Here is a 72,089-nt window from a genome sequence, read left to right on the forward strand (position 1 = left end):
TTTCACTGCTTTGGATGGAATTACATAAGCACAGGTGTTGCAAATTGTTTAGTTTAGCAGTCTCTGCAGCAGCTTTTTGCCTTGCTTTGTTACAGTTTGTTCTGTACAGGAGAGGGCACGGAGGGTGAGAATCTAGCCCTAGCGTAGCTCAGTACTGTTCTGTAAACATGGGGAATTCTGTGATTAAATGACATATTTTTCTTGTGATACTTAGAATTCTGTCTCACTAAAATGCATGATTTGTATTGGAATGGCATAGAATTTTAGAAGTTAAAGATGGGAAGTGGCTGTTAGGCTAGATTTTCACTTTAACTAGGCATGCATTTACATTTCCGGTTTGTCCATGAAATTCTGATAATTGCACATGAAAATTGTATAAAGGGCTAGTTTTTGATCCTTGGTGCATGTTGTTGCAGTAATTGCATGCACGAAGGTGGTGCTCATTTGAATACTTAATGTATTTGAAAATCTAGCCCATTACATCACCTAATCCAGCCCACTGCCAACGTGGGAGTATTCCTTGTAGTGTATTTTCCAGTGTTTTGTCCATGCCAGTTTTTGGAGTTTCAAGGAATGCAGCTTTTGACGCTTGAGAGACAAGTCATTATCTCACCTGTTTTTCACTGATTGTAGAAATGCATTCAAAGTACAAAGTTCACCTCTGAATTGGAGCTTTTGCAAAGAATGCTCACACTCAAAGTTCCAGTCAGGGCCTATTACAGGGAGACACCACTAGGGTTGGCTCCAGTTTTGACTCCTACCATACTCAAAGTTAAGGTCGGGGGGGTGAGAGAATGATCTGGGTATGAGGTTCCTGATCAGACATATCTCTAATTTACTGAACCTTTTAGCACATCTAATACCCACCATTCTTTCCTCAGTCCTCTCTAATGTGAGAAATGTTATTAAATGACTAAGGGACACCACCTGTATATGTGTTAGACATTCTACTTCCCACTTAGTCATGGAGAAGGAAAGAATGCTAGTGTGACTCAGAGACAGGGAGGGGAAATTAAGAGTCAGACCTCTGGATCGGGCACTCAGCCTACTAGGGAGGAGGATTATTAGTGCCGGTGAACAGGGATTACTTTATCCTTTGCCTGATGCAATAACTGTGGGTGGGTGGGTGACTTCCTTCCCCCTGGTACCTGCCTTCCCCCACAAAAACAAAAAATTCTGGCTCTGGCTATTATTGGCTCACAAACAGCACTTCAAACAGCTACTTTGAGATATGGCTTTGCTAATCTAGTTACTATCCCACTTGAAAAGGAGCATCAGGCAGAGAGAGAATAGAAATGAGTCAGCCCCATGCACAGTCAGGAATCCTCGTGTGTGTGCTTTTCTTTGCTTTTATCTCATCCCTTTCATGCTGTATTGATGAATGGCATGCTCTGGTTGTTCCTGCCCCATACAGACTTTTTCTGTATGGTTTGGGAACTCACCATAGAAATCTAGACTTTGTCAGGAACTAGACAGATCAGGTTGACAATTACTGCTTTGTGATACCCAGCCCGCTTTGATTTGATGTGGCTGTACCTAATACATTGACCATCACATTAATGTGAAATGCATTTGACCAATAAGCATCATGAGGCAACTAGGTTTGATGACCTTTCCTTACTACTTTCATCCTTCTAAAAAAGTGAACATGCCAACATCAATATTATTTGTATTAATTTACACTTCATCTCAGGACAAAGTGCCAGATCCTCTGATGGTGTAAATCAGTTTAGCTCCATTTGGCTTCAATTTGCTTATTCCAGTTTTACAGCTAATGACAATGTGGCCCTAAGTATAGAAGTGCCAAGAATTTATTATTTTGAAATGCTGTATAAACTGTAAAATTCCACATCAGAACCCCACAAATGGTATAACAGTAGTTAGAGCTAAAATCCATGGATTTTTAAACCAGAAGGGACCGTTATGATCTAGTCTGACCTACTACCTGAAAATGGACACAGATTTAATTAAAGAGTGTTACTTTTGAATAAAGATTCTCAAATCAACTATTTCAGCATGGCAACCTTATAGAATGCCAGTCAAAAGGCAAAAGGAAAATATGTTAATGTCAGTTGTAACTAGTGTATTTCATACATTTCCTGCTGGAAAACCACATTTCTTTTGCACAATTTGAATCAACACAGTGATATAACTTGCTATAGAAGATAAAATCCTTCAGAATAGTGGGTCAAACCATTCCAAAGTCTGGTTTAAGGTAAATTCCTTCAAAGCCTTCATGAAAATTAAGCAGATTTTGTTTTTCTTTCCATATGTATTTTACATCAGTAGTTCTCAAACAGGGGTCCTGGGGCCCCTTGGGGGGGGAGGGGTGTGAGCAGGTTTCAGGGACTCCGCCAAGCACTGCTGGCGTTAGACTTGCTAGGGCCAAGGGCAGAAAGCCAAACCCCCGCCATGCAGGACTGCAACCTGGGGCTCCGAGCCCCACCACCCGGGACTGAAATCAAAGCCTGAGCAATTTAGCTTTGCAATGCCCCCTGTGTCATGGGGCCCCGGACAATTGCCCTGCTTGATCCCCCTTAACGCTGGCCCTGGCTTTTATATGCAGAAAAAAGTTGTTGTGGCACAGCTGGGCTCTGGAGTTTTTATAGCATGCTAGGGGGCCTCAGAAAGAAAAAGGTTAAGAACCCTGTTTTACATAATTTTCTAGCTTTGGATGTTCTCCAAATTAAAAAAAATATATTAAGAATAATGAAACATTCATGAAGCATAATATTGAATCAACAAGAACTACTGCAAGCATTCTTTAGATTCTTCCAGAGACCTTTTTTTTTTTTTTACTTGGGTGTGAAAAAGTGGGAAAATACTCTACCTAGAAGCCACAAAGTATGCAAATAATTCTTAAATAGGTTACTGGGCTGCACCTGCACATTCAGATTATTTAAAGCTCTAGTTACAGCAAAGCAGGTTTCTTTTAATTGAAGATGTCTCTGCATTTTTAATATGTGGGCTCTTGTAGTGGATTTCAGGTGTAATTCCTCCCTTTGTTAGTGAAAGCAATAATAACAACATCAATAACCCCTCAAAGTTCAGCTGGATTCAACACAATTTGACTTGTCCCTTGGTACCAAATAGCTCTGTTTGCAGATGGTCTTCATTAGAAAAACTGATGGTGAGATTATTTCACAGCACTAATAATGTCTGGCCAATATCCTGTAGGTCTTAATACTTACCGTAAATATTAGAGATGAATGTTCTCTTTATGATCATCTGCCTGCACGCAAAAAAAAAAAAAAATAAATAAAGATATCAGTACTAAAGGAGAAATAGTCCAAGAAAGCTGCTGGGCAAAATAATAATTATTTTTCCTTCTTAGATGTATTATTGGAAAATTGCAAGGTTTTATTTCTGCATGCTAATAACCAGTACCTCAACAGGACAATTGGTTTATTTTATATAGCTAAGATTAATTGTATATTGTAGAGCTGAATTTTCTGTTGTAGACAAAATTGCTCTATCTGAAAGAACGTATTTGCCCCAAATACCACCACAGTACCATGGACAGACTGATAATTAGGCATACAGTTATTGAATTTGCACGTATAATTTGACAGCCTGTTCACCTGAGCTCTTCAGTAAATTAGTGGATTTGCAGGTTCAAAGGGTGCATGCATATTTTGGTGAATGCACAATTGTGGCTATATCTGAAAATCTGGCTGATCTTCATGATCAGAAGATTAGCAGAAAAGCTAGGCAGAAAAATGGCAAGAATGTTCATGACAAATTCAAAAAGCTTGGTTTTTCTCTACATTTTTTTATTTTTTCAATGAGAAATCAAAACGCGTGATGTTTTTAAAACCAAATGTTTTCCAGTTTTTGGCTTTTCAGTTATTTTTCCCTTTCTTCCTCTCCCTTTATCTTTCCTCCTTTCTTTTTCTCTTTGTCCAGCTTGCCCCATTTTTCCTTTTCCCATTTTGCCACTGAAATAGGATTAAAAATAGAAAAGGGAGACGGGAAAGGAGGGGTGAAAAAACTGACTCAAGAACAGAAGTAACTTCATTGATATGACAGTGGTCTATTAAAGAGAGGACTGTATGTATGTAAATGTGCCAGTAGATGGAGCTCAAGAATATGCACCATAGTTCATAACACATTAGGCCCTACCTTATTTAATTGATCGCAAATATTGTGACTGCCTCAGGAAAGTGTCAGTTCTAATTGTGCAGGGTCGGACCTGGTCCTGATTGTCCTCCTTTAAGGACAACAGTGCTTCATTACACTACATGTAAAAGTTAATGTTTCCTTTTGGCTTACAGTTCTGGCTGTTTGCAATTTGTGACCTGATTCTGCAAGTACATATTTTTAAAATATCTGTAACACATTACCAAGAAAAGAAACTCTATTTGGGGTTGCAAAGGCAAAGAACCAAAGAGTGTAATGGCTCCAAGTCTGGGTTTATACTATTTCCACGCTTCAAGTTTCACTTATTTTGTTTCCCCTTCAACAGCTGCCGGAACTCCCCTTCAATGAATTGGGAACAGAATAGATTTTTTTTTTGCCACCTGTCCCAATTTGGACTGGGTGCTTAAACTGTGAACTGTCCTGAGGTTTAAGAACAGAAAAGTATTCTCAACTTCAGATTCTGTGCTTTGAGAAATGGAAACAGAAAAGCTCTGAGTACTTTCAAAACAGATTGACTTGTAATTACAATCTAAGCACCATAGTCTCTGAGAGATTTTTGTCTTTTGTTTGCAGTCCAGAGTCCAGGGTTCTCCTTCAAACCTTGATCAGTACCAGTATATTTCAGCTGGAATTTTGCTTTGCAGCTCACGTCATGGGCACATATCTATTCCATTATAGGTTAAATATTGAAGTCTGGATGACTCCCTCACAGAAATGCCCGTGGAACAGGGCTCTTCAGGAGGTATGGAGTTACAGGGGAAGGGAGGGAAAAGACTGTCCCTGTAGACTGGGCGGTGATTTTTGCCTTAAATTCTGTAGATCTCCTATACTATACTGATAAACACTTAATACACCAGAAATGTAGGTTTTAAAGCCCAGCCTCTAGATCTAAATCCCAAGATAAAGGCTTTACTTTAATATATTGGAACCAGGCTTTAGGTTTGTATTTTTATCTTAGCACATCAAAAGAGCATAATTCTATGCCTTTGAAGCACAATTTGTTTTGCTATACTGTCATGCAAACCTTTGCCCAAATTCTGAGTGCATGATCTATCAGTAGATGACTGTATAATCGAAAGCAGAAGGTTGCTTACTGAGATTCAGGGCAAATTTGTCCCCTGAGTACTACTAAAGCAATGTCCCCCCCAGAGCCAGCTGACCAAAAATCTATTCCTTAAAGCCCCAAAGGATTATAAATCATTAGCAATTATCTTTGAGAATTCTTGAAGGACAGGTGAGGTCCCAGAGGACTGGAGAAGAGCAAACATAATACATATATTGAAAAAGGGGGGAGGGGCAATTCTGACTCGCCTATAATTCCTCAGTCAAGATACTGAGACAAGGTATTAAACAATCAATTTATAAGTACTCTGATACAGGAGGGCCAGGGAGTAGTGGAACAGTGGTAGAGGGGAAATATATAAACCTTAGGCTAATTAAGGCGTGGTTCCCTGTAGACTAGGGATGGTGGCTACAGGTTAATTGGAGCACCTGCAGTCAATTAAGGCCCTATCAGGAACCTAATAAAAAAAACTCTGCTTCAGCCAGTCAGGAAGAAGAAGATGACAACTACAACAGCAGCAGCAGCAGCTTAGAGGTGTGTTGTGATATTTGAAAGAACAGAGACCTAAAGTAAGGGATGGACTCCCTCCCTCCCTCACTGACTAAGGCCTGAAGGTGCTCCACCCAAGGGGGAAGAGGGTAAGAACCTGCAGGGGTTGAGAGGGGCTGGAGCTCAGAGTGAGGAGCAAACCTTGACTGCCTCCCCCACTTCCCTCCTCTGCCACCTTTCTGGGCCACTAATAGGGCCCTTGGTGCCCAAGAGCAGGGGCAAGGGGTGGCATTGTAGCACCCTGCCAGGAAAAGTGCTTGACCCGCCATACTAACACTGGCCATCTTGTCACAGAACCTAGAGGATAATAAGGGTGCAAGGATTAGCCAACATGGATTTGTGAAGAATAAATCATGCCAAGCCAACCTCACTTCCTTCTTTGACAGAGTTACTGGCCTAGTGGATTGGGAGTAAGTTGATACACCTTGATTTTAGTAAGGCTTTTGTCACAGTCCCAAGTGATGTTCTCATAAGCAAACTAGAGAAATATGGTGTAGATAACCTTATTCTAAGGTAATGCTGGACAACTGGAAAGATCATAGAATAGTTATCAACAATTTGCTGTCAAATTGAGGAGATGTTTCTCATAGGGTCCCATTGGGTTCTGTCCTGGGTCAGTTACTAGTTAATATCTCTATTAATGACTTGCGGAGTGGAGAGTGTGCTTATAAGACTTGCAGATAAGACAATGCTGGGAGGGGTTGAAAGCACTTCAGAGGACAGGATTAGAATTCAAAGTGACCTTGACAAATTGGATCTGAAATCAAGAAGACGACACTCAGTTAAGACAAGTGCAAAGTACTATGCATAGGAAGGGACAAATCAAATGAACAACTACAAAATGGAGAACATCAGACTAGGCTGTAGTAGGAGCTGGTGGTTATAGTGGATTAAAAAACTGAATCGGTGAATAATGTGAGCACTTGCTCAAAAGGCTAATATCATTCTGGGGTGTATTAACAGGAGTGTTACATGTAAGTGGGTTATGCCTTACTAGGAGGGGGAAGGCGAATTAAAATTTCTTATGAAAAAATAATAGACTGAGAAAAAGCAGAGAAATACTTTCTAATGAAAAAATAAAAACATTACTTGTCACATCCTTGACAGATATAGTGTGTATATAGATTACAGGGGTTCTCAACCTTTTGGGGCTCAGGACCGATTTGTAAATGTTTATGGTCTGTCACGACCCAGTAAATAGTGGGGGGGGAGGAGGGGGAGGCCAAGGGGCAGAGCCGTAAGTAGGCATTTTAGCACTGGGGTCAGCAAGGATATTTATACCCCCTGCCAGAATCAATGAGGGGGGCACACAGGGTCATGAGCCACCCCAGATTTTTGTTGCATGTGCCCAACCCAGACAGGCCAGGTGGTCTTCTGAGGTAATTCAGGGGGTGAAGGTGGTGTTCCCTCCCCGAAATCTGCGACTCCTGCAGTTCCTGTGCTATGGGGCTGGCTGGGCTTGGCTCTCCATTCTAAAGATTGCAACCAATGGGGTTGCGGTGCCATTCATGTTTGGCCCCTAGCCCATGACCAGACCAAACTTGTGTGAGTGGAGTTGTGCCCTGGCTCATGGGGTTGCAGTGGCACTTACTCAAATTAGGCCTACCCAAAGTCCTGTTGTCATGACTGCTCAGCCAAATCTGAGTGGTGCTGGGACCCCAGAGGTTGCAGTGCCAGAAACAGGGAAGTGAACTCAGCCAGAGTGGGACAGAAGCTGCCACAGGAGCCTTTGAAACATTCTGGCGATCTAGTTATGATCCTAACCCATTAGTTGAGAAACTCTGGACTAGTAGTCAGCTTAATTTGCAACATAGGAGATTTAGATTAGATATCAGAAAGCTTTCTAACTATAAGGAACAGGTTACCTAGGGAGTTTGTGGAATCCCAATCATTGGAGGTTTTAAAGAACAGATTAGACAAATAGGGATGGTCCTACGTATACTTAATCCTGCCTCAGCACTCATAGACTTGAGGACCCTTCCAGCCCTTCATTTCTATGATGGCATGAAGGTGCTCTTTTATCCCTCATATGCAGTCCAGACTTCACTATAACTAGAAAAAACATGTTTTGTGTGCCTAAAACTGAATAAACCATGGGGAAAAATATAAATTTAAGGTACAGGAAATCTTTCACAAATGTAACCCACAATAGTTTGGGAGTTTAATCAAATCTTGAACTGTATAGTTCACCCATCCCTTGTAGCATGTTTTCAGATCTCTCAAGGTCCTGAAATGAATAAGAATTGCATCTTTTTTCCATCTGGCAGTATCAAGAAATAAATGGCGTTCCTCAAGTTATACTTTGTGTATGTCTACACAGTTCCAAGTCCAGGCTGAAAGTTGGGCACTGAAGCCTAGGAAGAGGGGTAGGCCCAACCTCCAGCCCAAGCCATAACTTCAAAGCAGTCTATACAGCATTTTTAGAGCACTAGCGTGAGCCCTGCAAGATCAAGTCTGTCAATCCAGGCTGGGTGGTGTGCTCATGTGGGCTGCATAGATATTCTTGGAGGTTCCAGCACTTAAGAACACCAGTGAACCAAACTCCAGAGCATTAGATAATAATGCAGACTATGGGAACTCACTATTTACTTTCTAATGTAAATGTTGGGCACCACTTACCAATAATGATTCCATGCCATTGCTCTGGCAGTTCATTCAATTCTGTTTTAATCTCCCTGCATCTAACTATTTCTATGAAACACTATGGTCCTAAAAGGTGAGGCTGGCTTTTGTTGTTTTTTGTAGCCGCAAATGAAATTGACAAACATATCAAATACAAAAGATCAAACTGATAAATGGGATAAGCACTGTTAAAATGGATGCTGAAATCCATGGAGGTATTCTAGACTTACACTGGTGAAACTATGATCAGCCTTTGTCCCACTGTGTTCATTCTGAGGTGAGAATGTGGTGCCTTATCTCTTGAACATTCTTTATCAAACCACATGAAAGAATGAATGAAATAAAAATCACAAATTGAATACTGCCTTTCTGTAAGTAGTTTCATTTTGCACTTTTCATCCTTGAATCATATTGAAAACCTAGGAACATTCCTGGATTCCCATCTTACTTTAGACCAGTCTTATAGAGGTGTGATGCCACTGTCTTCAAAGGACTTGCTTCTGATTCATGCTGGATAGGGGAGAGGCGAATCAGGCCTATTAAATGCTACAGGGATAACTAGATACAGCATTTTCTTTTCACTAACAAGAACTGTTGGATAATGGCTCCCCTCAGAGGTAGCCTAGAAAGCATGCACCAATTCAAAACATGCCTTGTGCTAGATGTCAACCAGAAGGGAAATTTGTGTCATATCTGGTACTGGAAAAAATACTTACACCATTACAGGATGGAATTTTAAGAGACACTCCAATATAGTCCCTTCTCTTTATGTAAGAGTGACTGACTATAAAATCTGTCACAATTAGCCATGGAAAAGCATGTAGGATGCTGGAAAGGGAAAAACCAGTATTAAAGTTTAATCTTTGTTTAGCAAAATATAATTGCTGGCTTTAAAAGTGTAATGTCTGGTGCTTATCTGATGCCTGATATTTCAAGTGGCTTCATAAAACTAAACCTGAAACAAATCAAAATAGCCAATAAAAACTTAAATTGAATTAAAGACCATTACTTGCAAGCTAGAAATTTTAACATTTGACTAAGCCAATGTTTGTATTGGCTGAAATCCAGTCTTGGCTATATTTTTGTCTCTATAGAGCCCTGTCCAATCCCTTTAAGCTTATTAACTAATTTTCTTGCCTCAGATTCGGTGGTTAGGAAAATACACCACATAGAATCACATCTTTTACTCTACATCTGTTTGAGGGCCTCAAGTGGAGATCAGAGATCTTGCTTCCATTGTTCTCTTTGCACACTTATGAGCTGTACAAAAATGTTTTCAAACAATTTTCTGAAAATTACAGCTCACGTTTTTTAATTGCTCATGGCTTCAGCATAATGAATACTGTGGAATTTAGTCTTTAGATTCTAATTATCCTATCTTATAGTATCCCAAGCAATATTCATTAAACTAGGGTACACAATATATACAAAATTTGAATCTGCTAAACAGGTAACTGAGTGTACATGGGTTTGTCAGAACATGGAATTATCCATTTTGTGTGTAAACATGGGCAAAAGGAGCATATGCCAATTTTACATGCTCATTTTGTCTGAAAATAAGACTACATGTTTAAGTATTTTACTAACGTTTACAGTTGTGTACATGCAACAAAATTATCAGCCCATTTAGATCACAAGCCAATTCATGTAGGTGTTCAAAGCTTTGTGCTGATTGCATAAGCTCTGGATAAACCAGTCACAGGTAATTTGGCATAATAGCCTGCCCCCACTTAGAAAAGTCTGAATAGCAAATGAAATGCATTTACCCTTGAAGACAATCCAGGATTAAGAATAATATTTCCTTTCACTGTGCTGGCACCTTTCATCAGAGGATCAAAAAACACTGTTACATTAAACAGAACGAGTGTTTTGAGATTGAAGGCAGGAGTATTTTGAATCCATTTCATGGCGATGAAGGTGAAGCACAGAAGTTGATATGGTGGAGGTGCTGCGCACCCACAGCTCCCACTCACAAAGGTACACTTTATCCCCTCCACCCCACATAGAGCAGGTTTGTAGGGGTTATTGCCGTTCCCATGTGCTGCCATGGGGGATGGGAAACCTATGTGCAGTGTAGTCAGTGGAGGACAACAGGAATTTTGCTTAAGTAGAGTGTAAGCATTTTAACCTTAACTAGTTGGATGAAGGGACTTGCATAATCTTCCAGTATATAAAGCTTTTTAAAATCAATGGGGTAAACTGTTCGCTGGTATAACTCTATTCTCCTGGGATGGTTTTGCTTCAAGGTGTCCAGGAGTCTTCACTAATCAAAATATAGCCTATAAATTCCTTTGCTTAAGCTTCATATTTTCATTCCTCTTACACAGTTCTTTAATCGCATCTAAAAATTCTAGCAATGGTGGTTCAGACAAGAATTTGGGAAGCTATAGAGGGTGGAGCTATATTTTAATTCAAATTTTCGTCAAAGCCACAGCCAAACATCTCCCCTAAGCAAATGTTTTTATGAACTAGCAAATATAAGTCCTAGTAGCTCTCTAGAGACCTTAATATTGCTCACTTGATTTGGTTCACTTGGACAATTACTGTAATTAGTTTCTTTGCAATGGGAGCTGATAAGTCTTACTGTAGTAATTCATGTTACAATCCTTGCAACACTTACTTCCAGGTATATAACATATCCAAAGCCTCCATTCTTCCTGCAGAGCAGAACTTGGCTTGGAACTGCACAGACTCCTCAACTATAATTTAAGATGTTTTCCTCTAGATAACCCTGGGTGAACTGGCAGAAGGCCACCACAAGGGGGCTGTAGCACTAGAGCTGGGCAGGAACAGGGTTTCAATCTCATGGGAAATTCTGTGATTTTTCGTATAAACAAGTATGCTAATTTGGGGTTAACTGAAACATTTCATTTTGATAAAATTGAAATATTTGTTCTGATTTTGACCACTAACAGCTCTCACAGCTAACACTGGGTACAGGCAGAGTTGTAGTCCCTGTACTCATGGGAGAAAAGGGACACTCCAGCATTACTCCCCTGGGAATACAGGTCTCCCAGAAGACAATAGAAAGAGACTGACAGGTATCAGGGCTATGGACCTGCCTTCTCCATGTGTTGTCCAATACTGAAGAGTAAATGGTGCCACCTTACAACTGCTGCTACATCCTGTACCACTCTGTGCACATGGGAACTCCAGAAGGCATTGTGCATCCCTGAGGCAAAATGCCTCCAGCTGATCCCCCTGAGCTAGTGCAGTTTGGTATAGTCCTGTATTGCGTCGTGCCGAACGGGCACAGTCTGGCCCTAATTCAACTGCCTGTCATGTTAGAATTGTGTTCAAGAAGAAGAATGTGTCAAATGCAAAATTTTTACTTAGCTCCAGCACCAGACAATAATTTAATTTGTAAACTTTACCTGAGACCCAATTTTTCAAACCTGAGTGCCTAAAATTGGGCTGGAAACTTGTTTAGGCTTCTAAATAGAAGTGGCTTAATTTTCCCCCCCCCCTTTTTCTTCAGAAGTGCGGGAGGCACATTTGAAGCCAATGGTTGCTGTAAGTGCTTAGCACCTCTGAAATATCTGGCCATGCCTATGCAAGTGATTCAATATGAATTTATGAACCTAACTTTATGCATCTGGGTTTGAAAATATCTGTTTGGAACTTTAGGGTAAAATTTTCAAAACCAGCTTAGTCATATATATGCTTTTGAATATTTAAAGCTTTCTGTCTAGTCAAAAGCTGGTTTGCCTTGTCTGAATTTCTGCATCAGAATTGTTTAGCAAAACAAGGCCCCAGTCCAGCAAAGCACTTAAGCACATGCTTAACTCTTGGCACATCAGTAGACCTATTGACTTGATTGCAACTACTCATGTTTAAGTTAAACATCATGACTCAGTTCTCGCATCCTCATTAAAGGTGTCCATGGCAATTAAGAGCTCTCAGCACCCCTCAGAGCACCTTGCAGAAGCAGCCCCCGCTAGTCCATGAAGGATCTACAAACATGTCTTTAAAATATATGTAGATTCTTCTGTTTTATAAAGAGATATTTACAAATTTTCAGCTAGCTTTACAGGCAATGAACACAAGAAAGACAAAAGATAACAACCAGGAGAGCTTAATCTGTCATCCTCACATACTAAAGTTACTTAACCCGTACTAGTTTATCACTTTCAGTAGCTGTTTTGCATCTTTCCAGGACACTTTTAAAGGGCCAGATTCTGGCAAACTCTGCATATGCCCACACCAAAAAAAACTAGTTAGGATTGTGAGAGCAGGGAGAGACTGGATTCTGTCTTTCCTGAGAAGTAGAGAAGAGACTGCTCTGCAAGGTGTCTATAGCTTCCATCATGAAGTCTAATGTGGCATAGGCAAGTGGTCAGGGAATGTAGTCTGTATGTTTAGGTATATAAGCAACTGCGGCCACAAGATCTTTGACAGCCTTATGGTAAGGAGAATACAAGTAAACTAACTCTTTACAAATGGCATGAAAAGTAAGGAAATATGAACAGAATAGTGACAAACTAAAATAGTTCTAATTTAAGCAGAGTAGGTCAGAGACACTTTGAAAGTGATCCATGTCATCAACTAGAATTCAACCAATCCTTCAATGCCTTTGGTCTGGGTTTTATTTGGGGAAACCTTTTTTACTACATAATTAAAATTAGTTTTGGATGGGTTGCTAGTATTTAAAATTACATCCTCAAGAAATATTTAGGAATCTTTACATTTTATAAATTAAACCTATGAATGGGTAACTAATTTCTTTGACTGCATTCACATTTTCAGTTAAAATACAAGGCAAGATTTTCATTCTTCATGCTTTCTTTTTAGGAGCCATTATTTTAATATGGAAAAAAGTACAAAATGTATAGAACGTACATCCATTACAACTCTGAATTCTACAGAAACATTACAGAGCTAGTTGATGGGGAAGCACATGCTGCACTCTGCAATGGCCACTCAGGCCTGCTCTCCTTGGGGCATATGGGACAAATTCCAGGCAGAACACCAGTGAAGTCAATGACTTTGCCCTATTATGCTTAAATCAGTTTGAATGCTTCTGGGAGTGGCAGCTTTTGTGGCTCCTCCTCCTCAGTGAAGCAGCAGTTTAAAGCAACAATCTTGCCCGTAACGTACACATATATAGAATCCAGTCCAACTCCCACGGACTTCAGTGGAAATTGGATCTACTGCATATGGAAGATTAACTCCCCCAAACCCATTGAAAATAATGAAACCAATTACAAACCTTACTCCATTAGGGCTCAATCCTGCATTCTCTTCAATGGGATTACACACATGCTTAAAGGTAAGCATGTGCTTAAGTGCTTTGCTGGATCAGATAGAGGCCTGGATCTACAAAGGGACTTAGCATCACAATGCCTAACTTTTAGGCACCTAGAAAATCACAGGAACAATACTGCGATTCCCAAAGCCTGAGTTAGACAGCTAGGCTCCCTAGACAATGAATGGGAAGGGAGAGGCACCTTAGCATGCAATCAGCACAAGCTACCATGCTAGGCAGGGAGCTGCCTAAACTAGCTAATGGGAGATGCCAACAGAAGTGGTGTGTCCTAAGTCCGGCCCCTCTCCTGGAGATAGGTGCCTGAGTTCAGAATGCAGGGAGGCCTCTATCTCTGCTTAGCAATCCATGAACAGGAAGCTGTCTCCTGGAGTCAGGTGGCTTAGAGCCCTTAGTTAGGAGCCTGCTTCACTCCATGCAAAGTGGCCAGAGGAGGAGCAGGTGATGGTATTCACTTTATAACCAAGAGGTTAGACTCTTACCTGGGATGTGGAAAACTCAGGTTCAATTTCTTCCTCTGCTTGTGGGGGAGAAAAAATTAGAAGAGGGGTTTTCTGCCTTTCAGGAGTGTGCTCTAACCACTGAGATTCAGAATATTTCTGATGTGGGGCTCTCTGTCTCTCCTGAAACTGTTGCACTTTAGATAAATAATGAAAGTGATTGGAGGAGCAGGACTGATCCCTGCACTTCCCACGTGGTGGCCCTAATCACTAGACTACAGAGTCATTCTCTCTCTACTCCGATGACTATTTAAGTCCTTATCCATAGTGGAACAGTCATTGGATGCAGGAGAGAGTATTTGAAATTTAAAAGTGTTATTAATATTGGAGTCATTAAAATCACATTAATAAAAAATGGCAGTGTTTATACATGCAAATCAGCCTTTTGTGAGCATTCAGGGCCAGATCTTCAGATGGTGTAAACTATCTTAGCTCCAGGAAAGTCAGTGTTCAGTGTCCTCAGTATTTTGGTGGCCAAAATGAATTTGCATGCTATATTTTAGGTGCAAATTTAAAGACCAGAATGAGTCAGTCCCAAAGAGCTGTTCTTGCTTAATATTAATGTATGCAAAACTTTCCGTTTAAGGACAATCCTCTTTTAATTCCAAGACATCCAGATATATTTCTCTTCCCTCATTTATTAAGAATAGATGCATAAATCCTCTATTTCTTATGAAATCTGTTTTATACTGTTTCATTCCTACTTAAATCCTGATCCTTTGTGGCACTGTAACAATTTCCCCAGCAGCTAATTGTGAAGTCTCCAGTAAAGAATTAAAATGTCAAGTAGGAAAGAGCACATAGGAACAGATTAAAAACTCTTAGAAAGAAGGGATCATGTTCTCAGGTGTATGTATGTTGCTTGTTTTTCTTACTCAGCATATAGAAAAATCTAGTATATACTGTAAGTAGGAGTGAATTATAAACAAATAACTCTCTAAAGAGGTCTATGCTCCCCTTAAAGCACGTGTAATTCCTAGTAGCGTAATGGAAGTTATGTGTGTGCATTAGGGGAGGAAATAGCATCCCAAAAATGTTTTTCCATCATCAGCTCTTTGAGGTGGAACCTCAAATTGATACTCGAAAGGAAGCAGTTTAAAAAAATATAAAACCCTTGGAGCAAAAATATAGCTTATTTGACTTAATCTTACTACTGAATGCTTAAAAACTGGGGGATGGAAATTCAATCTAGAGATAGAAAATTGAAGAGTATGGCAAATAGACAACTAAACGTCATCTACTGACGTCCCATTGTCTAATTTGGAGTGAAGCTAGACCTTCTTTCCTTCAAGGCACAGGTAGAGAAGACAAAAGGCAAAGTTAGCACCCAGAACAACATTCTGGAAGCCATAGACGACTCATAGAAGATCTCTCAAAGGCTAGAGACTGGATCACATCATGTGCCCAACACTGGACAAAACTATGACTGTGGCCGAAGGCAAAGACTGGAGATGTCCATATCTTTATGGAAAGCATAGGTCATGAGGGCTCTGACAAAACATGCCCATTCCATGGCACTATTTTTTTCTAGTTGCTGTTTTGTTTTGTTTTTCCAGAGGGCTTCTTCCAGCAAAATAAATATTGTTCTTTTTCCTTTTCAATCTTTCCATTTAGAAATGAATCTGAGGTTGAACACTGGATCTGAAGTTTCTGAGAATTGTTAGTGTTTGATCTGCAATGTTAGATCTGAATCCAGCCAGATTCAAAATGCAGAAGAAAACAATTTCAGCTTGTAAACTCAGAAATAAAAACCAGGCTCAGGGCTGAGCCTCCATGTTCCTAGCACCTTTCCTTTGCGGGGGGCCTCCCTTCATCACTAATGTCTTCTTGGAGGGAGGGCCACAGATTTCCACTCCTCTCCAAGGTTTTTCAGGGAGGAGTGAATGACTGCTCCCACATTGCCCCCTTGCAGGGATGGAGCTGTCAGAACAAGTCACCGTCCTTTCATTTAGCAAGGTGGTGGTAGGTAGCTGGATCTTCTAGTCACCCCACGAGGGCTAGTCAGAGGCCAGGAGGAGGCAAATTCATATGCTGACAGGGTGAACAAGAGGACGTATGCTACACCCCCTGTAGCCATGGGAATGATCTCTCTTTTGTACTGGAGAGCTCTAGGGAATTTGGCTTCCTGAGTCAGAGTTTGTCACAGAGCTCTCCTGGTTAGGGTGGGTCTCACTACCCCAAGCCAGGACACTTCCTATAAGACACAAGTGATCCGTATAAGAACTGTGTAGAGACTGAGTTCTCTTACTACTTCTGTAAATATTACAGGAGTTAATAATAAATTAAGCAAATATTTATGGCATTATAGCATGTGTACTCCCTTAGTTACCATTCAAAATGTTTTAACATTGTTGATGGAAATATCTTTACCACATCCAAAACATCTCAGTAATGGCAAACATGCAGTTTATATTAGAAAGTCTAAAAAAGGTCACATTGCAGTCAACATTCTCTAAGATGGGGTGATACAACAGCTTGGGGACGTGCACATTTAAGTATGATTTGTAACAATCTGTGTAATTTGGTAAACAAGATAAACTTTCTCAGAGCTGCAGCAAGTAAGCAACTTACTTACAGCACCAAAGCACTGGATGAAACAGAAGGAAATGCCTTAACTCACTGAAATCTAGGTACAGTGGATGAAATCCCCAGCCTATTGACATTGATGCAGGATTTCACCCTGTACATGTAAGGATCTGATCTTGCAAACACTTACTTGCCTGAGCTAGAGGATCAGGCCCTATATCATGAAAAATTAGACAGCTGGAGATGAGAAAGTAAGATGTGTCTTCTAGTGGTTATAGCAAAGGACTGTGACCTGCCCCATCCACTCTGGGGTGGGCAAACCTGCTTGCGGCATTTTCCCTAATGCATGTTGGCTGACTTCTCTCCGTTCATTAAGTTTCTTTTCTACACTCAGACTCTGTGCTTGCGAGTGGGGAAGTGATTTTCCCAGGTTACTGGGAGGGGACTCGAGACGGTTCTGTGTTGTATTGTTGGAAAAGAACCCCTGGATATCGAACCCAGCCCTGGTTGCTGCCAGCTCCACCTGGCAGACGAGTTACATAAGAAATAAGTATTTTTTATTATTACCTCATTCAGAGTTTCACTGCACAAGAGGAAAGATTCCTTTTAAATAATAGTGCTTTCAAAGCCTCCTGCTATTCCCATTCACCTCTGACTCTACCCAGTCTCCTATGGTGTGTGCACACAGTTTGTCCATGTACTACCTTGCAGCTGCACTTTCAGGTACAAACATCTGTGTACACTCTAGAACTTGTGCATATGCAAACATTGCTGTTTTTACCCAGCCACATTCATTGGTCCTTAATAGCAATAGCCGTAGCATATGGGACCGAAGGGAGGCAGCGTCATGTTTCCACCCTTAAAGGATATAGGAGCAGGAACACTCCCTTTGTGAGCCAGGAAACTCCAAGAAGCAGGTTGCCTCATGAGGGGAAGAGTTTATAGAATCCAGCCCTAAGGGTGGAAACAGACAATCCACTCAGGAGCAGATTGTGACTTCGTATTGGCACAGGAGCAGACCAGGAAATGAATTGTGACAGACTGGGACTCCACTGTGAATCCATCTTTCATCCTGACATTAATATGCAGCGTCTGATCTATTTGATTTATTCAGTAACATGCTATTTGAAAAATAGGGTAAAATTCACTAAACTAACAAGATAGGCCCAGTGTTTATCCAGAGTAGCACCTTAAAGTTAAACTTTACAGTGGGAAGTAACACTTATCACCTGGGCTGAGGCTACAGATTCAGCAGAGCCCAAAAATGTGTGTCAGTGTATTTTTTTTTAACTGCAGACAGAGTGTAGCTGATTCCCCTTTCAATTCATGACCACTTTCCTGACACCTTGCACCGCTTCCCCCACCCTTTACTCTGTAGGATGTAAGTTTTTCAGGATAAGGATTTTGTTTGTATAGCACCTAGCACATTTTGTAGGCTACTGCATTGTTAATTTTCATTACTGTGATTGGCATTGCAGGATGTTTTACCTGTAGTGTATTTTCCAGTGCTCTGACTCCAGCGACAGGGCTTTGTCCACTTTCATTGGTTTGCACATCATTGCTGTACTGTTCATCATTTCAGATTAATTGGCACCCCCGTTGGCAGTCACAGCAGAGAGGGTAAGGGTTGAATGGACATGACCAGTGAACTACCTGCTCAGCTGTAGAGATACAGCTGACAGGATTGAAGCTAATTGAGGGTACCTATAACACAGAACTGAATCTTATACTATTTACTATTACTGCTCATGTAGTGCCGTCTTCTGTGGTTAGAGGACTTCAGTCTACAAGGCTGCCAATGCAGCATCTTTAACAGGCATACCTAAACAAAAAATCCATTTTAAATTAGAAAGGAAAAAATCATACTTCAATGTATTTTTATTGGTTGAATTTCATTATTCTTAAATTAGGGTTAAAGTAGACAGGGAAAAGCCAGAAAAAAGGTCAAAATAAATATTCATGTCCAAGTTATAACCCTTGAATATAGCGGTTTATAGTGGAATAACTGAGAGATAAACCCAGGTAATATCATTTCATCTCCAAACCTTTGACGCATTCTGTGGTTTTTGGAATTGCAATAGAAAGAGCTCTCCTCTTCACTGGACTAATGGAAAATAAATATTGTGTTTTATAGTTTGTGTTACAAATCTGTGAAATTATATCTTAGCGGGCTACTCTACAGATCTGGTTTTCTCCATCAGATAACACTGAACATAAACAAGCTGAATGTTGCTCTGTGCCACCAATCTATTGGACTGTAAATTTCTACAAGACTGTCTTCCCCATTCTTACAAACATCTATGATGGAAAAGAAAAACCATTACGCAAAAGGGGACTTTTATGTAAATAGTTCAGCAGTATTTCAAAAAAACAAAAGGTAGCAGCAAGCAAGAGCTATTCAGTTTAAAATGCAATTCAATTAAATGTCTAAGAAACCAGTGCCCATAACATGATCTGAGCTTATGTCTAAGACGCTGGGGATCAGCATTCCACTAGTTCGTCATTAAAGTGCAAAAGGATGCAAGCGTGGCTGCCACCAACACAGAACTATAATGCAGATGGCCACTGGTATTTAGATCCAAGCATAATATGAAACCTTTTAAGGTAATATCATCACATTCTTGAGTGAATTATGTGGTGTTACATTAAGGTTATATTTTCATTCAATGATTATGGTAATTTCCAGACATCAATTACTATACTAAAAAAATAAAAAGGTTGAATTTAAGGTTTTAATAGCACCATTTCTCTCTGATTCATTTAAAGAAAATGTTTGTCAAGTTCATTCACTTCCTCCAAACGTTCCTGCAGCAGAAGTTTTGTTCATAAGAATGCTTATGGAAAGCAAAATTTTTGCAAATACTCACATGACTAAGTATTTGCTGAATATTTCTGGTGCAAATAATGTGCAGTTATCTCAAAGCTATATGGATTTGGGAATCACCCAGTCAAGGAGTAGAAACAATATCACGTAACTTACAATACACTACATGAATAGCAAACTGAGAATAGCAAATTTCTGAAGCAAAATTCATGGTGAAGCACTTGCAAGCAATCCATAGGCTGAAATGTGTGAGAAGGAACCATTTGTCAATAAATTCCAGAAAAGGGGCTACAGTTGTTTGTTATCTTAAAGGATGGATATTTTTTAGCATCCTGGTTTAGTAATTGGGTGTGGGGGGGGGAAGAGGGGAACAAAAGAAGCAGTAAAGTTAAACCAGCAAAAGGGAATGAACACTTCCTCTTCTGGTGACCAACCAGATTTTGTCTTTTGTTTAATTTCTCTTTAGGCGCCAGCACTTGGATAATGTTTTGTTTGTGGGAGTTTTTTTTAAGTTTGCTTACCAGGCCATTTTTCTAGATACTCATCAATATATGCCTTATTTATATGGTTCTATATGCTGCAATACTTTATCATAAAGGAAGAGGTAAGTCAGATTTACTAAATAAACAGAATATGTTACATTGACAATAAAAATGCTCAGTAGATCTATTTCTTTTGTGCAGTGAAAGACATACATGTTATAATCTAATGTTAGTCCCAAAGATGGCAATGGGAAAAAGGGTTTAGCTAGTGGGTGACAACAAACTTATTGTATGTCTCTATACAAAAGCCTTCCCTCTGGATTGTTTTATGTTAAAATAGCAAGCCTCCCTACATGTATTTCATAGCTGATAGGGTTTTTTAAAAACTAAGTTTTGAACATTTTAAAACTAGAATTGTAAAGACATCAAGGCAAGATACCTTTTGATGAACGTCATCAATCAGTAAATGTTAAAAACTAGGCCTTTGGACACAGACTATCCATTCTTCCCAAAATGAGCTTGGCACAGAAATAGAGGGAAGTGGCCAGATGCAGCTTTTAAGCAGCCTGGCTAGTAAGTAGCCCCAAGGGGACCACTGCATTCTGGAGCAGCCCCTGGAATCAGGGAGACAATCAGTTCCTTTGGGTCCCCTTGCCCCTATCTGTTGTATCCAGCAGAGTCTGGGCACAGCAAAGGATTCAGCCTGGGAGTTTGAGGTTTTAGGCGTTGCTCCTGCAAATAATTTGCATGCTGTGAGGAGGCCCATTGACTTCAATGAGCCTCCTCACAGTGCATAAAGTTAAGTATGCATATAAGTCTTTGCAGGACTAGGGCCTTAGTTTTAACCTTATAGCCCTAATGGACCAGGTGCCACATATCTCAAAACTTTTCTGACAGCCTGTGTACCTTCTCTCCTCCAGCTGGTGGAAATCTAGGTTTCCTGGACAAATCAAAGCAGATAGGGGCTGACCATATTTTTTGCCTCTGCTATACATGGGACCAAATAACTTTCAGTTTTTCTAGAGGAGTGCCATAGAATTGGTGGCCTTTAGGAAAGGTGCTGAATATTTCTCGTCTCAAGTTCTGTGCACACACTAGTGATACAATAATGTTTATTATTGTTACATAGGAGTCAAGAGGAGAAAGATGGAATTAATGGAATGAATAGTATAATTATGAATAAAATGGACAAATACTGATTTCTGAACATATTACACATGTAAAGGATTAAAATAGGAGATAAAACCCAGCATTTTTAGATGTTCAAGTTGTCAGCAGTAATTCATTTTAATGTAAATGAGAAAAAAGTAATTGAGAGGTGGGAACAGCATCTGCACTTTAAATGTGGAAGATTTACTAACTCTTGTGAATGTACAGCATGTGGACAGTTACAGTAAAGGGCTGTCCTAATTTGCCAAAGCCAGCATTTATTGCTTTTAAAGAGATGGGCTCTGTGGTGGTCAGCGCTATCAGATGGTCCCTGTCATTTTGCAATGCAGGCAAAATCAATGACCAGAGGGAGGCATAAGCTCATTTATTTCAATAAAAGATACAGCAAGGTCTGGGTAGAAAATCAGTGATAGGGTGATGTTTTAAGAAGTTGGGAGTTGCACTGTATAGTTGTTTTTACAAAGTCTAATTCTAAATATGAGTTACCTGAACGGCCCTAATTCTCTAAATATGCTTTCACTTAGAAGCCCCTGATGGTCAGGCTTAAGCACATTTCTATGCTGACTAGTCCTTTGTAAAGTATTGCTAAAACGTTCTTCAGTCCTACCTTTCCATATAATCAAGTTTTGTATGACTTTACTCACAGGTGTTTAGCATTAGACAATTTGTCTTTTTCTTTACGTTGGAACATCTAGTATCAAGTCTAGCTTAGCTCAAATACATGAGTGTAATGTGTTCTGTGTCTGTGTGGTTTCCAAGTCTCTGATAAGTTTGTGGCTGTTAGCATAGTACAAATGTGTGTGGCAGTCTCATAAATGTAATGGCAACTACAATGTCACATTAATGTTGCAGCTGTAACACTTGACAACACACAGTCCTTTGTATTAACTCCTTGAGTACCATACTGCAAGAAGAGGAAAAGAAATGATGATGTGCAGAGTGATACACACAGAAGTGCAATGGAAGCCATAGAACAAGTTAACACAGATGTGGCAACATGGATGGTACCATATATATAATTAATGTTAAAAAAAGTGACAAAATGTGATTAGAGGATGCCATATTCAGAGGGAACTTTAACCCAAATATCTGCTGGTAACAAATGCAGCCAAATATGGTTTTTCAATGATAGGTCCTAAATTACACAAGGCAAATTCTTTTTTTCATAAAGAAGAAATAAAACAAGAGAAAATGCAACTTTGGAAATACTTTTTAATTTCACTAACAAGAAGGAACTAACCAAGAACATCAGAGTAATAGGGAAGTTTAGTGATCATGAGCTATTTTAATTCATTGTTTTGTTGAATGATGGCATTCTGCTTCATGGGAAACTGCAATTCATATGCCTGATGTCCCCATTCTCTCCTATTGGCTGGGCTTGCCAGCTACACTACATCTCCCCTGATCTAATGCACTCTCCCCTCTTGGCAGGGTGCATCATGGCAGTCACATGGCTACAAGTGTGTCATGGGAGATGTAGTTCAGTTAGGGAGGCCAGCCCATAAGGTAGAGCGGGGCAGGAGGCACCCAGACTATAGCCCCCATAAGACAATGTGCCACCCTAGGAAAATGCAGTTTAATATTGAGCTGACTTGAAACAAAATGTTTAGGATACATTCAACAAACCAAAATGAAATATTTTGATTCAAGAATATTGAAATGTTTCACTTTGATGAAAAATGCCAATACAAAACAATTCACCACTTCTGAATCAAATTTCTTCTGAACTTTTGGTTCCATGAAAAATTGATATTTTAACTTTTCATCCTGATTTGGGGTAAAACAATGTTGAAATATCAGATTTTCTCACTAGCTGGAAATTCTGATTTTCATCAGCTCTAGAAAATGCATATGCCTGGTGCAAGGAAACCTTTACTTCTAACAGGCAGAAGTTAATCTTATAAGCTATAGAGGCCCTTTGTGGCAAGTTGTTTTGTTAGTTTTATAGCAGAGACAATATTCCAAGTCCTGAAACCACTCAGTGACCTGAAAAAAATAAAGGGAATGCTGTGGCAAAAAACAAAAACAAACAAAAAAAACCCCAACGCTGTTTTGTGCAATTATTCTTTTATACTGGCCAAAAAACCAATTGTTTGTTGGCATAGCAGGAATTGTGATAGTCTTCACATCTCAGTAAAAAATAGCTACCTGAATAGCATTGTTTATTCAGATGTCACCAACTCCAAAATCATATAAAATATGCTTTCAATGACTCCTAGATCAGCAATTCTCAACCAGGAGTTCAGGGGCTCCTGGGGGGCCACAAGCAGGTTTGAGGGGGTCCACCAAGCAGGGCCAGTGTTAGACTCATTGTAGCCCTGGGCAGAAAGCCAAAGCCCCGCTGTGCAGAGCTGAAGCCTGGGGACCAGAGCTCTGCCACCTTGGGCTGAAGTTGAAGTCTGAGCAACTTAGCTTTGCGGGGCCTGCTGTGGCGTGGGGACCCAGGCAATGGCCCTGCTTCCTCCCCCCTAACAACGGCCCTGCTTTTATATGCAGAAAACCAGTTGTGGCAGCACAGGTGGGCCATGGAGTTTTTATAGCATATTGGGGAGGGCCTCAAAAAGAAAAAGGTTAGAACCCCCTCCTAGATGGCTCCAAGAATCATAGAATGTCAGGGACCTCAGGGGGTCATCTAGTCCAACCCCCTGCTCAAAGCAGGACCAATCCCCAGACAGATTTTTGCCCCAGACCCCTAAATGGCCCCTTCAAGGATTGAACTCATAACCCTGGGTTTAACAGGCCAATGCGCAAACCACTGAGCTATCCCTCCCCACAGCTAGTGCCCAGTATACATGAATATAGTTTTGTTATTGGTTTTTGTAAGGGGACGAGCATGACTTCTGAACATACTTGAAGATAAGAATGCACATTAAGATAGGAGGGAGCTTCTAGAAGGTTTTACAGATCTCCCAACAGTCCTGGGGTTTGTGGAACTGCCCCACATTGATACACACAATCCCCTGTCCTGGCTGAAGTGGCTCCTGTCCTGTGGGTCTAGCTGGGCTCAACTCCCCACTCCAGGCATTGTGACCTGGCCTCTAGCAAGTAAGGTCACAGCTCAGGTTTGGCCCTACCCCATCCAACAGGCAGTTATCCAGGGCAAATATGAGTAAGTCATTTTGCAACTCCAGGCTTTCAGCACTACTCCGTCAAATTTGGCCAAGCCAGAGCAGCACTGCAACCCTATGTGACAGAGGCCAGGTTGCAATGCCTGGAGAGGGGATCCGAGCCCAGCAGCCCTGGGGCACAGGAGCTGAAGGAGCCATTGCTGCAGGACGAGTGTTGGGTGGGCTCACTCTGGCCTTCCATCCCTGGGGGCATCCCACTTTAGCTACTGGAAATGTTGGGAGATATGGTTTTATTTAATTTGTTTATTAAGATTGGAATCCAGCTCTGTAGAAACATTTTTGTGACTTGCTGGAATAAGTCTTTAGTTAAATTCATAACAGCTGTGCTCTTTTTTCGTTACACTAAACAGTATCTGCCACAAAGTTCAAGGGAAAATTGTCCATTTAGTGCATTGGGGTTTTTTGAGTAGGAGGAACCTGCTGAAATGCATCCTAAAACAATAATGATCCACTTTGGAAGGTCTTGATCAGTCAATGGATGGAAAATCATGACCCATCCGTTGTGGATTCAGATGACCCTCTTGCAGCCAGAGTGCTGCAGTTCAGCTGTACTAGTTGAGAGAGGAGTCAGGGTTTGCTGAGGCCAAATAAAAGGTGTATTCCATCTGCATGGTGAGGAGCATTAAAGACAGAACAAAGGTGGGCTGGGGGTGAGGGAGGGCAAGAACCGATGGCTGAGGATACATCATGAGGTATAGTTGTAGAATCTGTTGTACCTTATCTACATGAGAAAGTTGTACCAGTTTAAATAAGTTTGATTTTAAACCAGTGCAAACCCCTGTGTGGATGCTCTTATTTATCTTAAGAATAGTTTATTTTGGGTTACCTTTTGTTGATTACAAATCAGTTTAAGCTAAATTGATATAAACCACTCTTAAACTCAAATAAGGGTGTCTACACAGGGATTTTCATCAGTCTGACGGTTATGTCTTCACTGCAGTGTTAATTTGAGCTACCTACACTTGAGTTATTTTTCCTGAGTTAGCCTTGCTCAAGTGAGTGTAGTCATACTGCAAAATAACACGTGAGCTGCTGTGTCCACATTGGCCCTGCACTCTTGTGTGTCACGCTAAGACTTCAGGGGTCACATCCCATGGTTCTTAGTGCTGCAGTAAGCTGAGCTGCTCTATGAATTCTTTCCCAGTGAATTGTGGGAGAACTCATCTTTCCTAACTGGCTACTCAGGGGAAATTGTGGGAAGAAGAGGTACATGAATGGCAATAGCTTGTTTCCACACTACAGAATGGTCATGTTAGCAGCTGATGAGTTGTGCTTAAGCAGGTTTTAGCCTATGCACCCTCTTGGGCCAGCCAACTTGAATTAAAAGCACCACTGCACTCAAGGGGTTTTGTGTGTGGATGGAACTCAAGTTATGGACAACACTGACATAATTAATTTTAACTTTTCAGTGAGGACAAGCCCTAAATCAGTTTAAAAACAGTTTTAAATTAACCCAACCCAACTTTCTCATCAGGACAAGCTTTGGCTGAAATAGCTGCTGTGAACTGCTCCTTTGCTGCTCCTGCCATTGCAGATCACTCCAGGCCAAGTCAAAAGTCAAGCTGAGTGCATATGAGATCACACGTTTATCCCTACAGTGCTCATCTGTAGGTAGTAAAGTGAGATTTACAGGCAAAAATTAAACCTTTCACATTTCATTTTACCGTCTGCATACACGAACTGAGCAAATAGACACAATGGCAAAAATACCCAAATGCTATGGGTAGTTTATGTGTTAGGTTTCTCAAGTGAATAGTTTCCTTTAAGTATGTGAAATTAAAATCTAAAACAATCTCATTTTAATATCACCAAAGCACAAAGAATGTAACATTAACGCAATGATAAGTGGAGATGGGCAAAGAAGATGTGTTTGGGGCAGGATTTGGGATCAGAGACTGATCGAGGGCCAAGATTTGGGTTTGGATTTAACATTGCTAAAATCAAATTAGTTAATCTTGTGAGACTTTTGACTCACAATGCTGGAGATTTCCCAAATCATGAGCAGCTTGCACAGCTATGAAAAGATCTACTCCAGCAGCCATTACTCAGAAAGCTCATGTTGTTTTCAAATGGAATTTTTCCTAAGGATTGAGGATTTAGCCCTAAGTGCAAGATTGTTTCAGAATATTAACAGGTGCCAGATGGGCAAGTGCCGCATGGAAAGGACTGTGAAAGACATCATCTGACACTTGCTGAGTGTGCCTTGTTAGCTGTGGACCAAAGGACATTTTCCCCCTTTCTCTCTCTTTTTTTGGGGGGGTGGGGTGGGGGAATTCAGTCTTCTCAGGGTGGAAATAACCCCCATAAAGAAGTGAAATTCTTCCACTGGTGTAATTCTTCCCCATTCCCACAAAAGAGTCTGGGGTTTCCACCACCACCAAAACCACTGCTCCCCATAGAGCTATCCACACAAATCTAAAGGATCTTCTACAGGCAAGGGGTCTCCTGGCTGCCTGCAACTTCTGGATGATAAAGTACTTACAGAAGCCATGCTGCTAGGTTAGATTAGGTCTCAGGCTGTTGGTTGGACAGTGAAGAGGGCATGCAATGCGTTATATGCCTCTATGATGTTCCATCCTGAGCCAAATCTGGGGCATTACAGGGTAGGATGCCTGTGAGGGACTGGTGTCTGATGCTGTCCGGCCATCGTGTTTTAGGTATTCCAGGGTGGTCTCTTCCATTCTGCATTCACTGAGTCAAAGTCTAAGACGATTCTTGCAGGGAAATTGTTAAGTGACCATACCACCATAGAGAGCTTTGGCTGACTTGAGAGAGCAGGATATGGTTAGTTAGAAAATGGATCTCTGCCAGGGGCTTCCCAAATCTTGTTTGTTGCAGGTTCCACATTCCAGGGGTCTAAGAAACTGCTGAGTGGGAAATAGCATACACTACTGCGGACCATGTCACTTTTTTGCATTTGATAGATTGGAACAGTATAAAATCTAACTTTATTCATACTCAAGATACCTCAGTACTTTATTGTAATTATAGTGAGGTACCAGTAGCATAGTAATCATGCAAGCAAATGGAGTAGTCATTAGAGTTTGGCCATAATTAACATATGGCCTGTTATGGAGTCTATATACCCCATGCTGGTTCCACAGCCAAAGGGTTAACAAAGTAACTGCCTATCTGTTTAGCGGCTTAGCTGATTTGTAGCTCCACAGGAGCTGCGAGCATAAAATAGCTGCAAGGAGGTGGAGTTGGCTGCTACAGAGATTGAGGGACTGCAGAAAGAGGATCTCTTCAGCAGACTGGTGAGAAGCTACCTAACAAACCAACCCACTCAAGAAAGAGAAGCAGGGCAAGAAGCTGAGCGAGGACTACAGGGGTAGGAAGTAGCTCAGGGAAGAGCAAGGAAGACCAGTTCTGACTGTTCCAAACAAAGAACCATGTTTATGATAATTTTGTCTTGTACTGCAGTGTTGGGTATGACCCTAGAGATGAGTGCTTCTGAGTTATACTGATACCTAGCAGGATAGGTGACATCAGCAGATCCACCTTCCTGGCTACACTAGATAGCATCTTTCAAAACAGCTACATCAAACATTCCAGAAAATCTAGCACCCTCATTGATTATTCCTGTTTGCCACTGCATATTTTAGAACAGCCTAGATCAATGATTTCACAGTCACAGAAGATATCTACTAGAAGGAATGGCAACATCAATTTGTTTCCCCTAGCTCTGTGGAAACAAAAGGAGAAAAGAACTTAATCTTAAATGTCCTTTGTTGCTGGGTTATTATGGTTGTTATGGATATGCTGGTTGTTTGACGGGGATTACAGAAGTGGTCTCTTATAGTTGTGTAATTTAAGAATTGTCAAGGAACATCTTTTTAATGGATATGTGCATGAAACTTAGTAAATGAAAAAGGAATAAGCCATAAACAAAACAGCACAGACACAAAAACACCTATGTCCAATAAATCAATGAAATAATTTTCAGAAATGTAACACCCTCTTTTAACCCCATCCCAACCACCTTTGATTATCTGAGGTCATTATTCCAATAAATACTCAGTAAAGTGATTTTCTTTTTAGACAACACTGAGGGAAGCAGTTGCAATGCCAAAAGCACTTAATTCTTTTACATGATTTGCTAAATACCCTGGAGCAAATTTTATATCCAGAAAATTTCTCAAAGATTATTGTGGAAATGGTAGGTTAGCCATTACTATAACAGTGCCAGTGACTTGTAAAATGGTGGGTAGGGTTGTGCTATTCAGACATAAAGCCACACTGGCGGAGGTATGGAGTCATGCCACCCTAGCATTGTCACAATTCCTTCCAGAGCTCCCTGGTGCCCAAAGAGACATTCACTGGGTCACGCCTTACTAAATTGGAATGTACATTTCCTCTGACGTGCTCTGCTGAAGCAGAGTGCAGATCCATGGCCTCCCCTTCTCCACCCATTCTAAGTCCCCTAAAGGAGATTATCTTGGAGCAGGCCCTGTGCTCAAGAGACTAGCAAAACTACAGTTGTGGCTGAAATCTTTGCAGGGAGGGAGCAAAAGAGAAAAGACTCCATATTCCCTTTCCTTTGCACACCCGAGCAAAGGCCATCCACAGTCTGGGTCTTTTGGTGGAGAGAGTAGATAGACTCACTTCAAAGGCTAAACCTCCTGTGACCTTTCTGCACTTGACCAATTTTTCTTTCACAGCTTTACTTAAATACATTCTTATGCATACACAGTTTTTGTATAATAGTGCCATGTGTTGACATGGTTGCACCAACTACTTCTGAGGTTCCATTTAACTTCACACTGCCACAAGAATCCTGGGCAACAAAACAAGGGGAAATGAGGACACGCGGTCGAAAGCAAGACCCCTACAACCACTGCCTTTTCAAGTTGTGTGATATTGTTTATGAAGCAGCATGAGGATACTCATTTTCTGGCTTCTTTCATCCTGTCTGGCCTATGAAATTTGATCTAAATAACATTAGGCAAAAACATTATACTCTGACAACACTCTTCACACCATCAAGGGAGAAAGGACTAGGAAACTTCTATTTTTGTCAAGTGTTTCTAAATTTAAAATCAATTGAATCATTGTATTCCTGCTCAATAAAGAATTTTTTTTTTTTTTTAAATCACACTTTGTGGAGAACCACACAAAGCTAGAAGGTCTTGGACTCTGATGGGGCAAAAAAAAAAAAAAATAGCAGCATCAATAACACTCCCTGTAACAAAACAGAGCTACCACAGATTCAAAATATAATAAATATATCTTTGTTGTGCATCTAGGGGTATGACTACACTGCAAAGAAAAATAGGCAGCACCAAGTTTCAAAGCCTGGGTCAACTGACTGTGGCTCATGGGCCTTGGGCTGGTGGAGCTAAAAATAACAGTGTGGACCAGTGGCTCTCAACCCGTGGCCTATGAGCCACGTGGCCCAATCAGCACACAATTACGGCCCATGTGACCATAGGTACTGGAGCTAGAGGTGCTGGAGGTGCTGCCACATCCCCTGGCTTGAAGTAGTTTCCACCATATACAGGGTTTACAGTTTGGTTCAATGGAGCTCAACACCCCCACCATACAAATTGTTCCAGCACCACTGCATGCGACTTCCTCAGGGCCATACAGGTAGTGTGTGTGTATATATGTGTATAACACAACCCGATATAACATGAATTCGGATATAATGCGGTAAAGCAGTGCTCCAGGGGGGCTGGGCTGCGCACTCCGGCGGATCAAAGCAAGTTCAATATAACGCAGTTTCACTTATAACGCGGTAAGATTTTATGGCTCCCGAGGACAGCGTTATATCGGGGTAGAGGTGTGTGTGTGTGGATGAGGCCCACATATAAAACAGAGAGCTGCCTATGTGGCCCACAATAGTAAATAAGTTGAGAACCACTGGTGTAGACATTTCCTGCTCAGACTGGAATCTGGGCTCTGAAGGGGAAGGGGGACGCTTGCTATTTTTGGCTCTGTGGCATGAGCCTAAGTCAATTGACCCAGGCTCTGAAAGTGCTGTGGGTTTTTCTTTGCAAGTGTAGACACACCCTTCAAGCGCTAACTCTTTGGCTACAGAAGCTCGCTACTGCTTTGTGACTATCTTCTCAAATATGGATATGTGAAGAAAAAAGGTGTATTTGAAAGAACAGGAACCGTTCAACGTTATGGTTTGTATTGTTTTGGCTGCTTCATTCTTAGAAACGTGGCCTGAGGGCTAAGTTTCCCCTCTGTGGAGATCTCCAGATTGCCATTTGGTCTATGCAAGCAAGCAGGGCAGGGAATATCAAAGTCAACACTGCTCTGCCTGCAATACAGATCTCACTACGGAGGCATTTCCAGATTCACACTATTCACAACAAAATAGCTAGCCCCATACCTGAGGTTAGATTTAGATGTGTATCCTTGGTTTAGTTTTGTTCTAGTCTATTCTAGTTATATACTGTGCCTCACTGTGGTGTCTACATTTCATGGTGGTTTGTTCTCGATGCCAAACATAGAACAAATAACTTCTTTCTACTTATATTGCATGTACATGCAGGTATAATCATAGAAGGATCCATCAGAGGAAGGCAGCAGTGTAATGGATTGAACAACGGGCTAGAAGCCAAGGACAAATCCTTAATTTACCACTAACTGAATGTTCTGCATTGGACAACTCAGGTAACCTCTCTGTCACTTTCACATCTTCACAAGAAATTACTGTTAGGATTAATTAGTTAATGGACTTGAGTCTCCTCTCCGTTACAAGGGTATTGTACGGGTGTAACTACAATGAAACCAGTAGTTATATGGGTGTAAAATGTGAGATGAGAATCAGGCAAAATGTTTTTACAGTACTATGAAGATGTAAAGCTCTAAGTATTTTTATTATCCTAAGTGATATCGTTATCTGAGCCACACTTGGAACTATGTTTGAAGGTCTGCAACATAGCAGATAACATAACAGATAATTTGAAAGTGTGTACAATGGTTTTTCCTGGCAACATATGTTATAATTGTCACATCACAAAAAGGCCAAAGATCATATAACACCTATGCTAGATCCTACATCAAGTTGCTCTTTGTGTTATCAAGGGATCAGGTTCCAAAATGAGGTGTTGCAAAATTTTGTGGCATGCATGTCAGCAATGTGAAAGGCATATCACTTGTTTGTCTGATGATACCCTACCTGTTATGTTCCATACGAAAAACCAAAGCCCTAATTTTAACCTTTCAGTCTAGAATTACTATTTTTAGATTACGGAAAATAACAAAAAATAACAGTCTACTGTATATCCCTCGTGTGACATGCTACTGCAACTGTGAGAACAAAATGTCTGCTGCCCTAAACCTAATGGTGTAGAGTTCTTGCATTTAACAGTGCAGCACACAAACAACAAAAGCATTACAGTTTCTAAGCTGCATAAATAATACTACCTAGCAAGTAGGAGCATGATGCAACTGGAAAGCTGGCATACAACATTCACAGCTCAAGATGTACCATAATCTGATTCCAGAAGTCTGAAAGTCCAAAATATTATGCCAAATTAATTTTGGTCATGCTGAGAGAGAGTCCATTTCTTTAAATGTTCTGCATATTTTTGTGATGAAAATATCATAGTACAGTTTTAGATTTCACATATCATAAAACATACAGGGACAGGTTCATCTATCCCAGACTTTTTTTTTATTAAATAGTCCTAATATGACAAGAATTTTCCAAAATGCATTTGGAATAATTTGTGTGTGCTTAAACTAACTGATCTACAAATGCCTAAGATGAAAGGAGTATTTGCATTTTCTATACTTAGCTATATTTTTTCTAAACCTGAGAGACTGGATTTAATGGAGCAAAATTTTCCTTGCAGACAGTTAGAAGCACAGTGATGTTAATACATTTTTACTCCGATCCAGTAAAATCTACTTGCCCTGAGATAAAGTGCAATTTTTTGTTTTCGGATGAGTGTCAGATAGACAACTTATTAGAAATTATAAAATAATCAGGAAAAAAACCCAAGCAATTTCAATGATCTGATTAGAATTCTGAGCTGCAGCTGGAGGGATTGGAGTTAACAGTTCAGAGATCTGAGCTGAGTTGTAGCTGATTACAATCAAAGCATTAATTAACAATACAAAGAAGCCTTTTTTGTTGGTTATTTATTGTGTTAAGGTAGCACCTAAAGTACCCAGTAAGGCTTTGCACTAGGTACTGTACAAATACAAAGGAAGATGTAGCCTCTGTCCAAATGCTTACAGTCTAAACCAATGATTCTCAAACTTATTTGATCAGGCCTCCCTTCTTTGTGTCGTTTACACCCTCTCACCCCTCACCCCCCACACACCCCCCCACAAGTACATATATTGTCACCCAGCTCTGAAAGCAGAGAGGAGAACAACAATGGCTGCTGGCTGGGTGTCCAGCTTCGAAGGCAGCAGCACAGAAGGGTGGCAATGTGAAAAGTGATATTCGACTTAGTGCCCCATTGCACTCTTACTGCTGCCCTGCTGCTGCCACCCTGGGGCTAATAGTCCCTCCACCTCCAGGTGCGGGATTGGGGTGAGGGAGGAGAGCACAAGCCTCGACTGCCTCCCAGTGAGGGAATGAGGGGGGTGGGAGCTGGAGGAGATCCTGACCCTGGGCTGTCTCCCGGTGAGAGATTGAGAGTGGGGGGGAAGGAGAACCTGAGCCTGGGTGATGGCGCTCTGGCTGTCCCCTTTATCCCCACCTACCAGGTGTGCACTGCCCTTCTGCCTGAGCCCCAGCCACCCGGGGCTGACAGCCAGAGCTCTTAAAAAAAAGCACACACAGCTCGCGCCTCCCTTGACACGTTCCCGCCCCATAGTTTGAGAACCATTGGTCTAACCATTCAACCTTGTGCCTCACATTATGCTAGGTGTGAATTAATACTACACAGTACATGTTTTACAACGCATTATTTCTTAAATAATCCAATCTTCATAGGCTTTACTGTATAGCAATAAACATGCATATTAATGGACCATCCTCAGACGTTTCAAAAAATTAAGTGTGAAAGATCCTTCCATTTCCTCCTTTCTCCTTCCAATCCAAACCAGATTCTTCTCCCTTTCTTTAACGTCATCCCCCCGAAAGCCTCCTACCTTAGATATCTAAATCCTATAGTGTAATGTTTAGTGAATTATATCAACAGGTCTAGCATTCCCCAGCAGGTCTAAATAATCTGCTCGATTCAAACCTGGAATTCAGTGGAGCTTTTATAGGGCATAAACAATCCAGAAAGAGTTATGTATGCCTTTCAGATGGGATTTCAGAGCAGATCCGTTTTCAATAGAATAGTTGTCAAAGACCAGCAATGACTTCTGGAAACCACATATTGCTGTAAATGCTACTAACGGTAGAACCCCTGTGGTGATCATAAGAATTGCTGCACCCAATGGCTCAATACTCCATCTTGGCTGGTGTCCTGCCTCCAACAGTGGCTGCTGCAGAATGCTTTGAGGAAGACACAAAGCTCTCTATGGCACCTAACTGCAGTATTATGCCATAAAGGGTTGTGGGATTTCATCCTGATGCCATCTGGTGATCAGCTTGTTCTGAAGCCTAAAACTGTTGAGCATAAAGCAAACAGCAGGTTGGAGAGATGGAATTTGGGTACTCCTCTGAAGTGATCCAATTGTAAAAGTTGAAATTTATTTAGTTTGAAGAAAAAGGTTAATAATTTGGCCCATGTCTTTTCATTCATACAAGCAACTGAGCATTATAGTAAACTTGATTTGATTTAGCTGCTTCAGCTTTACTTTGCAAGTTTGGTTCAAAATAGCAGAAACGTATTGCCTTCCAGCCTTGTAGAAAATGCAGCACAAAGAGTCTTGTTATAAATTATTTCAATAGGCCACTCACTTCAGTCCAGCCAGGCACACTGGTCTGACCAAGGAGCACAGCTGAATAAACTATAAAACTCAGGAAATGGTTGGTGTTACTCGGACTTGGGCAAAACAGATCACTTCAGTCTTATCTTGTGAACTTGAAACTATACATCATACTAGTCCCTCTTACACTTCTGAACTGAGTACTAAGGGCCTGATCCTGCATTCCTAATTAAATAGAAGTTTTACAGTGTCCCTGGGCTATGTAAGCCCAATGGGCCTGATTCTGACTAATGTAAATCAGGGATAACTTCACTGAAGTTAAACTGGTATAAAACTGGTGTGAGGTCAGAATTAGGCCTAAGGTGGTAGCATTATACATATAATCTTCGCAAATTACTGAACAATCTTGAGAAATAATTGTAAATAAATTACTATAAACAATTATGATACACAGTGAAACCTGTACTGAAACCAATTGGGCAATCTCCTGTCTTAAGTAACTCCTCCAAAGTATGTGTAAATCTTTTTAGTGGTGCTCCATTTCTTAAGAAAACCAGCTGTTAGGTGTTTGTGTCAGTGCCTCAAGTGGTCACTTAAAATAGATTTCACAGCATTTCATTTCCCATCTTTGTTATGAGGAACCCATTCTCCACTTCTAGAAATTCACACTAAGAATTCTAACAATTAAACACTGTAAAATGCCTTGTGTATAACGTAGCAGTGAATCCCCAAATTTGGGGATGTTTGTCTCTAGGGACTTGTTTGGACTCATGTCTGTCATAAATTGACATCTTCTGCTTCATAATCATTGGAACATAAAATTAACCGACAAAGTCGTCCTGTGTCTCTCTGACTCCAGTGGGAGTTGTGGGCGCCTCAGCATCGCTGAAAAATCTGGTCACTACATATGCATTTAGGAGTACTCTTCAGCTTCCCTTGGCCTGAGGAGCCTGCAGCATTGTCTTTTCTCTTGGCCTCTCTGGCATGCTTTCAGGGCACAGGCTTTCTATCTGTTACCCCTTCATGGAAATGAGACTACACAGCCCAGCTGCCCCTGGCCTCAATACCAGACTGCACAGTACATCTCTTCCCAGTGCACCATCTTATGGGCACTTTGCAATTACAATTATCTCTTCCGGGGCTATGATAGTTTTAAAAAAGAAAAAGAAAAAAGTCACACAGACTTTGTAAGGGTTCCCAAATAATAAACGCTGACTCCATGAGTGCTCCAGGGCTGGAGCACCCACAGAAAAAAATAGTGGGTGCTCAGCACCCACTGGCAGCCCTGCAGATAAGCACCTTCCCCCTGCCTCCCGCCTATCAGCAGACCTGCCTATCAGCTCCTCCCCCTCCCTGCAGTGCCTCCTACAGGTGGGGTGGGGGAAGGAGTGGAGTGGGGGCTGGTCCTGGGGTGGAGTGGGGGTGAGAAGTGGCGGAATAGGGCAGGGGTGGGAGCTTGGGGAAAGGGGTGGAGTGGGGTCAAGCACCCCCTCCCCCCCCGGAAACAGAGGAAGTCGGCACCTATGTCCTAAATACTCTCTTTACTTTAGCAGCACACAAAACATGCAGCTCTAGACCAAATACTAAACATAACTTATGCATTTCCCTGCCTCAGTTTTCTCACCATTCCTGAGCATTTTCTAAGGATAGGTCAGAGTCATCTAAGGAACCCAGGATCCTTCCTCTTCCCCTGCCTTCCTTCATATGTCTTCTCCTCTGGAACATGGAGTTTCTCTCTTCTCTTTTCCATCTCTCTCTAAAATAGCCAGTGAGAGACCCTTTCTTTTAGAACCTCCAGCTCTTTTTGTCAGGTGACTCCCTACTCAGTCCCATCAGTGGTGCCAAGTCCTCTGTCATGAGATCTGTTGCTGTTGTTACCATCCCCTGGAGTTCAGATGTGAAAAACTGGTTTGCCCTGAACATTAGCCCTCTTTGTCCAAAGGTGCTCCATTTTACTGGACAAACATCAAAGTTTAACAACCTTCCATTGTTATCTCTGTGCCACCATCCCTTGGAATTTTAGCCCAAGATGGAGATAAAAGGACAGCCAGAAGGCAAAGAACAGCCTTACGATCAAAAGGAAGATCGCAGTCTGACACAGATACACAAAGGCTACACCTATGCTTCAAGTTGGGGTGTGATTCCTCACTCACGTAGGCATACTTGTGCTAGTGCTCATCTGAGCTATCAAGCTAAAAATGGCAGTGTAGCCACAGTAGCATGGGCAGCAGTGGCATGGCTTAGCTGTGCCGAGTACATACCTATGGGGTTCAGGACAGTTTGTACTTTGGATGGCTAGCATGGTTCTACCATTACCACTGCCCATGATATCATGGCTATGCTACATTTTTAGCTTGCCAGCTCAGATGAGAGCTCGCACAAGTATGTTTACACAAGCTGGAAATCACATCCTTAGCTCAGAGTGTAGACATAGCCGAAGAGTCCCCAACATCAAACAGAATTCCTAAATTGCACACAGCTCCCCAAATTATCACACCAATCTAGCCACACAAACTTTCTTGGAATTGAGAGCAGTAATTTCTCAGCTGATACATGAGCATAAAAAGAACTTGCCTCAACAGACTCTATCTGCCAGTCATGTTACAGGATTTCTATAGCACCTATCACCATGGTAGAGCTAAGAAAATCTGAAGAGAATTGAATTAGGTATAAGGTTTGGTAAATTAGACCTGTGCTGACACCAACCTAGCATAGCCTTGTTCTGTTAGGAGCACATCCTTAAAGGGTAGGTAGCACTCTCCTTCAGCTTAGTAAACTCATCTAGAGACTAGCATCGAAAGGTATTGGGCTGCTCTAAGAAAATAAATTCAAAAGAGCCTTCCTACCTAAACAGGTGAAAGACACTGAGTCAGATGTGGGTAGGAATAAAATCAGAGGCTGGCACCTCTTTGGGAAAAAATGCCACTGTACAAGAAAGTAGGACAATCAACAATATCAGAAACAAACAGTAAGTGATGCTACTGTACATGCACAAACACACACGCCCGCGAAACGTGGGCCACAATCAGGACCAGCTCCAGGCACCAGCAAAGGAAGCAGGTGCTTGGGGCGGCGGGTCCCTCAGTCCCTCTCAGAGCGAAGGACCCACTGCTGAATTGCCGCCGAAGAATGAAGCGGCGCGGTAGAGCTACCGCCAAAGTGCCACCGATGGCGGCTTTATCTTTTGTTTGTTTTTTTCGCTTGGGGCGGCAAAATAGCTGGAGCTAGCCCTGGCCACAATGAATGATGTATTTACAAGGAACCCCAACAGGATGACTCCAACAGGATGTGAAAGGTCTAGGCACATGGAACAAAGCTAAAAGTCACATCGTACAAACCACTCCTCCCCAGCAGGCATTCTATGGACCTAAGAAAGTTTTGAGAATGAGGACTTTTTGGTTTTGTTGGAGTGGTGATGGGGAGTTGTGTATGTTTTGTTTCTTATTTTGTTTTAGTTTTACATGGGATTTTTTTCTCCTGATGGTTAAGTTGAAAACAGCCAGACAGTGATGAGTAAAGAGGAATCACAGTCAAAAGGGAAAGGGGAAATATGTACAGGCTAATTCCTGCTGTTTATGACAATAGGGATTTATCAGGCAATTTAACTTGACAGTGACAGCAATAGAGAGGATTTAAAAATAACAAATTTGAAATTAGCAGGATGGTCCTTGGTTTGGAGTCTGGAAATACCCTCCAGTAATTAGTAGGAGAGAAGGTTTCTAAATGATAAGAGAGATAACAGTGAGGCCCTAGAGAGATAACTAGGGGTGGGAGGAAGAGATGTGATTTGGTTCTTTGGAAGAACAGTATTGGAGTTGCAAAGTGAAGTGGAACATAAGAAGCAAGCCACATTAAGGCTTTTTAAATTATGTTTGCAACTGGTTTCAAACATAAGTATGGCAAAAGTCATGTTATTACACAACAGTGCTATAGACTTGCTATGAAAATAGCCTATATGGTATAGATCATGCTATGGCAGGGGTGGGCAAACTACTGTCCGCGGACCAGATCTGGCCCACAAGCTGTTTTAAGCTGGCCTACGAACTGCACCACATGGCTTGACCCCGCTCCAGCCAGGGCGCTGGGTCGGGGGCCGCACCACGCAGCTCCTGGAAGCTGCGGCATGGCCTCGCTCCAGCTCTTACATGCTCCAATGGGAGCTGCAGGGGCGGTGCCTGTGGATGGGGCAGCGTGCAGAGCTGCCTAGCCATGCTGCCACATAGGAGCCAGAGAAGGGACATGCCAGTGCTTCTGGGAGCTGCTTGAGGTAAGCACCTCTCAGAGCCTGTACCCCCGAGCCTCTCCCCACACCCCAACTCCCTGCCCAAGCCCTGATCCCCCTCCCCCCTCTGAACCCCTTGATCCCAGCCCAGAGCACCCTCCTGCACCCCAAACTCTCATCCCCAGCCCCACCCCAGAGCCTGCACCCCCAGCCGGAACCTGCACCCCTTCCCGTACCCCTGCCCCAGCCTTGATCCCCCTCCTGCCCTCCAAATCCCTTGGTCCCAGCCCAGAGCATCCTCCTACACCCCAAACTCCTCATCCCCAGCCCCACCCCAGAGCCCGCACCCCCTCCTGCACCTCAACCTCAATTTTGTGAGCATTCATGGCCCGCCATACAATTTCTATTCCCCGATGTGGCCCTCGGGCCAAAAAGTTTGCCCACCCCTGTTCTATGGAATACCATACTATTATGATGGCACTATTCTTTGTTTTAAAAAAAGTCCCTGTCCACACTGGACACTGCAGCAAAGCTAAACTCATACTAGCTACAAGCATGTTTGGAAATGGTTTTCATGCCAAGTCATGCAAGAACTGTGCTGGTCAACATCTGTAGAACATTTTGGTAACAGCACGTTTCTATTCCTAGCACGGATAGAGAGGGCATTTGTGGGAATTTTGGTTGAGGTATGTGATGGGTGAGATCTTACACTACTAAGGAGATATTTTTGGAGGAAGGTGGAAGTTTTTTAAAACCGTCTATCCTTATGAAAATTACAAAGCTTTTCAAATAAAAATATGAAGAATGCTGCTCAACTTACTTTAATTTTGTTCACTTCACAACAAATTCATAGTCAGAGATAGAAGGGACGTCCCATCTAAAAGTATGCTGAATTTTTATGTCTGTTTGCAAAAATATTTTAAATCTGTGTTTTTTCCAAACAAATGCTTCAATTATGTTGTTTGTTTGTTTGTTTGTTTGTTTTTACAGTCAGTCAGCAGCCTAGAATTCAAGAATAACCCTACAATAATAAATCAGTATGCAGGGGGGATGGAAGAGGGGAAATGTGGTAAGGAAATGGATTTCCATTTGAAACATTCCAGAGGATTTTATAAAGAGCATGGTTTAAAAGACTGTACACCTTTTTAACACATTTTCTAAGTAGAAGATGAACTGTCAAGGAATTTTTCATGATATTTCCAGTCATGCATTCCTAAGACGCAAATGGAAATTCCTCAGCAGATCACCTTAGTTCAGTGTGAATGCTTCACGTTGAAAGCTGTGCATGTGGTCATTTATGGATGATTAAAGAAAGCAACAGGTTTATTCAGTTTTAACATCATAAAGAGTGATTACCAACCTATTTTTAATGGCACAATTTGAATGTGAACTTAAATTGCCAAAGCACATGTTCTGTTGTTTGCCTCTGGTTGTTGGTGGTTCTGTTTTTGTGAAGTACACTGTTTGTATAAACACAAAGCTGACAGCTCATTTTGTTTTCAGTACAAGTTGATTACCCTAACTCATCTAATGTAGTAATGCTTGAGTAGAGCATTATGTGGTCATCTGCAGGGGCGGCTCTAACTTTTTTGCCGCCCCAAGCACGGCAGGCAGGTTGCCTTCGGCGGCATGCCTGTGGGAGGTCTGCTGGTCCCGCGGCTTCGGCGTACCCGCCACCGAATTGCCGCTGAATCCACAGGACCGGCGTGGCATGCCGCCAAAGGCTGCCTGACTGCCGCCCTCGCAGGGACTGGCAGGCCACTACCCGCGGCTTCCCACCCCAGGCACGCGCTTGGAGCGCTGGTGCCTGGAGCCGCCACTGGTCATCTGAAAGAGCAATTGTGTTCCCCTTTTTACCATTCAGTGGCCCAAATTCTTCCCTCAGTTATACCCACTGTGCCATTAATACTACAGTTTTCAGGATCAACTTGGGGTTGGAGTGCATTTTAGGACCGAATGCATAGAATTAGTCACAAGTCCAATAGATGCTCTGCAGATTTCCCAAATAGCCCAGTTAAGGTATCTTTCTTTAACTGAGCTATTCCATACCTGATTCTCGCCTAATCAGGGAAGGATAGTCATAATATACTTTGCAAATATTGTGTGGCCGTTTTGTGATGGGGGGCAGATAAAGAAATTAGATTGAGACCAACAAAGTCTTGTGTATTTGTGACCTTACGATTTTTGACCCTGTATCCAGAGGTGGAAGACACTGCATTAAGGCTCTATATATTTCCTAGCCCTGTAATCAATGTATTTTAACAGAGATTTTCTATAGTGGATTTAGGGGATTACCATGAGAAAAAGTGTATTGTGTTGATCATACCATTGTGATAATATTAAAGATTTTCTGTTTAAATTTAAATAAAAACATTATTTAATAAAACTGACTTTAGGGTATATTGACATTGGTCCTGAATGCTTAAGTAATCAAGTTCATACTTTAGTCCACAAAGTATCATTTTAGGGAGCAAAGTCTGGAGAAGGCTCCTAGTAATTCAGTAAGTTCTGAATGTTTTTCTTTGTCTTTTGTTTGTGCAACTCAAACATCTGGCATGCCATATAACACCTCAGGCGAAACTGCCGTACTGTACATGCTAATCCCCTCCATCGCTTCTTCAGTTGCTCAGTGTTTGTGAAAGAGCATAATGCCCTCTCGCACTACCTCCTGGTAGTGTGAGTTTTTAAATTCACCAGTCTCATACATGTTCCTTTCATTGTTTACAAGCCTTGACGTTTACAATTTATGGGCCAAATTAATCGAGCAAAAACTTGTATTGACATCAGTGAGAATTTTGCCCAATTAAGGGCTACAGAATTTGATCAAATGATACTACAGGTTAAACTTTCAAAAGAAATCACAATGGGTGGATCTACTAAAATGCATATGCTAGGTGTGCCTAGAAAAGCCCACATGTGCACATATCCACAAGTGGATATTCTTCTGCTTAAATCAGAAAATTGCACACTAGATTACCTGATTTGTTCATGCAGATGCTGTATCCTGTAGATGCAATAGCTGTTGGTGCTTTTCAGGTTTTCAGTAGGACTAATGCATGGTAGGGTACATAGGTGCCAACTCCATGGGTGCTCCGGGGCTAGAGCACCCACAGGAAAAATGGTGGGTGCTGAGCACCCATCGGCAGCCCCCCATCAACGCCTCTCCCTCCCCAGTGCCTCCTGCCCACCAGTGGGCCCACTGATCAGTGCCTCCCCCGCCCTCCCAGCACCTACCCCCTGCTGCGGATCAGCTGTTTTGCTGCATCTGAAGGCACTGAGGGGGAGGGGGAGAGGAATGAGGGTGCAGCGTGCTTGGGGGAGGGGACAGAACTGGGTGGGGAAGAGGCAGGGTGGGAAGAGGCGGGGTGGGGGCAGTGTGGCATTGGGGGAAGGAGAGGAGTGGGGGCAGGGGCTGGGTGGAGCCAGAGGGAGCACCCTCTGGCAGATTAGAAACTCCGCACCTATGCTGGGGTAGATCTTCAAGAGTCTACATTAAGTCTGTGCAGACATGCAGCCAGATAGCATGCATTCAGTTCTTTACTGTATTCAGTATTTCGCTATTGAGTCTTAAGCTCTATTTATGTAGGATTTATAACCATATTAGGGAACCATATTTAAACTCTAACTCAGAGACAGACTATGTCCTGTGTGCAGAAAGGGCCTTCCATGTGCTGATCTCTCCCTGTCCACGTGAGAGGGGGAATCAGCCACCTTCACAGCACCATCACCCCCCTGTTCTAAATGTAGGGTTGCCAACCCTCCAGGATTGTCCTGGAGTCTCCAGGAATTAAAGATTATGTCGTGTGATGAAATCTCCAGGAATCCCTCCAACCAAAATTGGCAACCCTATTTACACCCAACTGATAGCCTTCTACTTTCCCCAGAGCCTTGTGTGGGAGAGGAGGAAAAAGCCAGAGGAATACATTATCCCTCCACCCCACCTTCTAAGAACATGAGAATGTATGATTGAAAGGGACCTCCTGGGTCATCAAGTCCAGTTTCCTGCTATTAGAGGCAACCATGTCATGTAATCTTGAACTTTTCAAGATCTGTCTTAAAACCCATTCATTTTCTTGCCTCCACTCCTATTAGAAGGCTGATCCAGAACCTCACTTTTCTTAATTTAAGTGCTTGCTCTTGTAATGTTTCAAAGTATGCAGAAAGCTATTTGGACTTTGAGCCAAGAATGGCATTTAATACACATGAGGAGTCACAGCTAGCTCTTGTACTGAACAAACTTGGATTGTAAACTCTTTGGGGCAGGGACTCTATTTTTGTGCTGTGCTTGTACGGAACCTAGCTCAATGGGGTCCTTGTCCATGATTAGGGGCTCTCAGCACTACTGAAATGCAAATAAATAATAAATACTACTGGGGAAAACATGCTCAGTTATGAAATGTACAGAGCTGCTAATGTCAGGTCTGTATCTACCAAAGCAAACACTAAGTCACCATCATACCTGCTCTTGGGATAGCGCAACTCTGCATGGCATTGTAAGGTTACAAACCACTGCTATCTATTCCAGGTGTTTAGTAAATAAATGCATTATATGCTTAAAAATTATTTAGATCAGGGTGGCCTAAAAAAAGACGTAAGGAGTGGGCATCTGGACCCCAAGCACACTGAGTTCTAAACACAAAGTTGGGAAAACCCTAACTTTAGCTCATGTTCTGGAAGCAAGAGCCCAGCGTACAAGGTTTTTCTGAGCTGGGATGATGGCATGAAAATATTTGTTTTTAGTATTGCATGTGCCATATGAATTTGCATATAATTGGCTTCAGTGCAGCAGGCTAAAATGTAGCCCATTTGGGTGGGCTCAGATGCCCACCCAAACCATTCACCCTGCCCTAACAGGAGAATCTACCCTAAACTCTCTCCTTGATCTTGGTTAAGGATTCAGATAAGGCCTTTTGCTGTGCCATTAATATAGTGCATCAGAAATCTGTCTCTGAAAGTAAAAGACTAAGAAGAGGAAGGAAAGGAGACTAAGCACTATGCTGAAGTACTGTAGATGATCCAGAGGCAGTCATAGCAATTAACTCAATGAAGAAAGCAGCTAAATATTGAAACCAAAAATGTAACTGGACCTGGCCATTTATTAGCTAATAAAAAGGGAGTTTAATCTGATTTAAGATTTTTGAGCATTCAGAAAATGTAATCAGTATTGATATAGACCTCTACCCCGATATAACACGAATTCAGATATAACGCGGTAAAGCAGTGCTCTGGCAGGGCGGGACTGCGCACTCCGGTGGATCAAAGCAAGTTCGATATAATGCAGTTTCACCTATAACGCAGTAAGATTTTTGGCTCCCGAGGACAGCGTTATATCGGGGTAGAGGTGTAACAATAAAAATAGGTTGTTACAATAATGCTTATATAGGATCTGTCATCCAGAAGAATTTCAAAACCCTCGAAAGAGAGAGAGAGTGTGTGTGTTTTGAAGCAATTCACTTTCACCTGAAATCCAGCCATCTCTGAGGGGAACACAATTGTCCATGTTCAGTCAGCATACCTCAGAAGTGATTTATATTTTTGTTAATAGAAAGAAGTGAAGAATAACTTCCTCCAATTGAAAATAAATGAGTCTCTTAGGTAAGCCGGATGTAATTACCTGAACTGGAATGTTTGCGGCACATTAAGATTTCGATCCCTGCTCTTACAAAACATTCCATAGGGTCTTTAATAACCACAAGTGGACAGGTTGTCAGTTTCATCTTTTGGACTCCAATGACTGCCATCAGAGATTAAATTGGAGACCTTCACTGCTAAAAGTATCAGTCTGAACAGGTGTCATCTACACTACCAATTTATGTTGGAAAATCCACACCTCTGAGCGATGTAGTAGACTGACCTAACTCCTGGAGGAGGAGGAGTACCGATGCTGACAGGAGACACTCTCTTGTCAGTGTTAGTAGCATCTTCTCTAAGCAGTATATCTGCACTGGTGCAATGCTGTAAGTGTAGACAAGGCCACAGTTTCAGCTAAAGAACAGTAGCTCGTGACTGTAACAGACTCACAAGAAAGTGACCTTTGTAATGTGCTGGACTTGGAGACAATGAGGTGTTGGAAACTCCCAGAGATAATGAGCAAACAATAGTCTTTGTATGGGTGAAGGGGCATTACCTTCAGGCAGTACTCCTGATCAAACACTCCTTGGTGGAATTATTGATGTAATCTCACCTTGACATAACTGTATACTCCTAGAAATCTAGGAACAGTGAGGTTCTGGGCTGCTGACGCTTCTGCATCACAACAGTAGCTTGGGCCAGCTGTCTGCTGGGGGACCCTGTGATGCTAGACACTGCAGCAAGTACCACCCAGCAGGGCTTGTGTGGTGGCCCACCCCTACAGCCCTCTTGATCGCTCCATACAGGTATATAAACCAGGAAGTCTTCACAAGGAGCTGTCTGAGCAATGACGCAGACTGCCCGCTCGCTTCTGGTCCAGACCTCACCTTATTGTGAATCTCAAACTTCATCTCCTGACCTTGCTCAATTCTGACTCTACCACTTGATTATTGCTTGCAGCTTGGTACCTGACCCTGACTTCCTGGTATCGTGACCCAGCTTCACTCGACTCTGCTACTTAGGGTGACCATACGTCCCGTTTTGGCCAGGACAGTCCCTTTTTAAGGCTGGTCTGACTTTTTTGACAAAACTGCGCATTTGTCTCATTTGCTCTTGCCAACTGATCATCAGCCCCACTGTGAGGGGAGCTGTCGGGGGGGGAGATTCGCAGGCTGACAGTGGGGGGGCTCAGAGGACCAGCCCCCCCACATGGTAGGGGGGTCAAGGGTGGGCAGTGGCGGGGGCTCAGGCTGGCCCTGGGCACCAGTGGGGAGGGGAACCTCAGGCTGGCCCCAGGTGGGAGGCAGGGAGGGCTTGGACTAGCCCCGTGTGCAGGGGGGAAGCGGGCTGCAGGAAGGAGGGGGGGTCACCGATCGCAGGGGGCTTAGAGGACCAATCCCACGGGCAGGCAGCAGGGGGGCTTGGATCAACCCTGGATGCCAGTGGGGCGGAGATCTCAGGCTGGCCCCAAGCAGGAGGCAGGGAGGGCTGGGGTTGGCCCCCGGCCCCGCACGTGGGAGGGCAGCGGCGCGGAGGCTGTTGCTGGCCTGGGGGTATCCTGTTTTCCCTTTGGGAAAATATGGTCACCCTACTGCTACTTGCCTCCTGAATGCAACTTGGTAACTGACCAGTGCACACTGGCTGCCCGCAGCCCAGCCCTGACAATAATGAACTCCCCCACCTGACCTGCTTAGCAAGTCCCAGAGGTTAGAGATGGTGAGACTTCCAAGGATGCATCAAGGCTGATGAGAAAATTACCTGCAACTGATTTCTAGATCTTTTCTCTCTAAGGGTATGTCTACACGGGAAAAACCAAAACATCTTTTCTTCAATGTTTGTACAGCACCTAGGCACTAGGATAACATAAATAATAATGAAACTGGTCTTGATCTACTAATTGATTTCCAAATTAAGACCAAAACCTTAAACAGGCATTGGAAGCTAAGTTGAAGCCAGGGGAGGGATCTGAGCACAGGCCTAATGTACTTATGGTGGCCTAAACCATGGAGGAGGCAAGCAGCTGCACTGCATATCAGTGGGAGCCTGTGCATTTTCTTTACTCTCAGCTTCCAATACAGTGAATTTCAGTCATCCAGCCTGGAGCTGCCAAATACATGGATCACTTTGGCCAGGCCCTCATCCAGCAGGAAGGGACAATGTTTCTAGGCAAGCTGGAGGTGAAAGAAGGTATTTTCAGGGGTATGTCTTCACTGCAGAGTTCACTTGGGTATCGGCATCCTAGTATGGGCATCGAGGTTGGCCTAACTCAGGTGTAAATACTGCAAAACCACACGCGTGTGTTCATTTGACTGTATTCACACTGGTGTTCTACCCACTTATGTGAGGTGCTGGGCCTTCTGAGGTCATAGCTCCTGGTTCTTAGCACTGGTCTAACCCAAACCACTCTAGGAATCTTTCTCAGTGAATCATGGGAGAACTCGTTTGTCCTTTTGGGCACATGAGAGGAATCCTGGGACTACTGGGGGGTTATCAGCACTCGAGTGGTTTAGCCGGCATCCTCATTGCAAAGTGCGTTGGTTACCACCCTGAGTGTAAGCAGCACTAGGGTTTTGGCTTATAGCCCAGGTCCAGCTAGCTCAGGTGTGAAACACCACTACACTCTGGTGAGTGATTTTAGTGTGTGAATGAGAGGTAGCTTAGGGGCAACATCAAACTAAAAGCCCAAGTTAACTGTGAAGCAAAGACAAGCCTAATGCCTGATTAATGCATAGGCAAACTAGGCACATGCAAACTTGGTGAGTGTTCTATCTGGACCCAAAAGAGGAGGAGGGAGATAGCCACAGAGGGAGCATATCGAAACCACAGCTGTCTGCTGTGGTGGTAGCTTTATTGTTCTTGTTGCAAAACTAAAACTAACATGAAAATGAGGCTTTGGGGAGGAGAGAGTATGCAAACATTTAAAGCAACATGACAGCACAGCATGGGGTTTTTTGTTTTAAACTAATGTGGATTTGTGCAGGAACTGAAAGAACTTCAACTCTCTTGAGTGAATGGCATTTCAAGCTGGTGCCTGGGGTCATAGCACCAGACACGTTTGGCCCAGCTGCCCCTCTATCCTAAGTAGCAGCAGCAGCAGCAGGATGAGCAGCTGGTCCCAGAAACTACACAGCATGGCCAGACCGGCTGCAGAGAGTGCACTGTACAGATGTTTGCTGTTCATATTAGAAAGTTGAGCCCCGGAAGTGTATGTTTGCCAAACTTCATCAGCAGTGAAAAATGACCCCAAGGCTTTGCACCACTTGACACCCATGCAGAATACACAAGAGCACTGATTTCTACATCATGCCGAGAAGTTAGCACTACTGGACTTCTCCTGGAGTGAAAACGAAAATACAATAATGATAGGTGCCTTAGAAATGCTAGAGCTAGTTTAGATTAGACAGACAGCCACGCTCCCCTCCCCCTACCCCCCTGCCCTTCCATGAGAGGGAAGAAGAAAATATTTAGGTCTTTCAAAAGTGGTGACTGATGTTTTTGATTTGTCTCTCCTCCACCCCCTGCTTGATTTCTGCAGCTGTAGAAGGGGTTGCTATCTTTGTTATAACCAAAAGAAGTTGTACCTGCAGAGACTGTAGGACTCTATGGAAGTGGAGAGCAAGGAGGAATGGTGATGAAGTTGAGGCAAAATTAGAATAAGCCCAAGTGCTTTCTGGATGCTTAATTGAACAAATCACTAGCTGGGATGAGACTTTCAAGTGTGGGTGAGGACTATTTTGTTTTTAATTAACAAATGTACTATCAGTATGAGTGGAATATGTTAGTGTGTGAATGTGAGGGAGAATAAAAATCCATGGATGTGCTGGATTCGTCTCATACATCCCCCTGAGCGCAAATGAAAAGCCCACCACATTATAGTAAGGGGCTGACAAAGGAGGTGCTGTACTCATCATGAATAGATCGGACTATGAACCAGGCAACTCTCCAACACCACATTCTACAGGCCACTATCCTCCGATCCCACTGAGAAGTACCAAAAGAAACTACACCATCTGCTCAAGAAACTCCCTGCTACAGCACAGGAACAAATCTACACAGACACACCCCTAGAGCCTCAAGCAGGAGTATTTTATCTGTGATGTTATTGACATGAATTGTGACCGTATAGATCAGGGGTAGGCAACCTATGGCACAGGTGCCAAAGGCGGCACGCAAGCTGATTTTCAGTGGCACTCACACTGCCCGGGTCCTGGCCACCAGTCCAGGGGGCTCTGCATTTTAATTTAATTTTAAATGAAGCTTCTTAAACATTTTGAAACCTTATTAACTTTACATACACCAATAGTTTAGTTATATATTATAGACTTCTAGAAAGAGACCTTCTAAAAACATTAAAATGTATGACTGGCACGCAAAACCTTAAATTAGAGTGAATAAATGAAGACTCGGCACAGCACTTGTGAAAGGTTGCCAACCCTTGGTATAGGACTTTGGTTGCAACCAAGGTCCTATAGTTGCACCAAATCTTGTACAAAGGAAATCAAGTAAGGTGTCTATGGAAAGGTTATAATATGCTGCTTACGATTATGCTGTCTGTATGTGTGTATCATATTTGTATTTGAAGTTATGAATATTGGCTATGTACTTGTATCTGTGTTTGATTCTAAATAGCATCAGTGAAGCATTTGGTCAGCTTCTTGAGAAAGGACTATTCTGAAGTAAGTGCCCAATCAAGAAATGCTTAACTGACAATGGACCTTAGGAGACTCCAATCCACATCTGAGGAGCCTTCCTGGGAATGTTCAAGGTAGCATGTGAGCAATGGCTCCCACCTGCAAACTGAGTCATGCAGCAATCAAAAAAGTGAACAGAATGCTGGGAATAATTAAGAAAGGGATAGATAATAGGACAGAAAATATCTATATAAATCCATGGTACGTCCACATCTTGAATACTGTTTGCAGATGTGGTTGCCCCATCTCAAAAAAGATGTATTGGAATTGGAAAAGGTTCAGAAAAGGGCAACAAAAATGATTAGGGGTATGGAACGGCTTCCGTATGAGGAGAGATTGATAAGACTGGGAGTTTTCCGCTTGGAAAAGAGACGGCTAAGGGGAGATATGATTGAGGTTTATAAAATCATGACTGGTGTAGAGAAAGTAGATAAGGAAGTGTTGTTTACTACTTTTCATAACACAAGAACTAGGGGTCACCAAATGAAATTAATAGGCCGCTGGTTTAAAACAAATAAAAGGATGTATTTCTTCACACAACACACAGTCAACCTGTGGAACTCATTGCCAGAGGATGTTGTGAAGGCCAAGACCATAACAGGGTTAAAAAAAGAACTAGATACATTCATGGAGGATAGGTCCATCAATGGCTATTAGCCAGGATGGGCAGGAATGGTGTCCCTAGCCTCTGTTTGCCAGAAGCTGGGAATGAGCTACAGGAGATGGATCACTTGATGATTACCTGTTCTGTTCATTCCCTCTGGGGCATCTGGCACTGGCCACTGTTGGAAGACAGGATACTGGGCTAGATGGACCTTTGGTCTGACCCAAACGGCCGTTCTTATGTTCTATTCTTATGACATGTGACTTGCCCATGTGACTCCAAACTCCATCTTGCTGCTGTGATTTTCCACAGTAAGAACAAAGAGGTTTCCTTCCACATGGCAGAGTACATAAAAGGCCTGGAAACCCCTTCATTTTGTGTTCAATTCTGCTTCTGACCTCTGGAGGAACTGTGCTTGAAACTGAAGCTCTGAACAAAGGACTGAATGACCCATCCAAACTGGGAAGTTTGTACTCCAGAGATTTGATTGGTTTAAATCAGCAGTAATCCCATCAATCCTGAAACAAGCCTGAACTAAGAACTTTGCAATTGTTGTATGTATTTGATTCCATTTAACCAATTTTAATTCTCATCTATATTTCTTTCTTTTTATGAATAAACCTTTAGATTTTAGATTCTAAAGGATTGGTAACAGCGTGATTTGTAGGTAAAATCTGACTGGTATATTGACCTGGGTCTGGGGCTTGGTCCTTTAGGATCGGGAGAACCTTTTTTCTTTTACTGGGGTATTGGTTTTCATAAACATTCATTCCCATAAGAAGTGGTGCTGGTGGTGATACTGGAAAACTGGAGTGTCTCAGGGAATTGCTTGTACAACTTCTGGTTAGCCAGTGGGGTAAAACGGAAGTCCTCTCTGTTTGGCTGGTTTGGTGTGCCTTAGTAGTGAAGGACCCACAGCCTTGGGCTGTGACTGCCCTGCTCTAAGCAATTTGTCCTGAATTGATACTCTCAGTAATGTCCCGCCAAAGGCCACTTTGTTACAATCTGCTATCCAAGATCCATAAACCTGGAAATCCTGGACGCCCCATCATCTCAGGCATTGGCACTCTTACAGTAGGGTTATCTGGCTATTTGGACTCTCTCCTCAGACCCTATGCTACCAGCACTCCCAGCTATCTTCGAGACACCACCGACTTCCTGAGGAAACTACAATGCATTGGTGATCTTCTTGAAAACACCATCCTGACCACCATGGGTGTAGAAGCTCTTTACACCAATATTCCACAAAAGGATGGACTGCAAACTGTCAGGAACAGTATCCCTGATGAGGCCACGGCACACCTGGTGGCTGAGCTTTGTGACTTTGTCCTCACCCACAACCATTTCAGATTTGGGGACAACTTATACCTTCAAGTCAGCGGCACTGCTATGGGTACCCGCATGGTCCCACCGTATGCCTACATTTTTATGGCTGACTTAGAACAACGTTTCCTCAGCTTTCGTCCCCTAGTTCCCCTTCTCTAATTACGCTATGTTGATGAGATCTTTATCATATGGTCCCATGGGAAGGAGGCCCTTGAAGAATTCCACCTGGATTTCAACAATTTCCACCCCACCATCAATCTCAGCCAGGACCAGTCCACACAAGAGATCCACTTTCTGGACATTACAGTGCAAATAAGTGATGATCACATAAACACCACCTTATACTGGAAACCTACTGACCGCTATACTTATCTACATGCCTCCAGCTTCCATCCAGGTCACATCACACGATCCACTGTCTACAGCCAAGACCTAAGATACAACCGCATTTGCTCCAATCCCTCAGACAGAGACAAACACCTACAAGATCTCTATCAAGCATTCTTAAAACTACAATACCCCCCGGCAAAGTGAGGAAACAGATTGACAGAGCAAGATGGGTACGCAGAAGTCACCTGCTATAGGACAGACCCAACAAGAAAAATAACAGAACACCACTGGCCATCATGTACAGCCCCTGGCTAAAACCTGTCCAGCGTATCATCAACCATCTATAACCTATCCTGGAAAATGGTCCCCCCACTTTCACAGGCCTTTGGAGGCAGGCCAATCCTTGCATACAGACAGCCCCCCAACCTGAAGCAAATACTCACCAGCAACTACAGACCACAACACAGAAACACTAACCCAGGAACAAATCCCTGTAACAAACCCTGTTGCCTTCTCTGTCCCCATATCTACTCTAGTGACACCATCATAGGACCCAACCACACCATCAGAGGCTCATTCACCTGCACAACTACTAATGTGATATATGCCATCATGTGCCAGCAATGCCCCTCTGCACATTGGCCAAACCAAACAGTCTCTACGTAAAAGAATAAATGGACACAAATCAGACATCAGGAATGGTAACATACAAAAGCCAGTAGGAGAACACTTCAATCTCCCTGGACTATCAATAACAGATTTAAAAGTAGCCGTCCTTCAACAAAAATACTTCAAAAACAGACTTCAAAGAGAAACTGCAGAGCTACAATTTATTTGCAAACTTAACACCATTAATTTGGGCTTGAATAGGGACTGGGAGTGGCTGGCTCACTACAAAAGCAATTTTCCCTCTCTTGGTATTGACATCTCCTCATCAATTATTGGAAGTGGACCGCATCCACCCTGACTGAATTGGTCTTCAACACCAGTTCTCCACTTGTAAGGTAACTCCCTTCTCTCCATGTGCCAATATATATTTATACCTGTATCTGAAATTTTCACTTCATGCATCTGAAGAAGTGGTTTTTTTTACCCACGAAAGCTTATGCCCAAATAAATCTGTTAGTTTTTAAGGTGCCACCAGACTCCTCATTGTTTTTGTGGATGCAGACTAACACGGCTACCCCTCTGACACATTATAGTGCCTGTTTTTAAAAAAATCTCCCCCTACTGCTTTTTCATAAGCAGAAAATAAAGTGTGTGCATGTAAAACAGCCTCCCTTCCTCTCCCTCCCAAAGGATATGTATAAGTGCATTATATTTAAATTACAGCCTGGAGTTGTTTTTAATTTTTGGTATGAAGTAGATATTTATATGCATGTGACAGAAAAAACATTCCTGCAAACTTTACTGCTATGCTATTAGGCACCATGTCAAGTTTGAACAAAGAGCTGGTTTAGTAGCTTTCTGCTCTGTAAGCTGGAGTGCATGGAAGCTTCCTCACTTTCCTCCATAGGTGACTTTGTGGATCTACCCTCCTTCTGTGCTCTGTGGCTTCTTGTTAGCGGCAGTCAGAAGAACTCCGAGCTTTGTAAATGGTTGCCATCTTATCCCGGGAGATCATGGAAACTGGGCACCAACCTGCCTTCTTGGCTGCAATGCTGGAGAAACAAACTGCTGGGTTTTAGAAACTTGATGTTAAAAGCACATCAACTCTATCATTTTTTCCATATCATTCCAAAACCTACATTTCTAATGTTAGCATTGAGTTCATCTGAAAATGTTAGGTTTGGTAAGAGCCTTCCTCATGTGTATTACCATGAAAAGAATACACAGAACAACGTGGGGAGAGATTAAACACTGTACCATTCCAAATTCATTTAACAAATTAATTCCCCCTTAATATTTTATCATTTGTATTTGTTTTAGCTACTCTCTGGCACCAGCACATTGCGTGAGTTGTTCTGAAGTGTAGTTATAAACTAAAGGGTTGTTTCAACTGCCCTCAACCTGGTATTGATACAGAAACGTTGACCAGTTCAAGTTGAAGATAAGGATTTGTGGAGGAAGCAGTGTCATGTCCTCAGCCGTATGTTCCGCCAACAAGAGTATTCCTCTGGTGACAAAATGTTCCCATCTTGTGTTTCACTAGCTAAGTGTCTGGTCTCTCTACCCACACAACTCCCCGGCAAGATGTAATGTTCCAGGATGACTCGGGACTTTCCTATTCCATCTGTGCAGAAGTTATCAAAGCACATTAATATCCAAATCCTACCAAATCCTCTAAGCTATTACCTTCTTCTAATTCAAATCCTCCCTTTAAAAAGTTTATTTTGAAATGACCACGTGTAGTGAGCACCCATGAGGATCCAGTCCTGTAACCCCACCTTAGGAAAGCACTTTCTTTGATCTATCTATCTTCAGCAGGGCACTATAACACATGCCTAACTTTAGGTACATTCTTAGAATTAAGCATGTTTTCAAGTCCCATTGACTTAAAAACATGTTTTGACTGTTAGGTAACATACAATCATAGAATTAGAAGGGACCACAAGTCTAACCTCCCGCCAAGATGCAGGATTTGTTGTGTCCTAACTATACAAGACAGATGACTATCCAGCCTCCTTTTGAAAATCTCCAGCGAAGGGGTTTCCACAACTTCCCTAGGCAGTCTGTTCCTTTGTCCTACTGTTCTTATAGCTGTGCTGTACCATTGCCTCTTGTCCTGTCCTCTGTGGCAAGAGAGAGCAACTTTTCTCATCTTTTTTTATGGCAGCCTTACAAGTATTTGATGAAAGAAGAACAGGAGTACTTGTGGCACCTTAGAGACTAACAAATTTATTAGAGCATAAGCTTTCGTGGACTACAGCCCACTTCTTCGGATGCATATAGAATGGAACATATATTGAGGAGATATATATACACATCAAGTATTTGATGACCGCTATTATGTCCTCTCCGCCTTAATCTCCTCCTTTCCAGCTAAACATACTTAGTTCCTTCGGCCTTTGCTCATATGGCTTGCCTTCCATCCCTTTGATCATCTTTGTCACTCACCTCTGGATCCTTTACAGTTTTTCTACATCCTTTCTATACATTTGTGACCAAAATTGGACACAGGATTCCAGTTCCAGCCTAATCAGTGTCAAGTTGAGCAGTACTATCACCTCTCGCATTCGCCTTCTTTGCAACAGTATTGCACTGCTGACTCAAGTTGAGGCTGTGATCCACTACAACTCCCAGATCCTTCTCAGCAGTGCTGTAACCAAGCCAGTTATCCCCATTATGTATTAGTGCATTTGGTTTCTCTTCCCTAAGTTTAGCACCTTACATTTGTCTTTGTTGAATTTCATTTTGTTGTCTACAGCCCAGATCTCCAATTTATCAAGAGCCCTCTGAATTTTAGCTTTATCTTCCAAAGTGTTGGCAACACACACACCCTTTTTTTTGCTTTGTCTCATCTGCAAATTTGATCAATACGCTCCCTATTCCTACATCCAGCTCATTAATAAAGATGTTAAACAACATCAGACCCAGAATAGATACATCAGATGTAATAGAGCAGCTAGAGTGGTTCAAATGGCGAATGCGAAAAACAACATTAATTGATGCAAGATTGTAAACTCTTTAGGGCAGGTAACCTTGTTTTATATCAGTCAGTAAAGCACCTAAAACATTATTGGTGCTATACAAATATAAATCATAATATACATCTAGATACTTGGTTTTCATAAAATAAGTTGTCAGAATATGCTCAGCAGAGGCCAAAGCTGAACTATCTATGCCAGGCATTCCTGGGTATAATTTAAATATTGGTGAATAAATTCAGAAAGTTCTCTCTCACCCTTACTTTTATCTATTTGAGAGCCAAACCTTAAAGACACTCTGGAATGGCTAGATCTTTTATTTTTTTTTTCATATTTATGCACTCTTGTACTTTCTGGTTCTGGCTAGGATCAGAAATGGAAGTATGACGTTACCACTGGATCAGCTATTCTTGTGATATTCCTGACTGAGACCAGAAGCATAAGTGAAAGGAAACTTGTGAAAAATCTTATTCTTATTCTGTTTTAAGCCCAATTTTACTGTATTAAGGGATGTAGATAAGCTTCCCAACTGAATACACATTCCAAATGTTGAGTACATTTTTCCTCCTCCTCTAGTGCCATAGCTAAGAATTTGCATCAAGACCAAATGATTCTTGTCCGGTACTACTTGCCAACTCCAGGAGTCAGGTAGTTGTTTGTTCTTTAAGGAAAATTAGGTGATACACCTACTCCTGATCTCTGATGGGTACGAGGATGGGTAACAGAAATGCTGATTAATGTAGCCAAGGAATTTGACCTGGGCAAAGTTAAGTAAGCATCAAGATAAATGGTGGTAAAGAACTTATCCTGACTGGCACAGAAAAGTTCTGCTGCTACCTTCATACTTGGTAAGAAGCCTGACAGCCCACAAGCACTAGCAGTAGGATCTCTGAACTGCAAATCAGGGTTTGATTGCATCATCTTGATTATGTGAAGGTAGGATTAGGATTTCCTGTAGTTTTAGTGTCCGTTTAAGAATGGGTATCAACACCATTAACTGTATGTCAACACTTCTTTCGGTGGAATTTCTTTAAGACCAACAATATATTTCCTTCCTAAGCCGTAAATTAACAATTAATATCGCAATGGAACACATAGTTATTTATCTCAGATTTAATGCAGTTTGTGTTGATTTAATTATATGAAAATGCTTCACCTTGACAATAAATCAAACTCATTCATGGTTGTATACCTTGGCATAAGTGAAAATTTATGGCCAAAAAAATTTAAACTTTCTTTTGTAAAATTTCAATACCTCTGCCCTATACTGCAGACACTATCAATAACTATACATCTGGCACGTTTGACATTACTTAGCTTTAGCATTAAATTAAAGGGAATCAAAGAAACCATACAAAATCTGTGAATTTTTGTTAAAGTTTCAAGTGAACAGGTTAGAAGACTTCAAAAATTAAGCATTTCTGAAAATTTCAATCAATACCCCCATATTAAGCGTTGTACATTTAGGAAGGAAATTTATTGTTGGTCTTTTAACACAAAACAGTGTAAAAGGGCTCCATTTTTTGCTGCATTTTCAACAATATTAGCTGTACGGTAATGGCCAGAATTTCCATATTTTTTAAAAGGGAAAAATGCTACATCATGTCGTGCCTATGACTTCACTGAATAACTGCATAATCTTCTCTCTCAAACCCCTGCCCTTTCTTTTCATTCCCAGCTCAGTTTTCTGTTTTCCCTTTCCTTCCATTGATGTGGACACAGCGGCAAAATTAGGACAGACCCCCTGCATGGAATTAACCGGCAGACAGCAACTTTTATTAAAATTTAACACAGGGAGGGCGCTACCTGCCCATCAACCATACTCTCCTATGACAGGCACTGAATTGGTTCCAGTGTGGTGGTTACAAGGCTCCTTACCATATAACCCATAACTAGCACCAGGATTACAGGGCTCCTTACCGTATAATTCATACTGTGGGGTGGCTTTCCTCAGCCTACTCCCCAGGACTCAGCTCACTGAGTGCCAGCACCCTCTTCTCTGCAAAGGGGATAGAGAGTGAAGCAGGGTGGAGACCTCAGCCCACAAGGGCCATAAGGTCTCACCCTATCACATGAGCCCAAGGCCCATCACCAAAATCCCTGCTCACCTTATTCTCTTAACCGCACTGGAAATCGGTCTCAAGTTGCTACAAAGAAACACCATCTCTTCCCGCCCCCCGGTACTTCAGTTAGGTACTAAGTACATTCCTACTTAACTCACTGTGACTTGAAGGTGCTGTAATAAAGGCAAAAAACTTCCTGGTTCTCTGCCAATTGGCCCATGGGAGAAAAAATTCCTTCCTGACTCCCTAAACAGGTGATCAGCTAGACTTGCAGCACCTGCCAGGCCAGGTTCCCATTCCTAGTTCGGGTGGGTAGGGTGGGCTACTGAAACGGAGCCAAAAGAAGCTCCACATGGCCCTGCACTAAGCTAAATCCTGGGATCTGGGGAATGGTGGCTAATCAGCACCCTTCTCTCTCAGCTGTCAACTGGTGCCAGAGACTCCCAGAGGGAGGAGCTACCTACTGCCATTTGGCAAGTGTCTCCCTCCCTTGCTACTGGGACTTTCCACATTTCACTGCTGGCCCAAACTGTTTCTCCCACCTGTAGATGCAGGAGGTTGGCATTTATTGTCTGAAGTTAGACTGTACCTTCTTTGGAACAATGAGCATATCTTTTTAGCAGTATGATGAGGTGCCTAGCATGCTACCGAACTCTGTAAAATAAATAATAATTCATTAGATCATTTTAATGGTCTAGAAATCAGGCTGAAAATTTCACAGGAACTCATGAGATTTCTGAACCTCTCAATTCTGACTAGAGTTCAGAAATAACATAAACAAGGTATTTTGTTCTATTTTGGTACTGTTGACTCTGGGTTTATGAAAAATGCAATGGAAAGAAAATTTAACCAAACTTCTTATGTCTTCAGTTTATTTTGAGTTTTGGGCCAACATTCAGGTCATTATGTATTTTTTTTAAAAAACCATTACATCCAGACTTACTGGCAAGAAGGAGCCATGAGTGTAATTTATATTAAAAGTAAATAGATATTGACTGCAGCTTGGCAAAATTAAGAAGTTTGTATTTTCAGTGTTTTGTATACACCTTTTTTCCATTTTGTTTCATGTGCATTCATACCCCCACCCCCATGTTACACATTGGAACAAACCTGAAAGCAACACTCAGCCATTACTACCAAATCATGCTGAAACTGAGTCTTGCATGGTTTCTACCAAAATCCATAAAACCTCCCAGCCCTGCTCCACACTCAGCCCAAACTCACTTCAGATTCAGCTCAGGTTTCCTGAAAATCTAGACTATAGAAGGTGACCATATTTCTCAAAGTGAAAATGGAACACCATACGGGACTGGCCCAAGCTCCCTTCTCCCCGACTACTTGCCCAAGCCCCACCATGCAGGGTTGGCATCACCACTCACCCCCCGCAAATGGTCCTCTACACATCATTATATGGCTGTGCCCCACTTTTTTTTGGCAGAACTGGGCATTTGTCCTGTTTGCTCTTCCCAACTAATGATTTTTGCCAAAAAAAAGTTAGAACGTCTGGGATAGGGTTTACAAGGGGAACTGTCCCAGCCAAAACGGGATGTATGGTCACCCTAACTATAGCAGAACCTAGCCCAAATCTGGGGTTTGGAAATGTGGATTTGCATTTGATTATGAATGTTGAATGTAGCTCTAATGCGGGAGTTCTAATTTCAGAACCTAAATTGGAATCAGATGAAGATCACATTTATAGGGCTTTGTTATTGAGGCTATTAGCATTCATTTACAGATTGTTTTGGCTTCAAATTATAAAAGCATAGACTTTAGAGAGGAGCGGCATATTAAGCAACCTGGGCCATCTCCTGCCAAAGCAGCATTGTTCACTACACTATGCTTTCCTGGACTTGGTGCAAGCTACTTTTTGAATGACTCAAACAATAAGACTTCCAGATCTCCCCTTGGGAGGCTAATCCACAGTCTAATAGACACTTACTGTTAAGAAATGTTTTCCTAATATTCAGGCTAAATTTGTTTTGTTCAGTTTCATCCCATTAGCTCTGGTTACACTCTTTGTATTTGCGTATGAATATGGTGAGCCTTATACTCACCATTTAAATGTCACCATTATCACACACTGGTATCTGAGCTTTCACAGTTGTCCCCTATACTAGCAATAAAGAAAATGTGGAGTAGCTCATATTCCTTTGTGTCATGCCATGGTGTATAATCTCACATTACTGTCACTCACAGTTTTTACATGGAGTGTAAGAAACTAGGTGCCTTAGTATTGCACGTTTCCAGTGAGAAAGAGATCAGCGGGAAGCTGAGAGATAAGAAAGGCTGGATTCTCCATTCCACTAAATTCAATCTGTGGATGCCACTAGATTTGGACATAGTGGAGAATTAGGGAAAGAAATTCCCTGGTGTAGGCTTCAACCTCAGGCAAGTATTTAAATACTAGACTACCAAGGAATTTTGAATGGGTTCATGCAAGGTAGGACTTTTGAGGACACATAATTTGGTGGCATGGAACACAGAATCTATCATATTTGGATCCTGGGACCAAATTCAAATTGACCCCACATATTAATGTTCATGACTTTTTGGGGTGGATATGTATCTCATTCATATTCCTATTTGCAGACCCAACTTTTATTAGAATCCAGTGTCCTATATGCAAAGTATTAAGTGGGTCTGACTGAATATTTGCTCTGTTCTTTCCACAGAAGTTTTCATCTTGCCCAGTGCAAGCGCGGCATTGTGCACACAGTCACAAAGTAATGAACAGACTAGATAGCACAGGGAAACCCAGTCCTGCATAGTGAGAGCACTGGTGCCTCCAACCTACTTAGATAAGCACCTCATTATTGCAATGAGGATGAATAAATCCACATCTCTTCAGAAACACTTTTCCCACCTTATTTTACCCTACACACCTGTAAAAAAAAAGGGGGGGAGTGAGTGCTCAATGGGGTTTGAGACTTACTTTGTTTCAGTAATAAGGTCCATGCTTATTCCTTAATCTCATTTGAATCCTCCACTTGCATTCACATTTCGTGCATCCCGCGGCTGACTATGGAAGGATGTATAGAATCCCAGCTGAGTAGCCAGTGAAATAGCAGGAAACTGTCACCAGTTCTTCCATTGGCGCTCAAGTGCGGCACTCTGCACTGCCATGTGGGAAGCACTTGTTCAGTTCTTGTTCCTGTTGGCTCCCTGGGAATTGTTGGAAATGCTGCTGCGGCCTCATTCTCAGCCACTGTGAGAGGGAGCCTTTCACATTCTGAGACAGAAATTCCACTAATGGAAGATTCTCAGCCAGATCTTATCTGGAGGAATGGTAGCTGCCAGTGACAAACAATTTTGAGGGGGTGAGGTGTTAGGTCAGGGAAAGGATGGCAACTTTAGAGTGCCAACAGTGAGGAAGCTGGATCTTCTTCTCTCCTCCCACCAGAATATAGCAACAAATTTCATAGTTGTTGTGTTGCACTCTGAATGAAATGGAGGAATATATAGGTGCAGAAACACTAGCATGAGAAACTGAAGATAGCAATTCTAGTATTCACCACAGGTAGGGTTGCCAACTTTGATTGGACAAATTCCTGGAGATTTCCTCACATGATATAATCTTTAATTGAAGATTAATCTTTAATTCCTGGAGACTCCTGGACAATCCTGGAGGGTTGGCAACCCTACCCCACAGGCCTTCTTTGGGTGCTGTGACTGGGAGTAGGGATCACCCTTTGCACACTCCAGCCACCCAATGTAGACCAACATATGGCCTAGAAAGAACCTATCTGTGGAAGTCTACTAAGTGCAGATGCACCCCTTCATGGCTGGGCCTGGTCAGCAGCTTTCTTCCTCTTTTGGCACCCCCTATTGACAGCTGCTTTGGTCCTGCCTCTTCCTGTGACAGCCTCTGGCCAGGTCACTTCTAGTCATGCCCCTCCTGGGAAAACCCAAGTCCAACACACCAATGCTATGGCAGCATCACACCAGAAGTTTGGCTCACCTTCAGGCTTTTGGGGCCTGCCAGCTTTGGGTGTGGGGTCTTCATGCCCCCATCCTCTAGGGGACTGTAGGAGAATCCAGGCCTGCCCTCTACTCTGGGTTCCAGCCACAGGGACATGGTATGAAGCAGATGAGGTACAGTTGTTTAGACCCTCTGCTGTATCCCTGCACTGTTTCATACTGTGGCCTGCAGATAGGCCTTTCTCACAATCTCTTTCCCATGCCCAACTCATTCTTCTGCAAGTCTGAAACAAAGGAAAGACAAACTAGTTGAGGAACCAAAAGAAACAAAAAGGTTCTGCACCACTTCTACCTGCCCCAAGTCTCTGGAGGTTCTGACAGTTAGGCAGCTCTAGTTTGGTTCTAACCCCCAGGTCTTTCCTTCCTGACAGCTTCAATGCAGTCTCTGGTTAGGCCTTGGCCCCAGCCAGGTATTTCTTCACAACACTAGCTTAAGAGGCCTACTCCCTTTCTGTCAGCCACCACTGAGCTGGGCTTTTCCTATTTTATCATCACTGCAGGCTAAACACCTTGTACAGGTATAATGGGGTGGAGCTGACTGCGCCCATAGGCTCTCATTAACCCCTTCCTAGCCAGTGTAGGATCTGCATACCCCATCACACTGTTCCATTGTGATGAGCAGCAGGGCTAAAAAAGACCAACAATCAGCCATGCCAATTGTCACTCCTTTTACGTCAACAATCAGACCTGCCAAGTATCAATCAATTCATGCATTTGGCAAGCCTACCCATAGCTCAGAGAGAGAGAGATGTTCTCTGAGGGCTCTTTGAACAAGATGCTCTTGGGTGGAGGTAGTAGCCCAAGAGTTCTGGTTGATGCTTTCTACAGCATAGTGTTAATATGTCTGTGCCATTCACAACCCTCCATTAATAATGGCCTCATTTCCTTCCCCTAGAAGGCTGGAATCTATCATTTCCTACCAGTTTACAAATTAGGTAATAGAGGTTACACAAAGCCAAACGAGGCAGAGCTGAGAGTAGAACCTTGGGCCCTTAGCCACTCAGCTCCACTGACTTTCAGAAAGAATGTGCCAAAATCAATGTGCTTGGCTATATTGTCTTCTATCCTAGACTACACTGTTCCCACAGCCAGGAACAGAACCTAGGAACCCAGCTGCCCAATAGTTGTGGAAACCACTGGCAAAGTATGTTGTGTCCCTTTCTAGGTACTGTCTATGAAAAGGATAATGGCTTACTTCTATTACCAGTTAGTACTTTAGCTCAAGAGGAAGAAGCCTGTACTGTGGATGTGTAAATCCTGTGCTCAAAGCCTACTACTGACCCTGGCAGAAAAATTAGTATGCACTCATGTAATTAAAGACTACATCTTAAGATAGATACACAAGTAGGCTGATGTCTTTCACCAGCAAGAAAGCCATGCAACTTTTCTGAGTTGTGCAGGCAAATTATTCACAAAGATTCAAATTTGCTCATTAAATAATTTGCATAATCTTTCATTTATATAGTTACAAAACTCGTCAGATATGAACAATGATTCTCTCAGATAGAATCCTAAGCAGGAGGGGGCATGGGGGAAGGAAAGGAAAACAGAAAAGGTAAATATTTCTGACATAATAACAAAACATTCAATTAGAGGCCAGAGTCATCAACTGGCCTGAACTTTAAACAAATGACTATGCCAGTTGAACATTGGCCAGGTGGCAAGTGGCAACCCCTTTGCAGCTCCATATATACCCAAATAAACAGGTTTCTGGTGCCAGAAACCAAGAGGCCAATGCCTTTAACACCACCACCCAGTAATTTATAGCATCATGGTTTGCGCTACTGTAGTTAAGGCTCTTTTAATGTTTGTCTTATGAACTCCTATTCTCAAGGGTTTATAATTTGGTCACTAACATTCCCTCAGTCCCAGAGCTTTGGTACACACAGTGGCTAGCCCAGAACACAGTTTTTAGACAAAATTTTGGGGGAAAATGTTTGATAGTTTGAGAAAGGAAGGGAAAAAGGCATGGCTACTTAAACCTGTGAAGTTTTTGTGTTAGTATATTCGTGTGCACTCTAAATATCTAAAACTGGACTGTATTTTTTTAAAATAGATTATTCTTTTCATGTGACATTACATTTGTTATGCTGAAACAGTTTATCTTAAAGTAGGGTACTATGCAAATTCTGGACCTTTTCTATTGATTTTTATAATAAATGCTAAGGAAAAAATACTGTATATAAATGTGTGTCTGTGCTGCATTAATAAAACCCATCAGCTAGTTATTTGCAAACACACAAAGTAAGAATGGGGGCTGAGGGGTAAAAACATATTTAGGAAGCTTCTGTGTCTATTTACACTCCATCTCACCAAAGTATTCCATCCTATAACCTTCCTTTACCCACAGTTCCTTTAGTTCTTGTTGAAAATAGCATAAGGAATTTTAGCATAGGGGGCAATGCCTGCTCATTGCTTTATGATTGCCTTTATGCAAATCAAGTTGCATAGCAAACCATTGCCACATTTTGTGAATAGCAAGGAAAGTTGCAGATAAGGGCAACTTCAAACTTAAAACCCAATGCCGCTCTCAGTTATATGCCACAGCTCCCACTGAAGTCAATAGGGATTGTGTAATTGAAATTGAGCAGAATTTGACCCATTTCTTGACATTAAAGAATTGGGGTACACTTGAGCTGGTTAAGCCAGCTGCAAATCCTTACCAGATATCTGGGTGCCCTTGCTCTCAGGCAGTTCTTAACGTCACACATTTCTATCTGGATTTTCACTCACTGGGCAGGAGTTAAAGCTAGGTATGGACATTCTTCCCTTTTGCTTCTTGTTATTGACCTGATTCTGATTGATACTGAGCACGCTCAATTTCTGCTTCGGTCAATGGGGATGAGGACGCTCAACGCCTCTCGGGATTAACACCCTAGCATCTTCAAATGTGGGTTCTTCCATGAAGCTGCTGCTGCAAGCATTGGGAACAAGCATAAACACTTTGGTTCCCCATCCACCACCATACAAACTAAAAGAGAGCCTCACAAAGGACTGGTAGATCATCAAAGGCAGATGCCTCCTGGGGGGGAACAGGGATTTGTAGCACAATAGGTAGGTCCTTTAAGTTTTAAGAAAACAAACTGAACTGAAGCTCTGAAACTATGAATGGTTACCCATCACTTATAATAAAATGAAGAAATAATTTACCACCACTGCATGACCAATGCAATAAAGTACAGTATGTTAACTGTGATGTGTTAATTTTTCATCAGTGACATTGAAATACCTCAGCGCATATTCCACTTCTGTTTTTCTCACTAAATATTTTAGTCTTTATGCATTTCACAGTTGAAAGAAACAACTATGCGTGATTTAGAAGCCAAATTGTCATAGGAGATCACAATGGATGACCTTGAGAGAATGCATGTGTACCCACTGTAGCCATGAAAATATGTATTTGTGCTCAAAGGCCTTGATTTAGGAAAGCATTCCTTTTCAGAAAAGCACATCCCAACTTTTAGCATGGGAGTAATCCGACTGAAGTTAATGGCTGACTTAAAGTTAGGCATGTGTTGTACTTGTCATTAGTGTAAAGTGACCCCAACACCATCAAAAGACATACAGCTCCACACTTTGTTTTAGAGTATGTAACAGGAAATGTGCATGAATCTTTTAAAAACAAGTTTATAGTCACAGGCTTCTGATATTCCATGATGAAATGACTTGACAAAAAACTTTTAAATCAAGCATGCAAACCATTAGAAGCAGATGGTTACATAAAAAACATTGTTTACATAAATATTTACACAGTACTAAATTGTAAATGCCACATATTTAAAGGCACCTAATATAAAGTGACACTGTACCAGACTCCTATTAAAGACTTACACTAATGAATACAGAACAATTGCACAGTATGGCTTGGTTTTCTTGTGCTGCCTATTAAACAGCACCAAAGATACTTGCCTGTTCTATTAAGGACAGAATGCTTATGGTTCAGGTATTTATGAAGAAAATTACAGATAAGCCTGAACAAAAATCTCAGAACTGAAACTCTTAAACTTTGGAGAGGTTCAGACCCAGATTTCGATCTGACTTTGTACCTTCTGTCACTCAGTTAAAATATATATTTAATAAAAATATTATTGGGGGGCGCAATCTTTGTCACACCCTCATTTTCATCCTTCCCACCTCCCTCCAGAAACAAAGTGATATGTAGGTATGTGGAGGGCATGCCCTAGCCAGTTGGATTAAAAGGCTTGCAACCTGGTGTTCACTGTGATTTTCTGGCTGGGATCAGAAAGAGAGCCTTTATGGTGCTAGCTTCCCTGGTAAAGAGCATTCCTATTTCACAGCTCTCCTTGGGGCATTTCCCTCACGTTGGATTGTTGTTGCATTTCCACTGGAGCAGTGTGGGATTTTTTGCTCTGTCAAAAATAGTACATGAGAATTTGGTCCTGTAACCAATCAGGCTGTGGGCGGTCAGGCTTAGTGGTGGAAGCGAGAGTTCAGCTAGCCAGTTAGAGCTTGGTCAGGGCAGGTAGAGTCCAGGAAATGAGCTGAGAATCAATACCAGAGCATAGGCAGCGCGTAACTCTTGCATTTGCGGAGACTGGCCATGAGCTCCAGAAGCTTCCTAGAAGTCGGAGGGGCTACTGGCACCCAGACCATGGCCCCAGCCTCTTCCCTCAAGGCTCTGCCCCTGCTCCACCTCTTCTCCCAAGGGTTCCCCCCACCCACTCCTCTCTCCCTCTCCCCTGAGGCACCCCCCTACCCGCTGCTCTCCGCCCACTCCTCTCTGCTCCTCCCCTGATGCCCCTGGCCACTCCTCTCTGCCCCTTCCTTAAATCCCCTCCCATGAGGTTCCCCCTGCTTGCCACTCTCCATCGCCTCCCCCAAGACCCCGCCCAACCCGCCGCTCACTCTTCTCCACCCCATCCTACCTTAATGGCAAGCAACAGGGACTGGGGGGTGGAGAGGAGTGAGCAGGGGTGGGAAGAGGTGGAGCATGGGCAGGCCTTGAGGGGAAGAGGTCAGGTGAGCATAGGGCCTTAGAGTGGATCCAGGGCAGAGCGCAGGAGGGGTCACGGTTTGGGCATCGGGGGTCCCCAACATCTCAGGAGGTTCTGTTGCTGCCATCATTCCAAAGGGGGGCGGGCCGGCACACCTCCAAAGGGAGGTGTGCTGCATGAGGCATTTCTTGCCCTGTTTAGGAAGGCTTAGCCTCCTCAAACCTCTTATACCTGCCACCCATGTACCAGAGGGACAGAAGTTAAATGCCAGAGCCAGGGGGTAAATTGGAGTCATAAACCAGAGGCAGAGCCAGGGATCAGTTTCAGAAAGACAGAAATCAAATGCCAGAACTGGAGAGTCAACCAGTTCCGTTTTGGGTGTCATATTTAAGAAAGATGTGGACAAATTAGAGATTATCTGGAGGAGACCAAAAAAAATGACAAAAAGTTTAGATAAACATAACTTGTGAGGAAAGGTTAAAAAAAAACTAGGCATGAGAAAGGACACCAAATTAAATGTATATTTTCAGGTTTTAATTTGGTTTCTTAATAAAGTTCTGTCTAGAAGCCTCTAACCATATTTATTTAAGTGGAAGAAGGGTGGGGTGGTAACTAACAACATTGATTCCTTAATATTAGAGGCAAATAGCTTTGGTTTTTAAATGAGAGTGAGGAATCCCTGCATGAGACAAGTCAAGAGTTATTGCACAATGTCTCTCTCAGATTGTCCCTCAGGATAACATTCACTACAGTTAATTATGCTTAAGTGGAGGCCAAGATGCATGTTAATGATCTTTCCATAATCCTTTTACCCAACAGATCATAATTCCTTGTACATGAAAAGGGAGATTTGGAATCAGTTATGTCTGCTGCCCAAACACTGGTAGTAGTAGTTTCAAAATGTTCAAATAATAATTAAAACTTATTGTAAATTTTAACGATGGTGTGTTTTGAATTATCATTTTCAAGTAACCATTCTAAAAATGCTGGAGGAAACACATCAGAAATTAATTTGATAGAAGATGACATTCAGACAATGGCAAAGGGTATACATTATTAGAAGTCCACACAAGACAGGAAATTCAGAGTTAAGGCTAGAACTCAGTCCATAATGTAATTTGCTGTGTTTTAGTATGTTCTACCAGGATCTCTCTCTTAGATAATAGAGATTTTGTGGGCCTGTTGAAAGTTGTATGATGCTGTGACTTTGGGCCTGAGCTAGACATTTAGGAATAAAATTATTTGGGCCAGACTGTACCAGCTTTTCCAGGCCTTGATGTCTTTCCAGTAGCACTTAGGGCCCTGAAGAGTATGGTGGGTTTGTACACCAGGTCACTTGAGGAAGGATTATGTCTTTTGGAGGCACAAGCCTTCCCTCCTTCAAAGGCATGCAAGCTCTGCACTTCACTTTCCTCAGGCTAGTGCATATGTGCCACAATTTGACCATTTATGTTACTTCTGATTTTTAAAACAAATTTGCTCTTTTTTAACTATAAGAAAAATGACACTTTTTTTTAAGCCCTTAGTTGTCCTGATGTGCAATAAGCTATGGACATTAGCAAGAACTGTACTTAATTGGATACATAAACTTCCTTTAACTTAACACCCACACCCCTTATATTGTACTTATCTATACAGATTGTATGTTACTGGCTACAATATTTTTAAAAGCTAATTGGTTTTGAAAACAAAGTGTCCTTCCATCTGAGACAGAGGGAATAGATCAATTCAGGTTAGGGCTGTTTTTCTAGCTTGGGTTGAACTTATAAATCCATATCTATAGAATTGAATAAGACTGATATGATGCTAGGGTAAGAGGTCAGTGGAATATTTTCCCTCCCTTTGATTTTAACTTGCGTAGCTTCACTTGTTTAAAAGGTTCACAACCACAACCCAGCAAAGAGTATATTCTTGTGTTCCTAAGTCCATTCATACAGCAGACATACAGTATTTTCAAAAGGAAAATAATTGTTTGTTTATTTGGGAGGAGGAGGTGGCAGATTTCTAATATTTCTTGGATTTCAGTGGTGTGGAAATACCAGGAAAATAGCTTTTGTGTAGTTATGTTGAAAGGCAACATGTAAGATGTCCTAAAATGTTTTAGGGAGGAACTGGAATGAAGAGATTATTTCAACAAAAACCCACTATGTATTATTAATACCTATAAATAATAGGTATTAATACCTTTCAACAATACTGCGAGAGAGACTATTGTCATAGTATTTCCAATTCATTCAAAGGAACATACATGTAAAGAGAATTTTGTTCACAGAATCTTTAATAACAGCAATAATACATAAGCTAAAAAGAACCCAGTTAGACTTTCAGATTCCCAGGTTGAGTCTGCAGGCACGGTTGGTTTAAATAAACCAACTTTCTGTTTATAAACTGAGCAATGTCACATGCAAGCTATTGAGACATAGACTCGAAGCACTACAATGCTATTTACAGAGTTGCTTATCAGATTAGAACTCAACTTTAAAACCAAAGGCTTCCCATTTGTGTTAAACTTTTTGAGAGTAGCACAAACCAATAACCCTAATAACCCAAGCAGTAAACAAGTAGTATGTGTGGGTTAGACTCCCATGTTTAGAGGCATATGAAATTAATTATACACATATGGCTCATCTGTATTAAGGCCACTGTACAGTATTACAGGTATCTGCAGGGCCATAGAGAGGCAGGGTGCCACTTTGTTGAATCTATATATTATATTCATTAGCTTTAGAAGTAGGAGGGGCAGTTATTGCACTTGTATGTATTTTATCCTGCTGGCAGATAAATAGAAAACTTCAGTGTGCAAAAATAGCAAATCAACTGGTGAAAATAAATCTGCTACACTACATGCAGTTGCACTTCTGCAATGAGGTTTGAACAAGAGCGGTTTGAAGGTCTTTCATACAGTGAAATTCTGCCAAATAATATGAACCATAAAACTCAACTTATGTGGCTTCTGGGCTATTTTTATTTATGTTTACATAATGGCCACTGACTGACTGAGATAATGGAATCTGGTGTGTATCTCTAGGTCATGACAAACACAGTAGGATATTAGTCCTTTCTCCATACCATTTGTTGTTTTGTTTTACTTTGCTTATCAAATGTGATTGAACTTTAGAAACAGCCATCACTTCAGAGTAAGCTAGTAAAACGGTCAGAAGCAGTTGAGTTTCAAATGAAATATGCTGACTCTTCAAAATACGGTAGATAATAAAAACACCTAGAGTGACTAATTTGTATTATATACTTGTGACAGTGTTTCAGTCAGGAACAAAGTCCCTGTGGTAACTGGTTGGTCAAATAAATTATACTCTTTCCTTAAAAGTAAGTAGAATTTTGCTATTACAAAACTAGGATTCTGAAATATGGTTCTGAATGCTGTGGTTCTCCATCCCACTTGTGTCAGAGTGGAATTTCGCTCTCACATGTTTCTTTTGTTCTCTGGCAGGTGCCAGATATTTTTTTTGTCTGCAAAAACTATGGCAATTGCTGGCAATGTAGCCTCTCATATTTCAGACAGACCTAATTTGAACTATCTTTGATATTATTATTAATTTTAAATATTGGGATGAATTTGGCACATAAAATTTGTTCAAAATTTAGATCATATGAGTTCTACATATTTTATATCATTTTCATAAGCTGTGATAATTGTATGTTACACTATTATAAAAGTTTGTTTTCTCTTTCTCTTTTTTCTTCCCATAACCTTTATGATCATGTCAGGTCAAATGCAAATGTATAGAATTTCTAGCATCCTTAAGCTGCATGTCTCAGACTGCGAAGTTTGCAGCGTGATTGTTATGGCAGTATTGACACATTAATAGATCCTAGAACATAGTGTGACACACTGGTACCTCCATATTCACCATTGCCATATAATTCTATGTTTTGTACAAAGTATGCCTTGTGAGGTATTGTTCTAAAAGTCTTGATCTGCTAAACATTAATATCTCAGTGGATTGTATGTGCTCTCATCATATGTAAAGTTATGAAATCCTGCTATGTGTGACTTACTAAAGTCTGATGTGAGGCTGGAAACACCCAAAACCAGCCTTTCAGGTACAACAATGGAGTAGCCAGACGGTGTTGATTACTGTCAGCAACACCCATCAAGGGAAGAATCCACTAACACAGGAACTCTGTATAAGGAAGCCTCCTCGGAGGGAGCACTGAGACAATGGAAAATGTTTGGCCAAAGGGGGTGGACCCGCTATATCACATGCATAGACTCTCCAGCAAGCTGGAAGAAACTATAAAAGATGGGGAGTGACATCATGATCTGTCTTCACTCCCCCACAACTCAACACCTGAAAGAACCTCTGGAAGAAAAAGGACTTTGAGTGGGGGAGGGGAACCCAGGCTGTAACGCAGATGCAGCTTGTGCCTCAAGAATCTGTAAGCCTGCTTGTATCATCAGTGAGGGTGAGATATTGCTGATTCAAATCCTATCTAGTTTGTATAAGTCTTAGATTGTGATTTTATTTGATTTCCTAGGTAACCTGCTTTGATCTATTTGTTATCACTAATAATCACTTAAAATCTATCTTCCTGTAGTTAATAAACCTTAAAGTTTTATCTTAAGCAGCAAGTTTTAGAGTGATGTTAGGGAATCTTAACTCTGTTAAAGGCTGGTGCATATCTTCCCCACACCGAGTGGGGAGCGGACTAATTAATGAGCTTGCACTGTACAGAACCCTGTGTAGTGCAAGATGGTATAATTTTGGGTTTATACTCCAGTAGGGATTCAAGACTGGGGAGCTGGGAAATTGGCTAGTGCCTCCATTGTTGTTCCATGAGTGGCTTAGGTAAAGCACTCAGGTGACTCAGTTGGGTGTGTGGTGCCACCTGCTGTCATGTTGGGTGATAACAGGGCCCGGAAGAGCTGGCTGTATGTCTCCAGCAGAGCAGAGTGAGAGGCCAACCCAGCGGAATGGTTTGGGGGCACAGGGTTCCCAATGGCTTCCAGGTTTCACCCCGGGGGTACATCCCATTACATCCCTTAGTTTAAGGTCATCAACAGAACTTGCAAGTGCCATACAATGGGAGATATGTATCTACCAGTTCAACCCTGCTAGCTAAGAAGAGCTGGTGAAATGATTGAGATAAAATTAGGATTGATCTGAATCTTCACCCACTATTTGAGTTTATTAAACTTGTTCCCCCATAATTTTTCACTTGCAGGTGTCTTCAAAGAGGCTGCTTTCATGGTATCTCTGGCCCATCAAGAAGCTGGAGGTACCAGGAATCTCCTCAGAAATCTATTCTCATGACCCCCTGTGCTGTTTTTATTTGCTCACTTGGATATAACCTAAAAAAAAACATTTTTAGTCAGAAGGACTCAAGCAGAGAGAAGAGACTTTTACTGGTGATTAAACTCAACTTCTAAAAAAGGCACATCTCTGATAACACATAAACATAAGAACGACCCTACTGGGTCAGACCAAAGGTCCATCTAGCCCAGTATCCTGTCTTCCAACAGTGGCCAATGCCAGGTGCCCTAGAGGGAATGAACAGAACAGGTAATCATCAAGTGATCCATTCCTTGTCGCTCATTCACAGCTTCTGGCAAATAGAGGCTAGGGACACCATCCCTCCCCATCCTGGCTAATAGCCATTGAAAACAGGTTATTAGAGATGGGAGGACAGAATCTCTGACTTCCCCCTATGCACACATGAAGTGGCTTTGGAGACACTATAGCTGCTATGATCCCCTTTCCCAGAAGGATTTGACCAGTGGATCTATCGGCCATGCTCTTGCATCTCCTACAGCCCTTCAAATTTCCTTCCATGGGAAGATTTCTTCCATAAAAGCTAACAAGGGGATTTAGTCTCACAATGGGTTTAGTCCTTGTGGAGCATGGTTCCATAGCACACAGGATATGCAGACTCCCTACACATTTGTCCACATCCTGCCTCTTGGTTCTGCTTCATTTTGGTACATACACATCTGTATATGTGTGGGGGCAGGATTTAGACCTTCCTAAAGGAAGGGACCTTTTCCCATACTTTTGTTAGTGACCTGTTAGCTAGATAATTGTATTTATTTGGTGTTTATGAGGATGATTATTATTATTCCATTGTTTTTTTAAGTGCGGTTGCTTTTTTTGTTTTGTATTTTCAGTTGGAGCATCCAATTACTGGGGAAGCCATTAAAAACATAATTCTCATCTGTTACCACAAATATATATCCTAACCTTGTTTTAGGAGGAAATAGCGGTAATCTCAGATACCTCTTATGGTAACTGTTGGCAACTGTTGACTTTTTCATGGCAATCATTGTATGTTTATTTCAAATCGCTTCCTAAACATAATATACTTTGTAGAGTAAATTCTGAAATGAAACCCCAGCTGGAAGCTATTCTAGTATGTAATTTAAATGTATTTTCAGTAAATGGTATATTTGCCTTATGAGAGAAGGCAGTGTCAGAATCGCTTTGTGTCATGAATTTTCTTTTACTTTTCAAGATTCATTTGTGTCATATAATGCATTGTTTTTGTTTTGTTTGACCATTTTGTGATCTTTAAGAAGCTAACAAAAGATTTTTTCATACTTTAATAGAAGATACTAACGGCCAAATTTATCTCTTTTTGGAAGTCCACTGAAACTGGTTTTTGGAGTTTAAAATTGTTTAAAAATTAATCAACATATTGTTTGGTTTGTTGCTTTATGCCTAAGTGATAGATCATAAATGGCAACTTT

At 41.9% G+C, this 72,089-nt stretch overlaps 1 long non-coding RNA gene across 1 annotated transcript; it reads left to right on the forward strand.

Annotated features, from left to right (window-relative positions):
• Positions 1–4,818: 4,818 nt before the first annotated feature.
• Positions 4,819–39,340, forward strand: LOC128836171 (uncharacterized). The gene is made up of 3 exons (XR_008444741.1): positions 4,819–4,882; positions 30,770–30,891; positions 39,272–39,340. It is a non-coding gene; the product is annotated as an uncharacterized LOC128836171 (long non-coding RNA).
• Positions 39,341–72,089: the final 32,749 nt, after the last annotated feature.

This window comes from Malaclemys terrapin, chromosome 4 (assembly GCF_027887155.1).
Source record: "Malaclemys terrapin pileata isolate rMalTer1 chromosome 4, rMalTer1.hap1, whole genome shotgun sequence".
NCBI lineage: Eukaryota > Metazoa > Chordata > Testudines > Emydidae > Malaclemys > Malaclemys terrapin.